The 69,871-nt window shown below is 40.5% G+C and overlaps 1 protein-coding gene across 2 annotated transcripts; it reads left to right on the plus strand.

Moving 5' to 3' along the window:
- Positions 1-24,384: 24,384 nt before the first annotated feature.
- On the plus strand, positions 24,385-60,618 carry A1CF (APOBEC1 complementation factor). Of its 2 annotated transcripts, none has more exons than XM_050959494.1 (11): positions 24,385-24,483; positions 28,034-28,168; positions 29,775-29,905; positions 31,555-31,793; positions 36,143-36,307; positions 43,709-43,806; positions 45,748-46,021; positions 49,835-50,043; positions 54,840-54,976; positions 58,382-58,515; positions 60,467-60,618. In XM_050959494.1, exons 1-11 carry the CDS (start codon positions 24,385-24,387, stop codon positions 60,616-60,618), a joined length of 1,773 nt encoding a protein of 590 aa, XP_050815451.1. The 2 variants fall into 2 exon arrangements, with proteins under 2 accessions (XP_050815451.1, XP_050815452.1); XM_050959495.1 differs by having other exon boundaries at positions 49,859-50,043.
- Positions 60,619-69,871: the final 9,253 nt, after the last annotated feature.

A 69,871-nucleotide genomic window follows, 5' to 3' on the forward strand; every position in this document is an offset into this window, starting at 1 on the left:
TCCACTGACACCCTCAATGGTCCCGCTACCAAACTGGCCATGCTCCCTCCTATCCCCCAACAGACCCTCAGCATGGACAGTTGTGGGGGTTGTAGCACAGGAATTGGCTATGTTGGCTCTATGCCCATTGAGAACTCTCCCATGCCAGAGGAATCCCAAACAGGGGAGATCTAGCTGCTGTCTTCTCCCTTTATGCTACAAGAGCCTTGAATAGGGAGCACAGTGAGGCTCAGAAAAGAGCCCATTGTGTCCACCTGAGGCATAAGGCTTCCAGAAACTACTGTCAGGGCAGCACTTCTCCATCCTTCTGGCCCCCTCCCCCACTCTGAACAGCAACTTAAAGTCACAGTCTACCCCTTAGCCAATAAAATAAGGCTCTGATGAAAAAAAGTACAATCTTGTCTACAATTAATATTCCCTATTGGCTATGAGACAAAAATCTCAAATGTTCACACTGCTATTTTGAGAAGATTTTACTTCATTAGTTAAATAGAATATATAATACACAGGCCTTGACAGACATACAAGGGTTTTCTAGGCGTTTCCCACTATTGCTCAAAATGACACCATGTACCATTGGTGATTCATTTGCTAGATAAAAAAGCATTAAAGGAATGTCTTTGTCTGTAAGTCTCACTTACATTTCCCAGCCTCATTACTCCCAAACAGGAAGTGGTATTTCTCTTAGTGGAATATGTACTCTTGACATATTCAAGGCTTAAATTCCCAAAGCCCAAAGCAGATACTAATAGTATGTGCCAAACTTGAAATGCAATGGATCAGATTTTCAGAAGTGTTGAGCACTTATAGTTCCAGCTTACTCAATGAGAACTATGAATGGCTCAGCACTGCTGAGCAATTAGATCTAACGTTTTAAGCCAGACCTCCAAAAACCACTACCTACTTTTGGAAGTGTAGGCCTGCACACCCATGCTCCTTCAATTCACTCCCCAATATTAACAATTGTAATATGCCTTTTTCTACCCAGTTTGCATGGTTACGGTCATTTTCAAAGTGTGTGTGTGTGTGGGGGGGTGACTCAGGTGTGCAATAAGGTATTTTGAGTGTTTAGTTTTTGATGCTTTGGAAATCTGGGGCATTTCCAAAAAGGAGATGGACAGTGCTAAAGTTGTGAAGTTTTCAGCTTGTCTGGGTGTCTGAGCTGCCAGAGTGCTTTGACACTAGCTGTGTCTGCAGTCTATGAGATTTTCAGTGAGGCAACTGTCATTAACTTCTGGTATCCAAAAACTGTTGTGAACATCAAGTATCAAATATTAAGAACTGTTCCTTTACTTTTCTTGGACTCTACCACCCAGAAGTAAGCCTTACAGAATGCAAGCAGTGACTACCAGATAATCTGAAAAAACAGGAACCCCAGAAAATTTACAAAATCTTGCTGGGACAAGATACTGCAACAGCCCATCTTTCTCCTTCCCCTCATCCCACATAGACATAAGCACAGACTGATGAAGTGTCCCTCTCCCTGCAACATCACTGGGCTGTAGGAACAGCTAGTTTTCTTTTCCCCTTCCTCTTTATGAACAGACTCTTAATCTCACAGGATGTTTAAAACTTTTTGCTTTGCCCACAGGCACCACAATATTCTGAAAAAAAATATTAATCACATTTTCATGGGCAACATGAATAATTTCACAACTATTCACTCCACCTGCTGTCACTGCAAATTTTTTTAGTGATCAGCCTGCCCTAGTGGTCCCGGGAGTCAGCCCAGATGAATGATACTCGTAGGACCAGCTCCCCTGAGCACTTCATGGATCTTGAGCCCCCTTCAGCCCAAACCTCAGCTTTCCTAGATGTTCCATTAATTCATGTGTATCTGTTGCCTCCGACATATTAATTTAATAATGTGCACACTGTAATGTGCCACCAGTCTGTTGCAGACACCTAAATCACTTCTATTAATGATGGTAACTCAGCTGAAATTTGTTAGCGTCAATGACAACTAATGTTCACTAAGTGAACATTTCTAGCAACGTCTATTTTACAGAATGTAATTTCTCTCTTCCAGTGCACAGGCAATCACCTCCCATAATATGCTCCCACAGGAGTGATTAGAGGTTGCAAAAAGAATAAAAACAGCATAAAGCATATTATAAGTCTGTACGCTATCTGCACATGCCTATGCTGCTAGAAGTGAGGTAGTGTCTACTGATAAGTATGCACCAGAAGATTCAACGGTCATTAAACAAATACTACAACCACCACCTGTACTGTCCTGGTTTCTTGGTTTGTGTACCAAGGATTTTGTCCCTACATTTTACTCTGAACTCTGAACTCCTGGCTTTTTTCCAGTTATGCTTTTTTTAAAATAATTTTTGTATTGCCAACTTGTGCAACACTATCAAATTGATAAATATAATGCAGTATCAGTGAGATTTGTTTGGCTTATTAACATGACTCAGTGTAGAAAATAGATTCTACTCACTTTAGGTAAGCCCTTCTGTTATTTAATCACATTGCAGAGATTGGCTAGTTCCTTTAAAAACTAGCCAAACTGTGATATGGTACTTTTCCAATTCTAAAGTATCAGTAAACTGTATAAATATTTGAAATTCCTGAAAACAAACCCTAGAAATTTTAGTTTATTACTAAAAAGCAACACAGAGTCCTGTGGCACCTTATAGACTAACAAATGTATTGGAGCATAAGCTTTTATGGGTGAATACTCACTTTGTCAGACACATTTATTACTAGTTCAGTTCAATGGCATGATAGAAAACTTCCCAAAGTCCAGAACCCTTATTAGGGCCCAAACCTGCTACTATTTGTACCAGATGGAATGCTACTACCCTGAACAGTCTGACAGATGCAAGACAGAATAGTGACAGCAGTAAACATGTGCAGGACTAGCTCTTTAGCGTCATATATTTAAACTTCAATGAACATAGCGACCCACATTAGAGCACACTCTGTCAAGTCATTCAAGTATATTGAATTCCACTGGTAAATTGTGATAAAAGATTTGAAACAGAAGCATTATACAGTAACTTCATTCATAATTTCAGGGAATCTAAGAGAAATTTTCCTTTACATACTAATTCTTACTTTGAGATCTTTTATGCCAGTCCAGATGCCTGCCATCGGATGGAAACAGTACCTGGAAACTTTTCTGTTGGACTTCATGATCAAATCTCTTTGCACTCGCCTCCAACTGTGGCAAATTCATTCAAAAGCAGTGTGATGATTTTCCACTCTCTCAGAAATATTTACAATCTGCTCAACGGATCCAATGTACTACCTGTTCCAGCTATGTGAAGAACAGATACAGATGGTTAGGTTTTTGTCTATACCCGTGGTTTTCAACCTTTTTTCATTTGTGAATTTTGAATGGATGTGCAGACCCCTTTGGAAATCTGAGACATTGTCTGCTGATCTCTGGGGTTCATGGACCACAGGTTAAAAAACTCTGATCTATGCCATGAGCAATTTGCTATCCTTGGCTATATTATTGCTGTCACCAGATGGCACCGCTATACGTAGTCTTACAGATTTTTTTAAGCACGAGAGCAAGTTTTTAGAAAATTGTAGGTTTTTGCTTTTCTTACTGAGTTTCTTGGGGAAGCGTAGGTGCCGAGTAGCAAAGGAAGTTGTTCTCTTCCCTTAATCTAACTAGAGTTAACTTTTAGGGTAGAGTTGCTCTTTTGGAACCAGGTTTTTGGATTTGAGCTGAAACTCCTGAAAGGGGGAATTTCCTGCATGCTGTTTGCAACCACCTCTGGTCCAGGATCTTGTGAATAGGACAAGTTGCACGAAGAATATACCCAGCGTCTGCATTACTAATTTCTCCTCCATTGGGAAGTCACCATGCAAGTCTCAAAAATATTCTATTTCTCAAAGGGACAATGTTTTTTCTTGTTGGTTTATATATATGATGGTGTTTGCATTGTCTAACTATTCTCACTGATGCATGTAAGCCTTGGGACATAGTGCAAAAGAATAAGTGACCTCTTTCATCAAGAAGTGGTATCAACCACTTCCTGTTTTGTCTATGATTCAGTATTCCTCCCATGGGGAGGATTTCATGGGGGCATGTTGGTGGCGAGGCAAGAAGGGGGGGCACTCATGGGAATTTCTAACTAGTTGTCATCTTTCTACTTTTATCAGAGGAAGTGTGGCAGACTGGGATTGAGCTACTCATTTCTAGAAATCCTTGGAGAATGGCTTCCTACAAGAGGAAATCTTAAAAACAACTCTTTTAAAAAGCAGGCAATAAAACATTTCAAATCAAATAAAACATTATAATCCCCCAAGAGCCTGCGTTCACTGTTCTCTCATCAGTAGGTATATCGTCATTGTTCCTCTGGTCCTGCTCATCACTGTGGATTCCACGGAGAGTCCTTATTACCTAAGTACTTCCCATTGTGACAAGAGTAATGCAAGATCTTTTGGGAATGATAGGCACTCATATGAGATTATAAGAAGAAGAGGATGAATTAGCTCATGGAAGCAAAATTTTCTGATGGCATAACAAATTATAGTTTGGGACTGAAGTGCACCAGAGCTCAGAAGCAGCTGTGGCCAGTTTTTCCTACCATTAAAGGAGCATGTAACTGAAAACTTGTTTTAGTAGTTTAAGATTTGTGCAGGGTTTGGGTCTTTTTTGAAAACCACCAGAACACAATGCATTTCTCACCCTTAACAACCCCCTTATTTCTTGCTGGAACTATAGTTTAAAAAAGTTTAACTGTTGCTTTTTAAATATATTGTGTATTTTGATTCATTTGCAACTGAGATTTATTCTTAGAGGAATGGGGGTGAACAGAAATAATCTGTTCACCTACCAATGAAATTTTTGTATGCAAACTGAACTGTTAGAGAGCACTACTTAGGATCTTTAAATTTTATTTCCATACATATTGGCTATATGTTCATAAGTGTTATTCACTTGAGATTTCTTTGCAATGAGCAACATGTTTTTGTCCTACTTCCCACTGGAGCTATTATTCTGTTTATTTGGAGAACAAATAAGGTTGTGACACTCATCAATTTTCTAAGTTGTAAGACCCTATTCAGTTTTTGGACTGAAAGCTTGTGTTATGTAACATGGACAAAGTTCTTATTCAGATATATACTAGACTGAAATATTGTATTTATCGCTAAATACCTGAACAAAAGGAGTATGTAAGACAGGGCAGGTACCATATAGATTAGATAGGACACCCCTATGTTTCCTCAAGAGCTACATTAGAACCCTGTTAAGAGAACAAAGTTAAAGAATCTGATCTTTAAAGTGAGGATGAGTTAACCAGGAAATTAGATACAAAAACTAAACAGTAACCAATTTCAAAATGGTATTACATTCCCAGCTTATATACTTTTATTCAAGTAAAATTCTGACTTAGTCTTTTGAATTTTGTAAACAAACGCAGTTTATGTAGATATTGTCTGAGCTGCAGTGACCCAATTATCTGGTCAAAGGGCTGCATGGAACTGAGAGATAGGGTGAGTTAAAATTTAACCTGCAGGGACTGTAAACCAAGCTGAGGCTGCTGAACCTTTGGAGTTTTTGATATGATGATTAGAGAATAACCAGAGTGACACGTCGCAAATTCCCCATAATCAAGGAGAACTTTTCCGGGTGGTGATCTCTGAAATTGCTCAGGTACAGTCCATGTTGTTTGGTTTTTCCATCTTAAGTTTTTAAAAAGGGAATATTGTTATCTAGCTAAAAGCAGCTTTCATCGCTATCTGCTTTACTCGGATTTGTAAGGAGTGTTTTAATTACAGCTTGCTTGCTTTCTACAAAGGAGCCATTGGAAAATTTTAATGCACGTTAGAGAATATAGGAAGCACAGGCATTCACAATTTTCACATGTTCTGCTTATTTCTTGAGTTAATTTCTCTAACTCAGAAACAATGAGGGCGTGAGCACTCGGGGGAAGCTTACCACTACTGAACATCACAGGCTGTGCTAGATTGCTCATTGTTGTGTCAGACAGAAAAGTACTGAAGCAGACATGGTAGTGACAACAACTAGAGACTGCTTCTCTTCTTGCTCTTGATTAGATTTCATATCAACTTACAGTCTTTATGCCCCAGGCTTTTCAGCTGGTGTCCCGCAAAGCTTTTGCAAGCCCCAGAAAGCAAGATGGGGCATTCAAAGAACTCCACCTGCCCAATGTTGCCATCATTTCTGTATGGATAGTGAAAAGGTGATCCCTTTTCCGAACAGGAGCAAAATGTGGTTGGTCGCTTTCATCTATTAAGAAGTTAGACTGACAGGGACAGAAGGGAGATTTTATCCAAGACAATTCACTTTTGATTTGTTAAATCACAGCTGTCCATTGCTAATCATTAAGGACATTGGACCTTTTCACCAAGAAGCTGGGTATATCTCCCAAGATCTATTTTTACATTATTTCTTCATCCTTTTATAAAATGTTACTCTCCATTTTATAGGCAATCACTCCTCCAAAATAGCTGATTTCATAACAGGAAAAAAAAGTATAATGTTTAATATATTAAGCTTCTCAAATAGTTTCTCCTTCCCCCCTCCCCCAAGATACATACAAGGCTTCAAAGATCACACATGTGGGTGTGAGGTTGACTTCTTTATTAAATGAATCAAAAGTCTTAGTTTTTTTTGATGTTTAAAACAAAAGGGGGAGTAAATTCAGTAACTAACTTTACCTTTTGAGGGAGTTTTTTGGCATGTTAGTGGTTTTCTGTAATAGAGTTGTGTTGATTGTTTCTGTCACGTTCAAAAGCCCCAAACAATTTGAAATGAACAAATATTTAATTATGCGATCGAAGATCTTTTTAAACTATATGCATAAGCTATTTTTCAAGAGTAAATAAGATATGTAAATGGAGTGTGCACAAGCTTTTAGTTTATATTAATATTCATCTTGTAAAGAACCTGTGGACTGTAATCACTACCCACCACGTTTGTGGCTCTTTTGAATAGGCTAAATGTAGTACGGCTCTCTCCCCATTTTGCTACCCCTATTTACACTGAGTAGTAATCATTTGCATTATGACCATGTGAAGATAGATATTGTATATAAGGGTGTCAGAATTAAGCTTTGTGATTATACTGCTAATACCTGACCCAATCCTGCAAACACAACCAACCAAAGTGCTTAGCCCCCTAAGTATTTTCAGGACAGATATCACAGGGCCTGGGGGAAAATGAAACATTTCTGCTTTCTGGATTAATTGGAAAAAAATAGTTTAAGAAAGAAGACTTTGTAAACGAAGAATCATAGCTGAGGCCTTAAAAGGGGGTGAAAGGTATCCTTGAAATTCCAGTTATGAACTGAATGGTTTCTCAAGTAAATATGTATTCTTAATTAGTGAATTCAATAGCTGTTTTCAAAGAATGCTATTTTTCACAAGCAGTGGTAGTGTTGTGAGTATGACAGCAAAATGGCCTTCATTAGATGTGTCTTTGAATGACTCAATATGTTCAAACAAGACACTATATTGATCTACACAGGATAAACACCATTTTGTTATCTTATTCACGGAAACAGTAACTAGGTTTCTCTAAAGAGCATTGCTAACATTCAAGACCTGAATGCAAAGAGCAGTATATTGGAAATGGAAATTTCCATCTAAGTAAGAAATTATTTCAAGGTATCAGCTGCTTTGTGGTAGACTGATCTTTGTACAATGCATAATGAAGTGTCATAAATACATAATTTGGGCATTGAGAACTTCTCTATCCAAAGCACATTCAATATTGTGAATTTATCCTTTCTCCCTGTTCAGTGCCACAGAGAACAGTCACATGACAAACTAATTGATTGATGCTGAGCAGTTGCACAGTAGTGGAGCCAGGTTTTGTAACTAAGAGGAGTTGGGGGAGGAGAGGAGGTAGGCTGAATAATTGAAAAATGTGTTTGAAAAAGTACCATGCATACACCTAAAGGGCTCGGGGTGGGGAATGGAGACCATCCCCTTTGCTCCCCTGTTGGTTCTGTCACTGCAGCAGCTACTCCCACTGACTTGCATATGTTCAGCTCCTCTCAGGACTTGGCTCAATATAATTTAATTTTTGAAATAGCAACTTCCTGAAAGATCACAAAGTACTTTACAAACTCTGCCTTTCTCACTCTAAAGACTCATCACTTCGCCTACCAAACTGCACTTATTTCTAGAAACACAAAAAGAGCTACACACCATTTTAGGAAAGGAAGTATAGAGTACTGCACCAATTGAAGTTGCAAGGGGATTTCAGTAGGCAAAACACAACTATTCATATTGGAATTTGGGATTTAGCAATTCCAGTCTAACAAGAAGATACCTCAGAAGACCATGAGTGATCAGAACCTCATTGTCACACTTAATCTGAAAAATAGCTCTCATATTTTATATCACCACACCTATTCCCTCCTTGAAAATAAAGCATAATGTTCAGCAGATCTTCCCCAAACCATCACCACACAAAAAAATTATACTCAAGGAGCAAATGTTTCTGAATGCTTATCGCCTCAAGAAAACATAGTAGATGAAAGATTCATAGTGTGTATACAGATACTATAGATGACTAGAGTGAAATGACATAAGCAAAATAGTACTATCAAAAACTTGGATTTTTCGTATGTTGGGGATTTATTTTGTCTATGTTTACATTTTCTTTTCAAAAGTATTTTAACACAGTAAGATTAAAGAAAATCATTTAGAAAAGAAAAAATATTAGAGCACTTGCCAAATGGGTGTAGGAGGTGGAATCAATCCAGTATTCCTGGTTCTGAGTCCGTGATAACTAGGCAGTATATTTTCAACAGTGTGATGTCACACATTTAACTTAACTACTTGAGTGATCACTGTTCATTAAGATTTATAAACATACACATTGATATAAATGCAGTCATTAACAGCTTTTTAATGATGAGTACTGACATTAGTTTTCTCCGTTGCAATGTCCATTTCTTAACTGATTATTGGCTTCAGCAAGAAACAAGAGGGAAAGTAATAATTATCCCCTCAACTTCTGTGGCAGCAATTCTCCTTGCTGTTGTCATGTTACCCAAGGTATACTAAGTCAGAGTAGGCCAGCAGGCAGGCTACAGTGGTAAGGCTGTATTCCTAGTAGTGTAGAATATGGTAATATTGCACTGTTGTAGCATCAGATACTGATCCTGGGTCATTGTCAATGCTTGTGGGAACATGTTTTTATTTAATTTATAAACGTGTTTAGTGGGAGTCATGGGAGTTCTAGGTTGGAAAATGTCCCTAATATACATGAAACAGCAAGAGCTAGAGCAAGGTTTAGGGGAGGATGATTCACCCCTCACATGGCAGCTTGTAGAAACACAAAGCAGAATATAGGTTGGAAGGGATGAATTAGGGTTGCCAACCCTCCAGGATTGTCCAGCAGGCTCCAGGAATAAAAGATTAATCTTAGTTAAAGATTATATCATGTGATGAAACTTCAAGGAATATGTCCAACCAAAACTGGCAGTCCTAGGATGAATACTCCCATCCTTGTGTATGATTGGACTCCTATGATCTTCTTCCCACTGTTCAAAAGCAGAAGCCTCCATGAAGATGTTGCAAATGAAAATCTGGTCCAGCCATGCCAAGGTTTCCCTTCCCTCCTCCCCTGCATTGCCTTCTAAGTAATTGTAATAATTGTGAAAGGGCCCAGATTTCATGTAGCCTAAGTCATAAAACAATCTTCAGATGCTAAAGAACTTGTTACTACTGGCCTGAAAGGGCTTTGAACCAATAACTTCAAAGGTGAAAAAGCTATACAAGGAATTGACCATCTGCTGCTCCTCTTAGTCCCTTCTACTTTCTGAATTTTTAACCCTTTGTTCAGCAGTCAAGTAATATTTTCTGGTAGATTACAAAACTGAATTACAAATCAATTTTCAAAAAATTGTATGTGAATTTAATTGGTTAAAAAAATCCACTATCGGCATATAGCACAGATGCTTTCTGCCTATTGAAAGACACTATTTTTAAAAAAAAACTTAACAGCAGCAACAAACCAAGTCTCTAGAACAATCAGAGTTTAAGAGGCAATAGCATAACTCAGAGGTACCTACTTCCTACTTTGTTTGCCATCCATTTTGAAGGATTTTTATAGCTGTCAGTGAAAATGTTATGCTGTGTATTAAGTTCAGAGATCATTATTTCTGCTTAGCCCTCAGAAAGAATTTTAGGAAATGTTTTTGGAACTTGATAGGCAGGGATTTCCCCATAGGCTCCATTAGAAAATAAATTTAAAATAGTCAACATCAGATTCCACAGTGGTTAATACCTTGTGTTATCCTGAAAGAACTTCACCGGATAGTTTGAACAGCTTGCTGAAAGTAGGTTTTGCACTGGAGTTCATGAACAGGCTACTGACATACTGTGGTCTAAACAAATTGATCCGATCCAAGGATTTAAAAAAATAAAAATAATAAAAATAAGGGTAATCATGATTTCACATATAATGAAAGCCATTTGTTTCTTGCTAGTATAACACTGTGCAAAAGCTGCTGCCAGCATTGCACATACCTCTCAAATCTGAAGCACGATTGAGTGTTTTGGATGGTGGTTATATGTTACAGTATATACCTATTATAACTTCTATAGTAGTCTTCAACATATCAGATCAGGATAAATACATATCCATTACATTTTAAGAACAGTCTGAAATTCACTGCTGTGCAGACTGCTAGCATAATGCCATTACATTGAATAAATCACCAAAACACACAGTAATCTCTAAAGGAGTGTGACAATACCAAACAGTCGTAAATCCATACTATGTGCATTTTTTTACCACGTAACATACAGTCAGAGTAAGGTCTTCCCACCAGACAAATGTTTCCAAAGAGAGGCTGAAATGACTGGACTTTAGTAAATCATTTACTTTTAGCTGCTATAGTCACCAAAAAGCAAGTTACAACACAAGCTGGTTTGCTTCTGCTACCTTAGCAGAAATAGTAAATTTCAGTATTGGGTATCTTTGAAATCACTTAATTTATAATGTTGATTGTAAATATAATCGTTAAATTGATAAGGTATAAATTAATGTGCTCAGAGTACAGCACAAAAGACCACAGCCAAGAAGTAAATGTCATGAAAAATATATCATCTTTTATAGGTAATAAACAAGCTACTTCCAGCTGCGAGATTCCTAGAAGTTTTGAAACTGATCATGTCACATGTATCATGTCTTACAACAATAAATATAGTAACTTGTAGAATATTTAGCAGGGTGCAAAGAAGGAAAGCATGTTTATCAGATACTAATAAATGGCTAGACAAACATGAGAACTGCATAGAGCTGTACATTTTAAGGGATTATGATGATGATTAATCAGACCTCCTTTCTAACACAGCCCAAAGAATTTCACCCAGAAATTTCTGCCATATTTTGTGCTTGAGCGATAGCACATTTTTGTACACATCACATCTAATCTTGATTTAAAGACTTCAAGTGATGAGTAATCAACTGTATCCTTTGGTAAGTTGTTCCAATGGTTAATTGCCCTCAGTGTTAAAAATTTTACACCTTAAATTAAGGCTAGACATATCTTCACCTTCCAGCCACTGGATCGTGTTATGCCTTTGCTACCTAAAAGAGTGCTCTACTGTCAGAAATCTCCTCAAAGATGTCATCTCTTCATTCTTTCTTTGAAAAGCCAAATAGATAGAATTTCTTAAGTCCTTCACTGTAAGAAAAATTTTCCAGACCTCAAATCATTCTCAAAGCTCTTTTCTGAAACCATTTTGCAGTTATGAGAAAATGGTGAAGAGAGTTCATATAGTAAAGTACTTATAGCATTCTGAAAACTTGGATTCAATGTATTATTAAATTCATGTCTGAGCAGAAGGCTAATACAGACCTGTGCAGCATTCAAATGGGCAAATGTGAATTCATTCACGGGAACCTACATGGGGTTTCGGAAATGTACAGATCAGGAGCTGGGGCTACTTCATACCACATTAACTGAAAAAAAGGCTGTTACGGTAGTTCTCTATCTAGGTCACTGCAGAGGACAGAGACAGCACTAAAGTAACAACCTGAAAAATTCAGCTGCTATGGAAACACACTTGAGCAAGTGACTCATTAGAATGCAACAATTCAGCTTGCCTCACTCACAGATTCCAGTAGGCCTACTAATGCAAGTAAGGCAAGTGGGGTTTGACCTGTGATCTTTACATCTACAAAAATATATTTCCTAATGTAGTGTATGATACACAGCATAAAAAAATATGACTCACCCATAGCAGAGGAGCAGTTTGTGTGCCACAGTAGCCTTCGTTGTCCCTAATATTCATTCTGCTACATTCCATGTCAGTTCCCTGGCATACATTACACTGGCTGCTTGCTAATGGTCTCAAAAGGACCAATGTCAGATTGGAATCAGTTGGGCATAAGAAATCCCTAGCCATATCCTTTACCCTGTCAGCAAGGAATGAGGGTAAGAAAGAATCCATTATATAACCTCTTTACCACTTGCTGATTGCCCTACACAATTTTTTTAAAAAATCCTTCATTAAATAGCACTTGATTTATATGATAAACTTCACAATAGTTTAGGGCAAAAATACTGTGCTATTTACCGCAGTGGACAGTAGAGGCCTGATACTGGGAGGTGTATGAATAGCATTTGATCCTACTGCTAATGGGGTTTTGCTGTGTGATCACAGTTTCATACAGATGGGAATATTGCTCAACTGATTTTGGTCATACCCCATAGTCTTCCACTGTGGAATTCTTCTTGGGCCATGTAGTTTCATCTCTGTTCCTCTTCAGTTTTTATATATTCCTTAATGAAAAATTTGGGTGTAGGGCATCACTGTTATACTAATCATAGAATCATAGAACTGGAAGGGACCTTGAGAGGTCATCTAGTCCAGTCCCCTGCACTCATGGCAGGACTAAGTGTTATCTAATGGTACCTGCCTCCAGTTCTTGAGCAGGACATTAGCTGTTATGGCACCTGCATCATAGACATCCATGATTTGATGGCTCAATTTGTTGTGTATGAGTACCAACAAAGTCAAAATTAGTTTGGTTGGACTGGGCAAGAACTGTGATGTGAGTACTATTTCCCTAGCCTGCATTGTCTTTGAGAAATTATTTGGGTAGCCTGGAGCCTGGGCATAACTTCTGACCAGTGGGGAATGCAAGGCCAGCTGATGTCAGGCATGATTAGGGCTCAGGTACATTTTTTTATACTTTGAAAATCAAACATTGTCGCTAGCTAGTGGAATCTGACTTAAAGTCTTTTAGCTAACATTAGATTTTGTTTTGCAGCTTTATTTTCTGTGCTATGCTAGTAAAATCTGCTTATTGAAACCAGTCACTTACGAGGCACCTCAGACAGGAGCTGAAGTCAGACAAAGCTTATCAGAGGTGATTAAGAGTTTAAGATCAGGCTGAGAGAGAAAGGGAATTATGATTCCCATCGCCAGACTGCACCTGAAATGTGGTTAGGGGAAGATCCCTGACTTGGGTGGGAGATGGGCCAGAGATTGTTATGGCAATGCCTAGATAAGTTTTACTATTTTCCTGAACTATTAGCAACTATACAATAACTTTTAATGTACACAATATATATAGGATATCCCAGTCCCGTAAGGGCGTGCATATTTTCAACAGGAGGAGGTTCCTCAGAGTTTCAAAACATGAAGCCTTTAGCAGCCCATAGGTGTGTGGGTTTTTTCTAACAATACCACTTGTTGCCTTGTGAAAAGAAAATGCAATAGTAAAACCACAAGAAGTGCCAGGAGTACTCAAGAGCAGTATCTGATTTTTTTAAATTGTATTCCTTTAAGTGGTCATTGATTAGCTGTTGACTTTTGAAGCAAGAGAATATTACACACAAAAGTTGGGTTCTTCATTTTTAGAACAAAATAATCAGTGCATCTCATTTATTTCTCCTTTTCAACTTTATAAATCAAAAAACTTCTATTCTTGTTACAGGTCTGACCAACCTATTGGTAAGTAAGGACAGGAATTCAAAGAGGCTTTGAATGGACTTCTTGCATTACAAATTATATTTCATATGTGCTATGGATAGGGTGACCACATGTCCCGATTTTATAGGAACAGTCCCTATTTTTGGGTCTTTTTCTTATATAGGCTCTTATTACCCCCACATTCCATCCTGATTTTTCATATTTGCTGTCTGATCACACTAGTTATGGAGATGTCCATAGAAGTAATGTTTCTGATGAGTTCTAAGAGGGTTTTGCCATTGACTTCAGTAGATACAGGATCAGAGCTTAAAGCAATATAACAAAGTTGTGAAGTCAGGTCATGCATGGGTCATACTGGCAACTAATGAGTAGCCTTTGAGCCTCAGCTTTGAAATGTATTACATATTTCCTTGTAGTTTTCACAAAAATATTTCATAGCAATTTAATTGCAATTCAGATAACTATTTAAAAAAAATCAAAGCAATAAATATATACCAGCTTCTGTAACAATAATATGTGCCTATAAAAAAGCAATAATTAGGCTTTAGTTGATTTAAAAGAAGACATTTGCTCTGTAATTAGAGGTGGAAAAGACCTATTATATTGTCTAGTCCATCACCCACCCAGTGCACATTAGTAGTAATTAAGACATTACAAGGAATTAAAGAGAAAAATGCAGGGAACCAGAATAGATATCCCAAGTGGCCCAACCCTAAGTGATAAATAGTTCAAGTGTACAGCATTACAGGGACTATCATCATTAAGTTTTATTGTAGATAATGAAAACTGTTAATAAATCTAACAACAGACCAAGAGCTACAAAACAATAAGATCTGAAAACAAAGCTAACTGTACTGAATGTCAGTGAAGATTTTAGAACCAGGTAGTTTTTATTCTTTTTAACATCTTAAAGAAGAGGAGTCCATTTACTTATACAATGAACACATAACAAAAACTGATCACGAGTTCTTTAGACCTCAGTTCAGTACAATTATGTGACCGAATTTCTACTAAAACATCCTCCAGGAGAAAATCTGCCTTTCATTCAGTTATTCCAATAGGAATGTTACGCATGCATTTGATAGCACAATTTGGCCGCTAAACTTAAGAGAACCTCAGAGTGATACAGTTTTCTGTACATTATGTAATTTCCTTTAGCTTCACAGTTAGATCGTTAAGTAAAACTGAACGCAGCCCATTAATGTAACAATGTTCCGAGGTAGCTATCACTGCTTTCACTTTAAATCACAAGGACAATTTTAAACATATTATAATTAAAGCCCATCCTGCAAAATCTTTACATATCAACTCAACCTGGCAGGAAAAAGGGGGAGCAGAAATTATAAATACAAAATAGTCAAAGAGCGAGTGAAGAGAAATGCTACTTTTGGAATAAAAAAATATTACTTTTAGTCAAATAGCTATATACACATAAAGGTAGCTATAGTGACTACATTTTGCATGACATTAAGTTTCTCACTGAAGAACACACCCTAGCAAAGGTGGAGTTACAGGATTGAGGCCTAAATGAGTATGTAAGGTCCCATGCATGCATTTGACTTTATGCACTAAGAGATATCCCCTTGATTTCAGATAAAGCACATTCACTTGTCTTTGCATCTCCAGGCTCTCATTCTGTAATGGTGGGACCCTTAGATAGCAGGTTGTGTCCAAGTACAGATATTTATCAAGCAGCAGCTCAAGGAAGAGGTGTCAGCCATTCACATCTCAAGTGGCTTTAAAAAATTGAGAACTAGCTTAGAAGAAATACAATACTTCATAGTCTTTCACTGTAACGTGTGACACATAAGGCTCGTATGATTAGAGTAACAAACTAGACAGAACACATGCCACTGCACAGTGACTGAGACAACTGCAATCACAAAACACCAAGGCACTAATTCAGTCCTAGCATTAGTGAATTTTTAATTCTCCCCTGCTGCTCTCTCTGAGGTCTGCTTTAGCCCCAGTCATGAGCAAGTGGCCTAGCAGCATGCTAGTCACTTCCTAGTTCAAAAATGTGGTCTTTCTCAATGAACCCCAAAACAATACACACTATAGCAAGTGCAAATCAAATAACTTTGGCCATAGAGAGAAAATTAACAGATAAAGGTTTATTTTTATGTATATAGCACAGTTTCTTCTGGGTTATTTGCTTTTAGCCCTACAAAAAGCTCTCCTTTTTCTCTACTCCACTCCCTCTGGGCTAGTTTGGTGCATAAGACGAGTGTAATAAAATGCTTCATACACAAACAGTTCAGGTATGCTGAGGAGAAGTACAGTAGAATTTTATGGGGCTCTCCAAAAATGGCATATTTGTAGCTTTCATTGCGCCTTTGACAATGTTTTGAGATTACATATTCTTAATTAAAATTAATTTACAAGGTGGTTTTTGCTTTTTGTTTTCTTCCTTCTTTCAATTGCAGGCAGTATTCTTTTCTTCTCCCTTTTTTAATGCCTGTCTTTCCCCAACCTGATTTCTCCTTGTCATTTCCTTCCTCCATAATCTTTCATTCTGTCCCTCCCTACCCTCCATGCTCATCGCTCACATGGCCACTCAGGTGTAGTCACTGCACTCACTCGCTCTCACAGGTGCCCCAATTTCTCATTCTAACACACTTAAACAGGTTACCCAGTTTCACTCCTTCCGGTGCTTCCTATCAAACAAATTTACTCACTTTAAAGCAGCAGCAGGTTGGTTGGTCTCTGGTGCTCTTTCTAGTGTTTCTATTATACGTTACATTGATGACAGCAGCAACCTGCAGAGGAATATGGGACTTCTAAGAAAGAGTAAGGGTTGGAGCAATGTGACCCCCAAAATACACAGTTTTTTTAAGACTAAAATTTGTTATTTATTCACCCTACCCCTTGCTTTCCTGAAAAGTGGGGTTAAAGCAATGATTTTGGCCCTGCCTTAAAATAATATTAAGGAGTAAACAGATGAAGTGCAATACAAAAGGTAGCTACTGTGTGACATTTTAGTGTTTATCTGATAGATTGAAAGTAATACTGGAAATTATTTTAAGTATGCAGGGTTGGAATATTTTACACTCCATGTGCTGTATTAGCTTTGCACTAAACAATCCTATTTAGTTGTCTTTTTGGACTTTGGATTTGTGTATATGTACTTAGATACTTTGTTTTCCAAAGCTGTCACAAGGACCCTGATCCTACAAACATGTCAACAAATGCTCAACTTTAAATATGTGATTTAATGTCATTTAGTTCAATGGGATTATTCACAAACATAAATCTAAGTGATTGCAGGATCAAGACCTACATTTGTCAGAATGCACAAGGGCATGTAATAGTTTTGGGCTCTGCACTATTCAGTATTGGACAAAAGACGGTTACTCACCTTTGTAACTGTTGTTCTTTGAGGTGTGTTGCTCATATCCATTCCAGTTAGGTGTGCGTGCCGTGCGTGCACACTCGTCGGAAGATTTTTACCCTAGCAACTCTGGTGGGTCGGCAGGTCGCCCCCTGGAGTGGTGCCGCCACGGCACTGGATATATACCCCTGGCGACCCGACCGCTCCTCAGTTCCTTCTTGCCGGCTATTCCGACAGTAGGGAAGGAGGGCGGGTTTGGAATGGATATGAGCAACATATCTCGAAGAACAACAGTTACAAAGGTGAGTAACCGTCTTTTCTTCTTCGAGTGATTGCTCATATCCATTCCAATTAGGTGATTCCCAAGCCTTACCTAGGCGGTGGGGTCGGAGTGAGATGTCGCAGAGGCTGCGTCATCTCTAGACTGCCGAACCAGAGCATAGTGGGAGGCAAAGGTGTGGATCGAGGACCACGTAGCTGCGCGACAAATTTCATGAATGGGCACATGAGCGAGGAAAGCCGCCAATGAGGCCTGAGCCCTGGTAGAGTGCGCAGTCACTTGGCTCGATGGGACGTGAGCCAAGTCGTAACAGGTGTGGATGCATAACGATACCCAGGAGGAAATCCGCTGCGAGGAGATGGGTAGGCCCTTGATATGCTCAGCCACCGCGACGAAGAGTTGGAGGGTTCTGCGAAATGGCTTTGTTCTCTAGATATAAAAAGCGAGCACTCTACGGACGTCTAGCGAGTGTAGCTGCTGCTCCCTGAGAGATGAATGTGGCTTTGGGAAGAAGACAGGTAGGAAGATCTCCTGGTTAACATGGAAGGCTGATACCACTTTGGGGAGAAAGGCCGGATGTGATCGCAACTGCACCTTGTCCCTGTGGAACACAGTATATGGGGGACCTACTGTGAGGGCCCGAAGCTCCGAGACTCATCTTGCTGATGTGATGGCCACCAGGAAAGCAGTTTTCCATGAGAGGTAGAGAAGGAAGCAAGTTGCTAAGGGCTCGAATGGGCAGACATGAGTCTGGCAAGAACCAGGTTAAGGTACCACGTAGGGACAAGGCGGCGTACCTGGGGGTAGAGGCGCTCTAGGCCCTTAAGGAATCTAGACACCATCGGGTGTGAGAATACTGAGCGGCCATTCTCCCCTAGGTGGAAGGTAGAGATGGCCGCCAAATGGACCCTCAGAGATGATACCACTAGGCCCTGTTGTTTGAGGGATCAGATGTAATCCAAGATGTTGGAAATGGAGACCTCAGTGGGAAGGAAGTTCCGCTCCACGCACCAGCACGCAAAACGCTTCCACTTGGCCAAATATGTCGCTCTAGTGGAAGGCTTCCTGCTACCCAGGAGCACCTGTTGCACTGGGGTAGAGCAATGCAGCTCAGACTGGGTGAGCAACGCAGAAGCCATGCCGTGAGGTGGAGGGACTGAAGGTCCGGGTGACGCAGTTTGCCGTGGTCCTGGGTGATCAGGTCCAGGTGAAGAGGCAGGGGGACAGGGTCGGCTATGGATAGGTCTAGCAACATGGTGTACCAGTGCTGCTGAGGCCAAGCTGGAGCTATCATGATTAAGCGGGCTTTGTCCCTGCGTACTTTCAGTAGGACCCTGTGGACGAGCGGAAATGGTGGAAAGGCGTACAGCAGGTGCGTCATCCATGGTACAAGGAAGGTGTCTGCCACTGAACCTGGTGAGAGGCCTTGAAAGAAGCAGAACATCTGGCATTTCCTGTTCCCGCAGGACGCAAAGAGGTCTATCCGGGGAAACCCCCACCCCCGGAAGAGCGAAAGAGCAACGTCGGGGCGAAATGACCATTCGTGGAAAGGAAGGATCTGCTGAGGCATCCGCCAGCGTGTTCCGAATTCCTGGGAGAAAGGACGAAATGAGGTGTATAGAGCAGGCTATGCAGAAGTCCCAGAGTCGTAAGCTTTCTTAAGACGGGGTGAAGAACTAATGCTGCCCTGTTTGTTTATATAGTGCACGGCCGTTGTGTTGTCGGTGAATACTGACACACAACGGCCCTGTAAGTGCTGTTGGAACGTCTGGCAAGCGAGGTGGACAGCTCTCAGCTCCCGGACCTTGATGTGGAGGGTCAGCTCTTGAGATGACCAAAGCTCCTGGGTGCGTAGGTGCCCGAGGTGAGCCCCCCAACCCAGGGATGATGCGTCCGTTGTCAGGGACGCCGAGGGCTGGGGAAGATGGAACGGGAGCCCTGCACACACCATGGAGGGATCCAGCCACCACTCTAAGGAGTCGAGGACGGTCGGGAGAATGGTGACGACCATGTCCATAGGGTCCCTGGCTGGTCGGTATTGTGAGTTAAGCCACGAGTGGAGGGGCTGGAGGCGCAGTCTGGCGTAGTTCGTTATGAATGTACAGGCTGCCAAGTGGCCCAGGAGAGTGAGGCAAGTGTGCACCGAAGTCAACGGCGCCTCTCGCAGTCTCCGGATGATGGCTCCCATAGTCTGGAATCGTGGCAGTGGTAGACAGGCTTTGGTAAGAGTGGAGTCCAGGGTGGCGCCAATAAATTCTATCCTCTGAGTGGAGATCAGAGTTGATTTTTCCACATTGATCATTAGACCTAGATGTAGGAAAAGGTCCTTGAAAATGCGGACGTGACTGAGGACTCGCGCCTCGGAGGTTCCGCGGATGAGCCAATCATCTAGATAAGGAAACACGTGTATCCGACTGTGGCGGAGGTGGGCGGCGACTACAGCCATACATTTGGTGAATACTCTTGGGGCTGTAGAGAGGCCGAATGGGAGGACCGCGAACTGAAAATGTTGGCGGTTGGCCATGAACCGGAGGAACCTCCTGTGAGGTGGGAAGATGGCTATGTGGAAGTAGGCATCTTTCATGTCGAGGGTGGCATACCAGTCTCCAGGATCCAGGGATGGGATAATGGTCCCCAGGGATACCATACGGAACTTCAACTTTATCATGTATCTGTTGAGTTCCCGCAGATCGAGGATAGGTCTGAGACCTCCCTTTGCCTTGGGGATTAGGAAGTAGTGGGAGTAAAATCCCTTGCCCTGCTCGTGCTCTGGTACCTCCTCTATGGCTCCTTTGGCAAGAAGCGTTTGCACCTCCTGTAGGAGGAGTTGCTCGTGAGAGGGGTCCCTGAAGAGAGACAAGGGAGGGTGGTGGAAGGGGGGGTTGAAATAAATTGGAGGTGGTATCCAAGTTCCAGCGTGCGTAAGACCCAACGATCTGATGTTAGCTGGGACCACGCAGGGAGGAAAAAGGAAAGACGGTTGGAAAAAGGAGGGGACGGATCCTTTAAAGAAACTAGTACAACGCCCTCGGGCGCACCTTCAAAAGGAAGGTTTTGGCCCTGAGGAAGGCTTGGAGGAGCTTTGGTTTTGGCCCCCTTGGTTGCCCGATTGCCTTCGGCAACTGGTTCTGCCTCGCCGTCTGGTGAAGTCTTGTCTCTGCCGGGGCTGAGGGTAAGGGCGGTGCGGTTGGGGCCAGAAGGGCCTGCACTGCCGTGTGCATTCCTAATGAGCGCACAATGACCCTGTTGTCTTTTAGGCTCTGCAGCCTAGGGTCAGTTTTATCCGAGAACAGCCCTTGGCCCTCAAATGAAAGATCCTGGATAGTGTGTTGGAGCTCCGGGGGGAGGCCGGAGACCTGCAGCCACGAGATACAGCGCATAGTCACACCAGAGGCCAGAGTCCTGGCGGCTGAGCCCGCGGCATCCAGGGAAGCCTGGAGGGAAGTTCTTACCACCTTCTTTCCTTCATCGAGGATCGCCGAGAACTCCTGTCGTGCGTCCTGCGGAACCAACTCCTTAAATTTGTCCGCTGCCGCCCAGGTGTTGTAACTATAGCGGCTAAGGAGGGCTTGCTGATTGGACACACAGAGTTGGAGAGCCCCTGCGGAATAGACTTTTCGCCTTAGCAAGTCCATGCGCCTCGTGTCCTTTGATTTAGGGGCTGGAGCCTGCTGGCCATGGCGCTCCCTCTCATTAACTGACTGGACAATGAGGGAGCAAGGAGGAGGGTGGCCATAGAGATATTCATAGCCCTTGGAGGGCACCATGTATATTACGCTCGCGCAGCAGGTGGGACAGAGGCCGGAGACTGCCAGATCGTAGTGGCATTGGCCTGTATGGTCTTAATGAAGGGAAGAGCCAGTCTCGTGGGGGCATCCGATGACAAAATGTCCACCACTGGATCCTGTACCTCCAGGACCTCCTCGGCTTGCAAGTTCATATTTTGTGCAACACGCCTGAGGAGGTCCTGGTGGGCCCTGAGGTCAATTGGTGGAGGGCCGATAGATGAGGTTCCAGCTACAGCCTGGATGAAGAGGAGAGACCTGGAACAAGCGGGTCTGATGAGGGCTCCACCTGGTGGATCGTGTCTGTCTCCCTGGGGAGCTCGGAGTCCTGCGGCTGGGTCAACCCTTCCTCCATAGGAGGAGGAGGAGGATGGGTGATCGTGGCCTCTGGCACCCTGTGTTCTGAAGTGGTCGAGTGCGATGGACCTGGGTGAGAGCCTTGGGCCTGATGGTATGCCCAAGGCGTCCAGAAACGCCACTGCTGCGGTCCATGATCTTGAGGCTGGGGCTCATGGAATAATGCAGCAGGCATGTTGGTGTCTGGGGCGTATGCACTATCCGCCTGAGAAGACACGGACGGGTGTCGGGACGGCCATGGAGGAGCCAAAAGAGGCTGGTATGAGTCCTTCGCTCCCATCACTGGAGATCTCCTCGGTGCCGGGGATCGGTACCAGGAATCATACCGGTGCCGAGACCGAGACTGGGACCTGCAACCAGTGCGGTGCCGGGACGTGGACCTGGATCTCGAATGTCTGCGGAGGCACCGGCTGCAAGAGTCTCGGTGCTGGGAGCGGTGCCTAGAGCTGGAGCAGTACCGAGAGTACCGGGCAGGACGAGAGGTGGATCTGTGCCGTGATTACGACCGGTACCACCTAAGTGAGCGGTGCCAGGACTGCGAGCAGCGTCTAGACCGGGACCTTCCATGATACCTCGAGCGGTGCAGGGACCTGGATCGAGATCGGTGCCAGCTCGTCGATTCCATTGAAGGGGGTCTCATAGCGGCTGGCTTGCCTCTGGAATGCAGAACCCGCACCAGCAGTGCCGGGGGTTGAGGCAGGGTAGACTCAGTCATTGTGATAAGGTCCCTGGCTGAGGAGAATGTCTCCGGTGTGGAGGGGACCATAAGCTCGACCACAGGTCTCGCCAGGGAGCTCTCAAGGACCAGATTCGACGGCCCTCACAGGACCAGAGTCGACGGTACCACAGTCGTCTGTGCCGCAACAGGAGTAGGTGCCGGACAATCCGAACGAATCTGCGTTGAAGGTGTGGAGGAAGCTGAGAGCCTCCAATCAGGCCCCTGTGCTGGAGAAGGCCGGTGCCGAGGTGTCTTGGCAGAGCCGGCGCGGTCCGGTGCCGGAGGAGCGCTGTCAGTGCTTGGTGCTGAGGACGGAGGGTTCAGGGCTGCCTCCATAAGGAGAGTCTTTAAGTGAAAGTCCCTCTCCTTTTTAGTCTGCGGCTTAAAGGCCTTGCAAATGCGGCACTTGTTGGAGATATGCGATTCCCTGAGGCACTTTAGGCAAGAGTCATGGGGATCGCTTGTAGGCATCGGCTTTTTACAGGCCGAGCACGGTTTAAACCCCGGTGAACTAGGCATGGGCCCCGGCACCGGATGCGGGGAAGGGCTAATGCCCAAGCCCCGCTAAACTATATACAGTAACTATCTAGTAGCTATAAGACTAATTACACTATAGACTAAGTCAACTATATACAACAAGAGATCAAATAAACAAGGAGAAGCTAGGGAAGTGGAGGACAGCTAAGCCGCTCTCCACTGTTCGAATGGCAGACACGGGCGGTAAGAAGGAACTGAGGAGCGGTCGGGTCGGCAGGGGCATATATCCAGAGCCATGGCGGCGCCACTCCTGGGAGCGACCTGCCGACCCACCGGAGTTGCTAGGGTAAAAATCTTCGGACGAGCGTGCATGCGCAGCGCGCACATCTAACTGGAATGAACAGGGCCGGCGCTACCATTTAGGCAGCCTAGGCAATCACCTAGTGCTCCAGAATAATTGCTGGGCGCCGTTTTGCCAGAGGGGGTGGCAGGCGGCTCCGGTGGAGCTGCCGCAGTGGTGCCTGCGGAGGGTCCGCTGGTCTGCAGCTCCGGTGGAGCTGCCGCAGTGGTGCCTGCGGACGGTCGTCTCCTCTTGCGACTCCGGTGGACCGCCCGCAGGCATGACTGCAGCAGCTCCACCGGAGCCGCAGGACCAGCGCGCTGGGTGGCGAAATTGCCGTGCGCCTAGGGCACTCAAACCCCTAGCGCTGGTCCTGGGAATGGATATGAGCAATCACTCGAAGAAGAACTACATTTTTTCAAGTCCTAACACTCAGCATTTCCAGACCTTCTTTGCATGTTCAAATACTATCAATATATACAAATCCAAACTTTTGGGCACACTTAAGCTTTGTCATTAAAAATTGTTCAGCCTGGAATTGTTACCTGAAATTTGAGATGCACAAATTTATAGATCAGTGAAGCCACTTTTAAAAGTTGGTCCTTTACCAGTATGTGACCCAATACAAAGTGGTTAAAAACTAAGCTTTACAGATATTTCAACCAAAAAACCCTTGCTACATTGTAAAATAGTTGTTAAAATTTGAGATGGCCCAGAGTTAAAATGCTGAATCCCTGCACTCTCAGCTTGTTCAAAATCTTAACTGGGGTACACATCTGAAGTCCTCAGATGGTCCAGATCCCATTAACTGCTCTGCATGAGCTCTGTGCAGAGGCTCATTGGCTTTGATATGGCTTGATGTTGATGTGACAGTCCACCGACCCAAAGCAACTTAGAGCATTGGGGCCCAAAATGCTATGTTTACACCCCTCAGTGATGGGTTGTTCAAAAGCTAGAGCTGGATCTAAAGTCTTGTCCCTTCTCTGCATAAATGTAAAGGGGGAGGTCACTTTCCTTTTTGTCCTGTTGTTTTTCTGACAAAGTATCTCAACTTACTTATTTAGGGAGAATGAGTCATGTAAATATCCTCAGTAAAATGGACTTTCTCCTCCTAGAAAAATTAATTTACTTAATTTATCTTAAATTTGATTGCAGCGAGCACCCCTAATTAACCTGATTTTTTGCTGATAATCACTCACAATGGAATCAAATCAAAAATCGGGGGATGGATTGACCGGCACACAGAAAGAAGCTGCTCTCCGTGCATTAATTCAGCGGACAGGATATAGTTTGATCCAGGTAAGAATGTGTAATCACATGCTTGAGTGCTATTTTTTCATAGTATCTAATTTTAGCTTTAATTAAGTAGTTGTGTCAAGGGCTTGAGGGTAAATATTTAACAAGGAAACTTTCCTTCTTTGTTGGTTCTCTTCCCTCCTCTCTGTTGTGTAAGTCTGAAGGATGCTTTATTTTAATAAGTAGAACTGAATTCTTCCATTGATTTTTTGTTACACTGTAGCCAGGCATGATAAGCCAACCAAAAACCTAGAGCTGAATGTCTCTGAATCTCAGGAAAGTTTTGGATTGCAATCTGAACTTCACAGTTGCACTTTATTTTTATAAGATACCAAAGCAAACCCACTATCACAATGCCCACGCTGTGGGGACTACAGTGGCATAGCTGAGGTGTTGTAGCTATACTGGCTTAACCCTGTAGCCTACAGCAATTGAAAAGGTTTTTCCATCATCATAGGAACATCCTTTCAGAAGCAATGGTAATGCGGTCAACAGAAGCAGGCTTCCACCAGCCTAGTTGCATTTACACCAGGGGTTAGATACAGCGCTCAGAAGTGTAGATTTTTCACAACCAAGAGCCCTGTAGCTATGTCAACCTGACTCAGAAACGCTTTGTACTTTAAAAGTGTTTAGATCCAGGTCTGAATTTGACATCCTGGGACCATTTTTAGTCTCTAAAGATTAAGTATTTCATTTATCTGACATAGGACAGAGATTATTTATCAGCCTTAATAATCAGAGGTTTGTTTAAAGTCTGTTTGAGAAGATCTCAAAATCGGAGACATCTGTTTATTTTTACTAAATTTATGGCAGGCAGGGGAGCCTTTCAAAAGTCAAATTATCCATCTGTTTACTGAATTTTGGACTCTTCCTCAAAACAAATATGGTCTCAACATATTTCATTTTCAAATGCAAAAGAAAATTAGCAATACTATGAAATAATCTGGTATATTCTAAGGGAATATAATTGCAAATGGTAATGAGAGTGAGTTTTATGGCGTTTACGAAGGCTCAGATCCTGTCAGTTGTTAGAGACAGAAGTATGGTAAGCAGCACAGCAGCCCAAAGAGGCAGCTTTGGTCTAAAAGGAACCTGGAACTACCAAAACTACAGGGCAGACAATTAAAATAACAAAAGACAGTGTGTTTATATAGCATATACAGCTGTGTGCACACGCTATACATAAGCAAGCATTTGGGTTTGCTTCATTTTAACATTATCTACTATACTTCACACAAAGTGAGATAAAAATAACATACATCTGCTGTATTTATATTCTGTGTTAGTTTCTTTATCACAGTCTTCTTTTCTCTTTCTTACTTTCATCTGTATTTTTCAATATTTGATTTACCTCCATTTTCAGTTACTTCATCTCTTCTGCCTCTGACACTTTTCTTTTTGCTTCCCAGGTTCTTTGTCCTTTTGTGCCATTTTCAGAGTTTATCCTATTTCTCCTTTCACCTGTTCCTTTCTTCACATTCTCTGGGGTTTTATATCAAACTCATCACCACAGTATCCACGTAACTTGCTCCTTATCCCACCCTCACTCTACCTACTGCCTTCTCACTCAACTGCAAAAAAGGGAAGGGGACTTAGGAAAACCATTCTTCCTCCTTCCACCTACTCTGTGGAGAGCTGAGAATTGGCTTGGAATACTTTTTCCCTCTTTCAACACATGAGGTGAAGACCTTGCTGACTGAAATAGGTTTTTTTCCCTGCTGCTCATCCCATTGACTTACAAATACATTAACACAGTGATCTAATTCAAAGAGAAGGTTTTGTTTTTCCAATACTTTGTTTTGCAGTGGCATGGTAAAATTTCTCAAGCCTTTCTCATCTGAATCGACTTTGGGTCAGGGTTTTTTTCAAATTCCTTTAACTGAGCCTCTCTTGAATGGATCCTGCAGGATCCATAGGCATGCACTACATAGTAATCACAATTAAGAATGTGGCAAAACTGAACAGATTTATCGCACTTTGGCTATACAAAATGAATCAATAGAAGTTCATACATTACTCAGCAGAATTACACCTTCAGGGACAGGAAATGGTGTTTAACGTCGCCAACTTCAATGTTTTAAAATCTGATACTGCAGGAATTCACTCCTGAATGAAAGTACTGTTATGACTCTCCCATTATGATGAAAATGTTTACAGTAAGAATGACAATGGATAATTTACTACTACATCTGTCCAAGTGATAATCCATAGACAATAGGCTGGAAGAGACTTCTTGGTCCCGCATCACTTATATTCCTAATTAGTCTCCCTTCAAGATCTTAATCAGTTTCACTTTGCTGTGCTTTCTCACTATGTAAGGAATTTGAAACAGTTTCCATCTTCATTAAATAGTTTAGGGTTGGAATGACTTCAGAGGGCAAATGACTAGAGAATTAGGGCTTGTCTACACAGCAAGCCAGGGTGTGAATCTACTCTGCACCAGCTTGTCATACAGCAACTCATTGTGTGGACACTGCTGTAGCTTAGTAAAAGTCCCACCCTCTCCTCTTCCAAATACCTCCTGGAAACATAATTCTTCCAAGAGCAGATATGTAAGCTTGTCTCTTTGTTCTGTACAGTAAGAAGCGCGCCGTTAACTACCAAAATCCAGTATAAATGTAATAATTAATAAATGTTTCTGAGCCGTAGGCAGATTGTTGAAAACATGTACTTTTTGTTGAATGTGTTACTAGGTTAGAACCAAAACTAACATATGTTCTGCTGGGTGCACCTGTCATATGAGGTTTAGAAAAGCTGTTGGACGTTGACTTTTTAAGCCAACTCAAACATTTGAAAAAATGTTGCCCCAAATAACAGAAGTCAAAACACTCACCTCTCCAGTACTCTAATGTATGTTGTTTGTGACCCTCAGAGAAACTCTCTACAAACTGGTCGTCTCTCAAATACATCATGAAACTGCCATTAGCCACTGTAGAAGGCACACAGGAGCTGATCTTGTTCTTACTGAAGTTGATGGGAGATTTTTTTATTGACTTCACTGGAGCTGAATTATGACACCTGGTTGCTTTCTGAAGCTCATAAAACACTAGTAAATTATAAACTTTGACTCTGTAAAGGTAGATCGATGCTAGGCAGGCAATGTTTTAGCCTATGGCAGGCTGGCGTCTTGTCCAATACATCATGTTATATTAAACATTATAGCATCAGAAAGGTAGTATTTGACTAGGGTCTATCCACATAGTTAAACTTTAAGTAAACAAAGATAGGTAACATTTTAGCAAATATTGAGTGACTTCATTGGGCATTGGATCATGTCTTAATGAAGGAGAGTTGCACAGAGACATTGTTTCAGATGGCAAAAGCTGAAACGAAGGACATTGCTGAATCAGGATTTTATGAAGGGACAGAGAAGATGCCAGTGTTAGATGAGCAGAGATCAAGTGGGGTGCAGGGGGTAGATGGTGGAGGGATAGAAAGAAAGGAACTGTTATGCAGAAAAGTCCATGGAGAGTTATAGAAACAAATAAGGCAATTTTGAGAGATTTCTATTGATTCTATATATTTTAAAATATGTTTCTTTTCTTTGATGTAGGAAAATGGACAAAGAAAGTATGGAGGTCCACCACCTGGCTGGGATGCCCCGCCACCAGAGAGGGGCTGTGAGATTTTCATTGGGAAACTACCCCGAGACCTTTTTGAAGATGAACTTATCCCATTATGTGAAAAAGTAATGTTTTATATTGAAGAGAATGTTCTCCTCTTGTACCATACACATGTTCCTAATAAAACTGTGTTCAGAAGGAAGGCTGCATTTTCAAAGGCCTGGAACATGAAATAACAAATGGAAAATTGAAATGCATATAATTCTAATACACAAACATTAGCGACTCTTATTGTGTGTGTGTATACATTGCTAGGTGTATAACCCATCGTACTTCTGTGTTTGGGGAGGCTACTGTATAGTTTGCTCCTGTTACCTAAATCTGTTCTGAGTCTCACTTTCTATTACAGGGCTAAGCTGTATGCTTATACTTGTCTGGAGCTACAGAAATGTGGGGGTATAGAGCAGAAGCGCTGAGCAGAGGTGCTCTGACGCATGCTATCTGCACAGGGCTGATACAAGCAGAATGCCTCCGGGAGCACTGGGCAGAGAAAGCGTGCTATAGCATTCCTTCCACTTGATTTTGGGAGGAGCAGCATGCTCCTTCAATGACTCCTTCCAGATCCTAGCAGGTGTGTAGGGCTCTTAATGTGCCCCATCCTGTCTAATGACCCCAAGGGACCATGAAACACTACAGGTTATACCCAGCCTTCACCGATATGTACATGCAGCCACTGTAATTGTATGTGTGACAGTCACTCACATATTTTTTCACACACAAGAAGGGAGCAGTTTAAAAGCATGAAAGTAATACCAGCCACACAATCATTTGATTTATCTAAGTCACCACATAATTACATTATTGTAACACTTCTGCCTCCCCCAACTGCCCTCATTTTTTTTAATCTCTACTCTTTGTTGCTTGAGTTCCAAAATTAGATTGTATACTCCCTGAAGCAGGGACAACATAGGTGAAATCCTGGCTCCAGTGAAGTCAGTGGTAAAACTTGCATTGACTTCAGTGGGGTCAGGATTTCACGCCATGGCTTATTTTTTTGTAAAGTGCTTAGCACACCTTAGGTACTTGATAATAATGGTTATACCAGGGCATGCACATACCACATTCCCAAATATGGAAACTCCCAAAAGTTTGTCCTCATCCTCCTGCAGCACTGCGGTTTTCCTGCTTCTCTCTGGGCTCCCACCAACGGTGGCACAGAAGACAGTTTGATCAAGTGAGGTGCACATATTGACTTTGAGAACAGGCTGATGTTGTGTGATTGTGGAGCCTCCAGTCCTTTTCTTTCATCGCACAGACTGAAATTAAATATTTAAAAACAAAGAGCAAATCAGTGCAAGAAATCATTACAGTGACAACTGCACAGTAAGGTTCCTGAGGCACACATTGGAACTCTGACACTGTGTTATCAGATGATGTGAACAGAGGTCATTTACCTTGCTAAAGAGAGCTGAAGTGCTAACTCAGCCCTAACTGTCTCTTAAACATATGTTGCCTTTATTTATTCTGACTTCATTCATGGGTCAGAAAACAGTTCTCAAGTAAAATAGGTTCTGGCTGATGGTCACATTGGTGGAGATGTTCAAACAACTCTGAGGTGATATGCACACAAGACACGGTCAGGGAAATAACCAGCTTTGTGTAAATAGCTTCTGTGTTGTTGGTGAAAGTTTCCTTTCAGAAAGGGTTATTGATTTTTCTTTTCATTTACAGATTGGTAAAATCTATGAAATGAGAATGATGATGGACTTCAATGGAAACAATAGGGGATATGCCTTTGTAACATTCTCTAATAAACAGGAGGCTAAGAATGCAATCAAGCAACTTAATAATTATGAAATTAGGTAAGCATGAGTGGTATGTTCATATAAAGTGGAAATGATATATTACTCTGTTTTATTATACTCCGTGTGTTTTTCCTGAGACTTACAAAAGGATTGTGTAGTTATCTAAACCTTAAAATCACACCATCCATTGTTCCCTTGGACAGTCAGTCAGTAAGTTTCCCATTGATGAAAATACACTTTTAATTAGTTAGCTGGAAATTTCCTGCTGAAGTGTTTAAAAATGGTTCAGACCTATAGAAATGTCTTTAGATTATTTCAAAACATTTTTTTATTTTGCCCTTTTTTGGTTTTTAAAAATTACAGATATCAGAGTTGGAAGGGACCTCAGGAGGTCATCTAGTCCAACCCCCTGCTCAAAGCAGGACCAATCTGCAGATCCCTAAATGGCCTCCTCAAGGATTGAATTCACAACCCCGGGTTTAGCAGGCAAATGCTCAAACCACTGAGCTATCCTTAATTAGCTTAAATTTTAAAACTGCCATTTCAAACTAAAAAAATCAAACTTTTCATTGATAAAGTGTGAAAATGAAATGTTGTAAGAATTTCAAAACTTTTTTTTTGACATTTTCAGTTGAAACAATCTGTCCAAACCAACCCGCTCCTGCAAAGTTTCCATTTTGATAAATCTGAATTTTCTAACAAAAATGTGTTTTGTCAAAAAATTCTGGATCAGCTTTACTGGCAACCCTCTTTTGGCTCCTGAGAAGGAAGGGGAAGCTGCTGACTATCCCATCCTGAGCTCTATGGAGCCTTCTTAAATTCATAGAGTATGAGTGGGGCATCATGCTAACGCCCATGAGGGACTGCACTTTCTGATGTATTATTTAAGGCAGGCTAGGGATGGAATTTGGAGGCTGTCTAGGAAATGAAGAGCCTTTTAAGGCTTACGGGGAAGGAAGCTGTAACTCTCCAAAAGCCCTCCAGAGGGGCTGGGAAACAAGAGAAGGTAAAATGGGAATGAATGAAGGAGTCTTCATTCCCTGGGGCTCTGCATGAAGCCCAGAGAGAAGCAGGAAGCACTCAGAGAGAACAGGGATTAGCACTCCCTATGGCCTGGATCATGCAGGCTGGTGAACAGTGAGAGGTAGAGAGAGGTTGTTTCCCCAGTCCCCCAGTTGTGCTGACCCACAGGCTGACTATGATTTCCCAATTAGCTGACACATTGGTTAACATGATTTGTCCTGATCTACAGTGCCTGTAAATCACAGTTAGCATCATATTAGCTAAACACAATTCTTCACTGTTGTGCTCATAAGTTCTGGGGTAAAGTACAGTGTGGTACAGTTCTGGGGTAAAGGCAAGTCTCACTGGCTGGTTGTGGAAATAAACACCTAGGAAGTTAAAGATTAACATTTATTTCTCCCAAAGTATCAAATTATTTACAAGCAATATATTCTCAAAACACTGATACCTGCCTGCAGCTCCAATTTCACCTTCAAATTTGTGCTGTGTGAACATTCAAAATCAATTCTGAATATATTCCTTTTTGTCTGGCAAAATTGCTGACTGAGTGTTGGATGGAGTACACTGCTCAAAAGGATTGGTCTGATATGTTTTAAACTGTGTTTTTGGGGAAGATGAGGCTTGCGATTTCTCAGAGAACTGAGCCGGATTCATTACAAACTGGAACTGTTGTTTGTATGCAGGAATGGACGACTCCTAGGGGTTTGTGCCAGTGTAGACAACTGCCGTTTGTTTGTAGGAGGAATCCCAAAAAACAAGAAGAGAGAAGAAATTTTAGCAGAGATGAGGAAAGTCACAGACGGGGTCATTGATGTCATTGTGTATCCCAGTGCAGCAGACAAAACAAAAAATCGGGGATTTGCTTTTGTGGAATACGAAAGTCATCGAGCAGCAGCAATGGCAAGAAGAAAACTGCTACCAGGTTTGTCTGCAGTGGTGGTCATGCAGCTTCTTTCACCAACAGCAAACAGTGACGTTTTTCAGCTTTCCTATTGCCTGCCTGCCCAGCTGTTGGAGAGGCATAAAGCCTAGCCACTGAACTTCTTCACTTCTCCCCAGCTTCATGGCCAGCCAGGCAGAGAGACGGGATACTGAGCCTCTTCAGCCCTGGAGTGGGGGAGAGGGGCTGAGTCTTCCCGCTGGCTGATTGTCCAGTTCCGGAACTTGGGAGAACACTGGGAGGCAGAGTCAGGGAGCTCAGTCTTGGAAGCCCCCCAGAAAGCTATGTCAATTGGAAAGAGCCTTCTAAGCAGGCGGCTGGGGAGCCATCATTTTGATCATGAGATTTCGGGGCAACATTTAAATTTTCCCATGGAAAGTTTGATTTTGAGAGAAGGGCATTTTCAATCGGAAAAATCATTCCAACAAAAATTTCCCAGCCTGTTCTACTGTAATGAAGAGCATAATGTGATCTTTGCCACCGTCACATTGTTAACACTGCTGGTGTGTTACACCCTTTCCCCCTTCCTAAGTATAGCCTATCTATTTATATTGAAAGCTCTTAGTGGCAGGGACTGTCTACTACTCTGTGTTTTGTACAGTGCCTAGCACAATGGGACCACATTCTTGGATGGTCCCTAGGCACTACCATAATAAACAATCATCATTACAGCAAGCACTTATACAGCAGTTATTGCTTCAGGTGTTCCACTGATTGGGACTGACCTTTCCCCAGCCACTGCCATCCTCTTTTGGGGCAGCGCTGGCAGCTTACAGGCTTCCTGAAAGAGGGGAAGGTCTGTCTGCTGAACGTACAACAGCCAAGGCCCCAACTCAGTGTCTATGCCATCTTCCATTTGCAGAGTCTCCTGGACTGAATTTGTCCCTGTAAATTATTATTACACCTGAGTACTACTACTTTGCACCATTATAGTCCCTTTTATTTGTGCATTAAGTGACTTGCCCAAGACCAGATAAGTTATTTACTGAGCCAGGAATTTACCCTGTATTCCTGTCTTAACTCCTGTCAAATTTCAGATGCATCAATTTGATGAAATTACCTTTATATAATACAAAGACACCCAACACATACACATGCATGTACTTTATTATATACATCAGAATCAGCTGCAAAAGACAATACTTTTGCAGTTAACACAGGCCAAATTAACCTCCATTACACAGCAGATTGTTTAGTGGAATTCAGTGGAATTGGCCTGGCATGCCATTTTCTTGGTTCAAAGAGATTTGCTAGGCTCCTTTCAGGAAAAATCATTTGCTCGATCTCTGCTGAAACGAGAAATAAATCTCTGATAAATCCATTTATCATTATTTGTACTGGTGCAAGCTAATATATTTGAAATGGTATAGCTGCTACAGATTTTGCAAGGATTTAAAGTTGCATTAAAGAAGAAAAATATTTTCTTCCCGGGATGGTGGAGGAGATGGCAAGATTGCTGAATGTGGGAATATTTATGGGCCCTAATCCGGGAGGATGGGAACTCCCATTAACTACAGTTGGACTCAATGGTACTCAGAACCTTGCAGGATTTGGAGAATACAATCTGAGGACCTTATTCAGGAAAGTAATTATGAACATAGTTAGGTTTAGAAATGTGCTTAAGCATTTTCCTGAACAGGGATGCTTTCCTAACTGGAGCCTAACGAAGAAATCTCTAATGAGGAATTGCATTTATGCCTAGACTTAGATTACACAGGAATACCTTTGAATAAGAATTTATTAGCTGCTACATTTGAAGACATGAGCAAAATTTACTAGTATTTAGCCATGAGATTTGATTAATTTTAAGAAGGCTTGTACAGGTGTTACTAAGGAGGTAATATGAATAATTGGCTTACAGAACCTCTAGTACTTGTGATAATTATCAAGGTGAAAAGAACCCAACTTGATTGTCAGTCCCCAAGATAAGTTTACAGAACTTGCCTTTAGGAGAACAGCTTCCATAACACACATATCATGTGAAAGTCACCATGCATTATTAATAATCAATATTAGATCTTCAAATTGTGCGCAATGAAAGTCAGAAAAGAGAACTAGATCTTGGTACCATCACTCTTACAACACATCTAGTGTTACAAAAGTTCCATGCCTATACTGAACTTTACATATGAGCAAAAGTGTAGAATAGTGACAAAAGCATGGAGATGAGGTTAAGAGTTCAAGATTCTCTAAGCAGCTCTGACTCTCACTGTGCGACTTTGGCCAAATCCCACTCCTTCAGTTTTCCCATTTGCCAGGTAGGAATAATACTTCACAGAGGTGCTGTGAGTGTCAAATAATTGTAAAATGCTCTCGGATCTTCGTCCGAAGTATGGTGCTAGACAGCCATTTTTGTTTATTCTATATTCACCTTGGCTGTGAGCATAATTTAAGATCATATGCCGCTGGCCAAATTAATATCACTCAAAGCTTTTTAAATAAATTATACTGTGACATCACCACATGATGCAGTGAGCAAAGACCTAAGATATGTTTTGCTTTAAGGTGTATTTAAGTTCTCATTAAAAAGTAAAGCTTCCACTGGTCTGTGAATATACAGAACTCAGGGAGTTGCAGAGCAAGCTACATCATACTATGAGCCTAGCCGCTGCTTGAGGGATTATTTCTAGGGTAGTTCAGGGAAAGAGGTGAAGGTGGTCAAAAACAGGAACACAATTTTTGAAAAAAAAAACAAACTTTGTCTCTTCTCTTCCCCCACCCACCCCTCCCAATGCAATTTTTTATCAAGTTCTAGTATGAGGGAAGTTTGGTGTCCAAGCTTATGCCTTGAAGAGACTACTAGCAAAACCAGCCTGTTATTTCTACTGATGATTTGAATATGATCACTGAGACCTGGACCAAAGCAATACACGTTACATAGCTAGTTGATAGCCTATCAAATGACTACTTTAAGTCATTACCAGTTCAAGCCAAGTTTAGGCTAGCACTGAAAAGATATAGAGCTCAAGTTAGTCAAATTCACTTCAGATTTATTTTGAACAGAGTGAATCTTGTTTTGAAAGGAAACATTTTTGTTTTAGTAAATGTTCCAAGTTTTTCAACAAAAATAAGTTTTCAAATTCCTTCCCTCCTTATTTTCTTCCCCTTTCCCACTGGAACAAGAGGAAGAGTTCCTAAAATTTGTTTCCATTTTGACAAATGTAAAAAAAAAATCATAGAAAGACAAGATAAGAGAAGGACTGAACTGACAACCTCCATTGTTAGGCTGGATAGAAATGCATCATCTGGAGAAAACTTGTTTGCTGAACTCATTAAAATTGCCAATGAAAAAGCACTGAGTCTATCACAACATTTATTATATTATTGGGTGAATCCAGGACAAGGCTGGGCAGGAAATAAGGTCCTGAGATTTTTGTGGCTGAGCTAAGCTTCAATTACTGTTGGAAGAGGAGTAATTCCCTACAAGATGTGCAGGAACGGAAGGAAAGCTGGTCGAAGCAGTTACTGTTGCCATCTGTAGGAGACAAGAGGGGCCTCTGCACAAGGCTGTTTGCCAGTGCTCATTAGCATGATTTGCACGACCTCAAGACCAGCTCTGTGGCTGCATGCAAAGCTATGCCAACACTCTTGGTGAATTTAAAAGCAGTGAATTAATTAACCAAATGTAAATTATTACTATGGACATGAGATTCATGATGCTGTCATAGGACTGATTTTTATCCATCTAATTTTTTCCCTTTTTTTTCCCCTTTAGAGCTCCCCAAATCAGTTACAATTTCTCCTTGAGGGACTCATCCAATACACTAAGGCAGTGAGATTTCTTTCCCCCACATAAGACCCGTCTTGTAATCATTTATTACCTTTCATTCCCCTATCTTCGCTATTTCCATTGAAGCACTATAGGGACCAAACTACTGCACACAAATCAAATTTCTGAGAACTTAAGTCTTACTTAAACTTATTAGAATCACAGTGTTTGCCATACTATCGTCTGTGGAGTCCCTTCCAATCAGCTGCAGAAAGAAACACTTTGAAACCAAACAGTGGAGGGAAGGGACTTTTGGAAGAGAAGCGGGTTCATTAAGCGATCTCTCTGAGTGGTTTATAGAATGAAAATGTTTGAGGACCGTACCATATTTTCTCTCCTTGTTGGATGCTGCATATCTGCAGTGTAAAAAGAATAAAACCTGGACATCTGACTATCTGTTTCTGGATACACATGGTATATTTGCCTCTGTTCTAGCATTAAATTTTAGACCTTCTGTATAATCAGTCCATTCTACTACCACAGCATAATTTTATACAAAATATCAATATGCCTAGAAACCAACTGAACAATGGTACTTTAAATTATTTATTATTTTTTGCAGGAAGAATACAGTTATGGGGACATCCTATTGCTGTAGACTGGGCAGAACCAGAAGTTGAAGTTGATGAAGATACAATGTCATCTGTTAAAATCCTCTATGTGCGAAACCTTATGCTATCAACCACTGAAGAGACAATTGAAAAAGAATTCAACAATATTAAACCAGGTAGGAAATGACAAAGTAGGTTTTTAGCTGTTGAAGGGTTAAGCCCATTAAATTGGTAGATATTGTTCAGTTATAGTAAACTAACAGTAGTTGCTCTGTTTCTCTGAAATATTAAATTGGTGGAACACCAACATAAAGGATAACATAGCTGTTCTTTCTCCTGTAAAACATTCAAGTGCTGAAACAATTTTCACTCAGTTTAAGTTCCTAAAACAGCCACTGCTGGAATTAGATCATACAGTAAGCTGCTTGTTTTCTAATTCACAGCACAACTGACAGTTTTAGGGCGGTTTGGCAAGTCAAATAGCTCTGCTGCAGTCCAAAATGGTGTATGAAAAGTCCTAAGGATTCTATGTTAGTAAAAATTACTTCTGTTGTGACATGTTTTTGCATATATGCTTTCCAGTAACTTGATTTCTGCAGAAAGGTTATTTTGTTTTTTTTAAACAGCAGCTTTGTTTCGGGGGGTAGGTTTTACCTCCAAGGAGAGCAAGATTATGTAAGTGGAATAGACTCTTTTCACTATTCTTCTTCCTATATGGAAAAGGATAATGTTCAGAAGAGAGTGATTCAGGATGGCTGTTTCACTCCTGCCCACAATGATTGACTGACTTTTGAAAATTCCATATGCTTTTTTAAGGTGGTTTTATATAATGAACATTGACATGAAACTTGCACATTGAAGAATCACAAAGTACTTGGATTTTTTAAACCATATTTAACTGACCAGGACATGCAGGTGAATGAAGACAGGCACAGGGAGGGATTTAAGTGGCAGACCACAAGGTTATTAACACTGGGGAGGGGGCTGTATGCCCCTCCTTCTCCATCTCTCAGTACTAGGCATCTGAGTGGGTTCAGTGTGGGATTACAGGTTCCCAGCATATATCCCATAACTCAGGATAGACTCTCCTCAGCCTACGCATAGTACTCATCTCACTCTTCTGAATCCTCTCACCTTCCCCACTCCCAGCAGTGGGACAGAAGGTGCTAAAAGAATACCTCAGTCTGTGAATACTTCAGTCCCCTCCTGTCCCAAAGGCATAAGGTACAACAGCAAAATCCCAGTGAATTACCTATAACTGCTGGCCCTTTTGGCTTTGTAACCACACAGGACTCCAGTTACAACATTCCTGCAAATGACTAATAATTTCTACATTCTACTGCTATTTAAACCAAAATGTACTTCCATGATGCTTCAAGGAAGGCAAAAAACCCTGCAGGCATCTGCCAATTTTGCCCCAAAGGGAAAACTTCCTTCCTGATCCCAAAACAGGCAATTGGTCAGGCCCGCAACACACAAAAACCACTGCTTCTATATTACAACTACAGAGAGGGAGAGTGGGGCAGCTAAGGAGCAGGTTTTTTGAGCTAGATACTCCAAAAAACCCTAGGCAGTTTTTAAAATAATAAAGGTTTATAGGGGTGAGGGGCCACTCAGCTCTCATCTTGCTTTGGCTGGCCAATGGGAGACAGGGGGAAACCCCCCCTGCATTCCCAGACATGTATTCCCACCCTACTCCCAGCTGCCTACCACACTACAGATCTATTCATGTTTCCCACCTAGTGAGATGGGTGGGTGGCTCTGGATTTAATTCACCTATGTTCTATATTCTAGAACTCACATCCAATTCAACTCCTGAAAATGTATAAGCTTAATTCCCCATCATAGAAACGAATAACATACAGAAACTTACATAAAAATACAAACCAATATTTATAATTTAATCCATACATTATCCTAATATTATCCTTATGGCTTCTATTACAGGCAACTATGAGTATGTAGGGTGGGATTTTCAAAAGTTTCTACATGAGTTGAGCACAAGTTCCATTAATTTTCAATGGGAGTTTTGCTCCTAAATCATTAAGAAGCTTTTGAAAATCCAATTCTATATAATGAAGAGCATTTTGACACTCCAAGAAATACAATCATCTCTGCACTACTTTCTTGTGCTCAGCATCAGGAAATCATTCATGATCTAACTCACTTCTATTAACTTTCTCCTTAAAGTTTAAAGATGTATTGCAGAGCATCTTAACTCTTTTGCTTTGTCTCTGGCTCCATAAATTTCTCTTTTTCACATTAGGCTACAGCTGAAAGATCTATTAGAAATTCCTATATGAGTCATTCTTGTCTTTTTAATCCCTCAGTATAATACTTTGAGCAAACATGAAGTTGATAGATAAATCATTTTACTTTCAGCTTCTTCCCCCTATTATTAATCTCAATTTGCTCCAGAACATTTAACTTATTAGCACTCCCTAAAAAACATGTTTATAGTCACCTCAAATGTCTATAAAACTCCATCATTTTTCACTGAAACCAAATTTGCTCAAAGGAAATAGATTCCAAAACAGTTTATGGAAGCTTTTAAATTCATTTGCTTTAATTTCTGCAGTTTTATCATTTTTCTCACCACAGATTTTGATCCTGTACAGGGATGAAAACTGGAAATTTCTTTGTCTCTCCCTCTTTTTTATTAATATTTATTTTTATTATTTTAGATGGATTACAAATCTGGAATAACTCATTTTTGAGGATGTTGCATGTTTTAGAAAACTGTATATAGTAGCTAAATATGACCTTTGGGGACAGGGCTGCCCAGAGGATTCAGGGGGCCTGGGGCAAAGCAATTTCAGGACCCCTTCTATAAAAAAAAGTTGCAATACTATAGAATACTATATTCTTGTGGGGGCCTGGGGCAAATTGCATCACTCACCCCCCCCCCCACTTGGGTAGCCCTGTTTGGGGAAATAAGCACAGCGCTAGGGTTATAATGAAATTATAATCAGAAATGTCAGCAACAGTTTGAAATTATTTTTCCCTTCCCCTGAGCCTCTTGCACTGGACATAATGCTGTATTGCAACACCTTGTTACTGAAATGTACATTTGACCCAGTGATCCTATACCTGGAAAGCATTTTGACAGTCATACAGCATCCAGCAACAAATTGTTCAGTTTAGAGGAGTAAAAATCTAGAGCTGCCACTATGGATCAGATTCCAAAGAGTCTCTCAAACCCACATTTCCCCTTAACTTTGGTGGTAATGTTGTGACTGATCCAAGGGCAAAATAAAGCATGAAGACTATTATATTTTATAAAGCTGCAGTGCCAAATTCAATGTTTGCTTTTGGGTTGTTTTGTGCCATTCGAATAGCACAAAGAGTTTAGAGCACTCTGGACAATTAGGGCAACAGCACCTAGAATGAGAGGCCCATTATTGAATTTAACTTTCCAAATTTCTGCACATAGTCCTAAGCCTGGATAAAAGATTTTTGTTCCCCTGAGCGCGCTAATATCTAACATGGAAGCCAAAGAACAGTTTCTCTGTAAATGTGGGCACACAAGACAGGAATGCATATTATGTTGTAGTCCCTTCTGTCTGTCTGCTCCATTCTGGTGAAGGAATTAATGTAATAAGCCAAAATTCTGCTCAAGAAATCCCAGGCAAGGGGTTAAATTTATGATTCTGGGGAGCAAGAAGCCATTTGGCTCCCATTTCTGGCTGGCTGGCTGGCAAATGGGTAGCAAAGTGCTCGGATATATTTCCCCTTTCATTCGAAAGCTGTACATCACCTTGCAGATCCAATCAAGTTTCAAATGATATTAGAAAAGCTCCAGCTACATACCCAAAAGCAAGCCACTTTGCCTCCCTAACCCTTACCCCCCATATAGGTATCATTTTAGAAAAGTCAACCTGAGTTGACTACTTCATTTTGAAGTAGTGCACCCAGCATTCAACATTCGAAGCACTTTGCCTCCCTAACCCTTACCCCCCATATAGGTATCATTTTAGAAAAGTCAACCTGAGTTGACTACTTCATTTTGAAGTAGTGCACCCAGCATTCAACATTCGAAGCAGGAAAAACCATAAGATTAAGATCTGGTCTACTCTAGGAAATTAGGTCGGCTTAACTGCATCTGGCCGGGTTTGAAAAGTCCACACCTCTGAGCCATATAGTTAATCCAAGCTAAGTCACTGTGTAGACACTGCTAGGCTGCCAGAAGAACCCTTCCCAGGTAGTGTCTACACTGAAGTGGTACAGCAGTACAGTGCAGTGGTGCAGCTGTGCTACTGTAGCATTTTAAGTGTAGACAAGCTCTAACTTAGCATTCACGTGCCACCTTTTTTTCCAGGATCTGTATCTATGGTAGCAGATGTCTCAGTAGCAGTAGAGGATGGACATGTAGTTCCACCAAGTGGAAATGGAGAAGACAGAGTCATTAAAAAAAATAAGGAAGATAAATTCTTAAAGCTTTGATCGCAGGAAACAGAAACAGATGCATCTATTTTTGGTAGGAAAATCAATTACACAGGTTGCTGCTGAATGTCACAGTTCCAGAAAAGATTGGTACTGGCAGCACAGTAAATAAAGGCAAAAAACTACAACAGAAGTGAATTCCAAAAAGTACAAAAAACTTTGAATTGAATTCTAATGAGTAATGTTGCAAAGAATGACCCTTTTGTTTTCTCAGATTGCCTCACACCCTTCTGTCATAGAGTCATCTCCGCTGAAATAATTGTGGAATTCGATTAACCACTAAACCAGTGATCACCTGAGTCTCTGTATAAACAAACTAAACAAAGAATGCTGAAATTAGAACAATTTAAAATTAATGTGGCACACATTAAGTGAATTAAAAGCTGGCTAAATGATACGTCTCAAAATGTAATTGTAAATGAGGAATCATTGCTGAGCGGGTGTGTTTCCAGTCAAGTACCATAGGGATCAGTTCTTGGCCCTACACTGTTTTACCAATGACCTGAAAGAAAACATAAAACCGTCACTGGTAAAGTCTGCAGAAGACATAAAAGTAATGAAGAGGACCGGTCACTGATTTAAAGTGACCTGAATTGGTTGGTAAACTGGGCACAAACAATATGTGTTTTGATACAGCTAAATGCAAATTTATACACCTAGGAACAAATAATTTAGACCACACTTATCCAGTACAGGATTCTATCCTGGGAAGCAATGACTCTGAAAAAGATTTGGGGGTCACGGGTAACATCAGCTGAATGTGAGCTCCCAATATGATGCCATAGCCAAAAAAGCTAATGTGATCCTGGGTTACATAAACACAGGAACATTGAGTAGAAGCAAAGAGATTATTTTACCTCTGTATTTTGCTGTAGGAATTATTATGGGGAAATTCTATGGTCGTGGAATCTATGAATTTACAACAGTTGAGAATTTGGCCCAACTTTGACTACAGCACAATGCAACCCATTCTTTATCTGCCTGACCATACCAGACAGAAAAAGGAAAGTTTATTTTAGAGAGACTTGGGCAGCTGGAGTTAGATATTTTGTGTGCAAAGCTTTCCAAAGAGAATGAGGAAATTAGCATACAGTCCTGGTCTGTCCCATGACCATCTTTCCTTTGGCATACCCAATTTTTGTTCCCATGCCAGCAGGTGCTTATTGTGCGTGTTTACTGCCAGCTCTGCTCCTCATGCTAAGTCAGAATCACAGTGCAGGTTCTCTCTTGGAAGTTCTAACTCTTGTTAAAGTTTTCCTCAGAGGCAGTCCAAATTGCACTTGTTTGCATAAATGTACCTTACAACAGACCCAGCAAGACCTGTTGTATTGATCAAAAAATCCTACATTTTCACTGAAAATCTATCAATGGATGCATATTCAATACACCATCAATTATAAACTAATTGGATTTAGAATAACGCTTCTCTCTCTAAAAACAGCAAAGAATCCTGTGGCACCTTAGACTAACGGACGTTTTGGAGCATGAGCTTTCATGGGTGAATACCCACTTCGTCAGATGCATGTAGTGGAAATTTCCAGGGGCAGGTATATATATGCAGGCAAGCTAGAGATAATGAGGTAGTTCTCTCTGACCCTTGTTCCCCCCACTCCTGCTGTCTGGCTGATGTGTCTGTATATTCATGTGTTCTGCAAAATTGCTTGGCAATCAGATGGTAGAACAAATATTCAGAAATCAGGACTGCCGCGCATACTTCAGGACAGATGACAAACCTGTTGACTTTATAATGAGTGCTGACACACACATCACCTCTCATGTAGCCAGTGGGGAAACAGGAAATGACTCTGATACAAAGTGAGAAAGAGGCAAATTATTGTAAAAGGAAACTAGTGCTTCTAAACTTGCTGGCTGTGCTGAGGCTGCATTGATGTAAAAGTCAGAACAAGCTGCAAGAAATAAACAAAACCAAACTGAATTTGTATCACACTTGCCTAGAAGAAGTCTGAATCCACCATGCAAGCAATGACTCCAAATGACATTTTAAGCCAACAGAATGTGAATGTTCTATGGAATCTGACATAATTCAAGAATATATTGCATAACCAGCTGACTGTTGCATTCAGCCATTGTAGTGGAGACTACCAGACAAAAAAATTCCAGAGTTGAAATGCACTTGAATATACTTTCTCACTGTAATTTTTTTTTTAATTTTTCATATATCTGGTTCTAGAATACTCAAGAGTTTCACTTAAAAGCTAAGATCATGATTCTATTGCAAGCTGTAAAGGTTGTTGATCTATTTCATTTACTGCACATGGTTTCCTTCTCAGCCTTGATTTTACCAAGTCTGATTTAGCTGAATTCATTTATCTGAAAATAGGCCTGCAAGGGTAGCCTTGAATTCTTAGTTAAAAAAGGGTCACTCTTACTTTAGTGTGTTAATATCACATATATTTAGGTTTACTTTTTCTGTTAAATTAACTGTACATTTCAGTAACCATAAATGAAAAAGTATAAGGGGGTAGCTGTGTTAGTCTGGATCTGCAAAAAGCAATAGAGTCCTGTGGCACTTTATAGACTAACAGAAGTTTTGGAGCATAAGCTTTCATGGGTGAATACCCATTTTGTCAGATGCATGTAGTGAAAATACATATGCAGGCAAGAATCAGTATAGACTGATCAGTATAGACGCAGGTATACTGCATCTGGATATTTCCACTACATGCATCTGACGAAGTGAGTATTCACCCACGAAAGGTGCCCCAAGACTCTTGTCGCTTTTTATAAGTGAAAAACTAAAATCAATGTAGTTTTAAAAAGTGCTGGGCAATACCAGGTCTGTAGAATACTTAGTTAACTTAGTTCATTCAAACTTTTAAACTCTGAGAAGTGTAACATTCTGAGTTGGGTAATCAGACCAAATTGAAACTATAGCATGACAGGTTCAGTAACTACTCATTTTGATCATGATGCTACAATCATTTATGCACAAGCTTAGCTTTACACACAAGTAATCTTACTGAGTTCAGTGAGATACTCACATGCGTAAGTGTCTGCAGATCAGAACTTTGGTTTATAAAACTGAGTGCTAAAAACACAACCCAGAATGTTAATTCAAATCTGTATTCCTTTGAAAAGACAGTTGCAGAACTAATATCCCAACATTTTTGTAGGTGCAGTTGAAAGAATAAAGAAAATCAGAGACTATGCATTTGTACACTTTAATAACAGAGACGATGCAGTTGAAGCTATGAAAGCCTTAAATGGGAAGGTAATGCTGAACTAGTAGCATTCATATATTGGTGTCATACAACTGTATTTGCTTTTTTGTAATTGTTTGCAATTTATGTAATCAAATGTCAGCCTTTTGGGAGTTCACAAACTATTCATTTTGACTATTTACCTGCATAATGGGAAACTGGTCACCTAAATCACATAGTCATGTTCTGTTCTGACTAGATGCAAGAAACAGAATAATGAACAAATGACTAATACTGAATAAAAGGTCACAAAATCTCATGCTTGCACTTTGAATACCTTTTCCTTATATGTCAACAAAAAACAAGGCAATGTGCAATGGTCAAACCAAAACAGCTGTTCAGAATTCAAAGATCTGTAAAAGCTGTTTTTTCCCCAGACTTCAGCCAATTTTAATGCCATATACAATTTTGAAATTATAATGCAATAACCAGGCCTTAAAAGTTATTAACTATTTTATTATTTTCATATGTTGCAAATATTGTGTATAATTTATATAATAGTATTACACATTTATCATGGGGTGTTATTCATCCCTCTTTTATTCCTGCTTCTACTGAGGAATCACTACAAATGCGCCAATTCCTTTCCAAACACATAGGAATAGCATCTGCTCTGATGAGTGTACAGTTTAAAAAAGTGTGTTAACATAACCCCAAATTACATTAATGGGAGCTACACACATATTAAAAATGTATTCCTGTGCTGAGAACATGACAGCAAGAGAGGAAATTCAGGATCCATGAATTCAAAGATATGAGATATTTAATCCACACCCTCTATAGACTCTGCATTGCCACTGAATACATGCTTGCTAAGAAAATAAATCCATTTGCCTCTGGTAAAACAAACAGTCATTGATCCGGTATAATACAGCTCAAAAACTCTCTTCAGAGAGACAATTTTTCTTGTAATTGCAGTGCAATTCAGTCTAGAAGCTGAATAAAGCTATATAAAGCCACCTTATGCATGTACAAATATATTCCACATGTTCTGAGGTGTGCAATCAGTATCTTGAACATCTGTCTTGGGAAAATAGGTAATGCAGTCACTTTTTCATTGAAGGGTGCTGCACTACAGTACCTCACTGAAAAATTGCATGAAGCCCATTAACACATGTTTTGCACCACCTGTTGGAATCAACACTGAAGATGTGGTACTTACAATTAACATCACAAGGAAAACTGACTTCCATTTTCATGTGCTCATTATTGTTTTCAGGTTAATATAAATGGTAATATTTGGGTTAGGGAAGGGGCAAACAGACCTTGCCTAATTTTGAACCTTCTCAGAAAGTGCAGTTTTAAAATGAGCAGTTGATTGAATTTACACATTACTGTGGGCAGAAGAGGAGGGTCTGTAAGGTTATGTCTACACTTGGAGCTGGGGTTGTGATTCAAATAAGCCTACTTAGCTGTCAGAGAGCTAAAAACAGTGGTGTAGTCGTAGTAGCACAGGCAGCAGTGGCACAGGCCAGCATCTTGAGTACCGACCCACGAGGTCCAGGAAGGTTTGTACCTGAGGCAGCTAGCCCACACTGCCACTCTCCACTGCCTGAGCTACGGCGGCTGCCCTACTATTTTTAGTGCACTAGCTCCTTGGGAGCTAGCATGAGAATGTCACTGGGAGCTGGGAATCACACACTCTAGCTCCAAAAACAGACATAGCCCAAGTTCCTCTAACCTCACAGCAGCTGCAGGCAGAAGACGAGCAGACTGCCATGGTTCACACATTTTGCAACAGCAGCCAGGGGCCGTCTTGCCTTTCTGCCCCTGGGAACATGGCCTCACTGCAGAAGATTCTCAAACTCTTTCAGTCACCCCACCTAAGTAGCGGTGGTTAGCAAAATGCAGAACTTGGCTGGGCTTTTACAAGACAGTCATTATGATGTTGGATATTGTACTGCATTTGTGCTTTCCTTGCATTTTTCCATGCATTTCTCCTTGTTTTACAGATGCTGGATGGTTCCCCTATCGAAGTGACATTAGCAAAACCAGTAGATAAAGACAGTTACGTTAGACACACCAGAGGCACAGGGGGACGAGGTACTGTGCTACAAGGAGAATACACTTACACATTTGGACATGTGTATGATCCTGCCACAGCCTACCTTGGAGCTCCAGTCTTCTATGCACCTCAGGCCTACGCAGCTATTCCTAACCTTCATTTCCCTGCCACCAAGGGTGACCTCAGCAGTAGGGGCATTATCCGACCTCCATCTATTAGAGGTAACTCCAGCAGCTATGTCTATGGCAATCCAGAAATCTATCTTTGAAATAGCTTCCTAACTAGAGTAGGAGGTAACTTTATTAAATCAAATATCCATGCACCACATTAAAGCTATGCATCCATGCATCACATTAAAGCTGGTTCCACTAAAAAGTTTTTAAAAACTTGAGGCATACTTGAGCAGTTTTAACTAGATGGAGAAATTAGCATAAACCACCTTGGATTATATGAGTTGAAGCATACCCCCATCACTCAGGCACTTCAGAGTCCTTCAGAGAGGACCATAAGTTGGGGCTGCTCCTAAGTCTTTAATGATCTGAGGAGTGTCCCAAGGTCATTGTCCAATGGTTCCTCACTATGAAGAAACTGCAGCCCACCCTTCTTAGGAGTTCCAATTGCTAGCACTGAAACATTCAATAATCTTCCTGAAACACACAGTAGTCTCCCAAATTTCCTGCTTTTCTCAGCTACTTCCTTTTTACACCTACCACAATCTCCATTCACTGGGACAGACTTATGCATATAGCCCAGCATTCTATAATTCTGCATAGCCTCAGGTCATGCGTCCTTTTAAGAAAGTGACTGAAAGCCTTCATACACTGGAAAATAGCCACAGTTTTTGGAACCTCTCCTTTAAAAGGGGATGAGAACCTTCAGACAGGCTAAGCAAACAAAAATATATATAGACTCCCTCATCAGCCCAGGAGAAAGCCGAAAGTCTTTTAACAGTCTCTGAATTACTCTTGCTCCAAAATAAACAAACCAAAAATCCTCCATTTTGTCCCAGGAGGGAAAAAAACAAACAAAACAAGAGTTTTCCACTCACAGCAGAACTCCTTGCCCACAGCTGGCTGTTGATTCAGTCCCAGAAGCCTAGCAGTTCATTTTCTCCTCTTTTCAATGGCTCAAGGCTGAGTTTCAGGGAAACTAACCAGTCCCAGGAGATTCAGTGCTCTGTGTATTGACTCTTATCTCCCCACAACCAGGACATTTTCTAGTCAGGCCATTACCCAAGTTATTCTGGGGAGCAGCCATACAGCATCATTACAGGGAATGACAAATGAACCTCCAAAACAGAGATGAAAACAAGAAAGTGCTTCACACTGTGCTCCAAGAAGTGGCCATAAGCACTGGCAGATTACACATTCGACATTAAGTATCTTTTCAAGTATGTCGACTACAGAGATCAAAACTGGGGGTGGTTTTGTTTCACTATCTTGTTGGTTGGGTTTTAATTTTGTAACACTCAAATAGTTGGTAGTTCAGTCTGGGGTCCTATTATGTCTCACCGCCACAGATTTGGATATATAGTTCCAATTTTGATCTATCACAGTGTAGACAAAACATTAACTATTTAACATGATAAAAGGTCATGCTCCTTAGCAGAGTTTTTGTTTTGCTATGTTTCCTGCAACAAAACAAATTAAAAAACAGTCTATCTGAATGGATAGTATAAGGGATTAGTAAACTTAATTTTGAAATTACTGGTGCAAATGTGTGGTGACTAGAGAGGAGCCTGAATGAAACCTTAGATCCAAAACATTTCCAAAACTAAGGTGTGAATATTACATAGGCCCACTTACTTTATAATGGGCTTAATTAAATTTTGGGGTGTTCAAAATCCAGATCTTCTCACTCATTTCTAGTAGTGACTGAGGCCATGTCTACACTTACAGTTTTGCAGCGCTGGTAGTTACAGCTGTGTTCGTACAGCTGTGTAGGGCCAGCGCTGCAGTGTGGCCACACTGACAGCTACCAGCGCTACAGTGTGGCCACATTTGCAGCACTTGCAGCGCTGTTGGGAGTGGTGCATTATGGGCAGCTATCCCAGTATTCAAGTGGCTGCAACGTGCTTTTCAAAAGGGGGGTGGGGTGGAATGTGACAGGGAGCGTGGAGGAGACAGACAGAATGGATTTTTGGAGTTGACACTGTTCTCAGCTCCCTGCCTTGCAAGTTCTAAGGACTGGAAGACACACAGTGCTTACCTTCAATCATTTTAAAAGTTCTAACTCCCTTCCCCCACTCCTCTCTCATTCACTAAATGCAAATTATGTACTGCTAAATACCCGTCAGAACAGATAAGCAACTGCTCAACACGGACTTCCCCCTCCCCCTCTGCCGTGTGAGAGTGCTGTTTCTCTCTTCAAGCAAACAGCTGTGAACATTCCAAAGTAATTCCCCTGCTTGCCTCCTCTCGCTCAGCAAACAGGAGCTGTGTTTGTTTTTTAAATAAGCAGTTTGGCTGAACTCCGAGCTCTCCCTTTCTTCCGGTTTGTTGTGGACAGGAATTCTGGGATAGCTCCTTATACCCCGGAGGTCAATAAAAGCGCTGGTGGGCGTCCACACTTGCTGACCAGCGCTAGATCACCAGCGCTGGAATCCCTACACCCGAGGCTCGACCGGGTGTACAGCCAGCGCTGCAACCAGGGAGTTGCAGCGCTGGCAGTGCTTTGCAAGTGTGGCCACATCCTAAATTGCAGCGCTGTAACCCCCTCACCAGCGCTGCAACTCTCTAGTGTAGCCATGGCCTGAGATCATTAACAGCTGACAGCAGATTGATGTCCTAAGTGAAATCAGATGGTGTTCTCAACCCATTTCCAGGTAGAAAGATGTCCTAAAGAACACAGTTCTCAGTCTGAAGTCCTCAGTAGAGTTGATGAGGACTGAATTAACTAACCTAATCTCTAACCCCCTAGAAATGATCCCTTCAGAGAAAGACACATTGGCTCATTGGTATGGTTTGGGAAATTTGCACTGCTACTGCTCATGCTTTAGCTTTACTGTACATATATAAATCTAAAACTCACAAAAATTACATTAGAAAAATGTGTCAAAACTCCCAAATCACTCAGTTCACATTTCCTTAGTATGGTCTCATTTGTTAACCTCCTAAATTCCCAAACAATCCTTCTGAAAGGAACCAGTTCTAATGTGAGAAAATGGTCATTAGTCCAAAGAATGGGGGGAAATCTATGTATTCCAACTTCATTAAAAATCTTAAATTATACCAATGGGCAGTAATCAATCTAATTTTTAACTGTCCCTTTACTCTGCAACTGTAAATCAGGTTAGAAACATGGCAAAAAATCAAAAGTAATCTGTGCATGAATTCAATGGAAAGTTAAGCCTCGTGTTGACTGAACAGAGCAGAGAAGATGGGAAAGTCAGTCAGAAGCAACTAGGACATGCCTTCTAACTAAAACATCTCAAGGCACTTTAGGAAAACAACTTAAACAATGATGGGGTAGAGATCTGGTTTATATTGATTAAATTATTGATAATCCCATAGAGAAGTGATACCATAGGAACAAGGACAATCTTAGTTATATACTGTAATCAATTAGAAGATATGGTGAACCAGGAAACTAATCTGCAATGAATTTTCTAAGGAAACTATGCTGCTCTCAGCTTGCAGCCTGAAATTACAGGCACTAAACATAAATAAATGCCCCAAGAAGTATTATAAAAGCCAGAATGATACAGTTGTGTAGATACTAGCTCTATATTCATGGTATTATTATATTTTCCTCCAAAGGTAATAAATAAACTTCTCCTTGTGAGCTCTACTTCATGGTGACTAGTGTGGCCTGTATTGTGCAGGAGATGAGACTAGATGACCATAATGGTCCCTTCTGACCTTGAGTCTTAAGTCTATGAGTGTGGTATGAATCTGCAGCAGTTCTCAGTCAGTCAATGTTCCTACCCATCTTCTTATCAGAAATCAGTGAATGGGGCTAACTTTTCCATTACAGTAAGAATCAGGGTGATTTTCCGGTGATTTGATTCAGTTTAATGCTTCTTACATTCCTAGAAATTTACATGAATGTACCTGTAGGGGCTGCGGGAGTTAGAGGACTAGGAGGACGTGGATACTTGGCTTACACTGGCCTGGGTCGTGGATACCAGGTTAAAGGAGAAAAGAGGGGAGAAGACAAACTCTACGATCTTTTGCCTGGAATGGAGCTTACCCCAATGAACCATATCGCTTTAAAACCACATGGAATTAAACTTGCTCCTCAGGTAGGTACAATAAATTAGGAAAAATTGCTCTAGTCAGACATATATTAGTCTTTTTTTTAATGCTTTCTGCAATACAATAGATTTAGACCCAGTTTGAATAGTTACTTATTTTGAAAATGCTGATAGGTGATCATGAGTATGTTCACGCACTGATCTGCTCACCTTTGAAAGAGACATTACAGAAAATAACTACAAGTTACTATTGTTATGCCTAAAGAAGGGTTCTGCTGTTTTAGGACCTGTTCCAACTATTCTTGAAGATTACACAAGTTGCATTGAAGTAACTTTTACTATCACTTCAGCCCCAGAATATCCTTGGGAGGAGCACTAATAAAGAGATATCTGCTCAGAAATTATTACTGATATGTTTTATTTTTAAAAACCACATTTATTTTAGGAAGCAATGAAAAAGACTCGTTAAAACAGAAAAATATAAAGAATGGGGTCATATTAAAAAAAAGTTTCTGCTTTCCACAGCATAATCTATTACAATATTAACACTACATAGCTAGAGACCTCAAACTATAATAATCATTCCAATATGGTAACAGAATAAAAAATTGTGAATTTAAACATGCCCTCAGTTCTCAGCATGTCAGCTCCCATTGACTTTCATAATTTCCATGAGCGTTACATGCCAGATCCGAGGGCCGAACTTTATGCATATTGTATAATCAAACATGAAAGACTACTGCTGAGACTACTGCAGTGAAGCCTCCTTTTAAAGTTAATGTACTGATCCAATCATTTAGTCCTTGACAAAGGCAGAACTCCTATGGAAGTCACAAAGTTATTTAGAGGTAAGACATGCAAAACTGGGCTCAACACAGATAACAAATTTGTTGAAATTAGAGAGGGGCTCAGAACAGAATCCCAGATCAGAACAAAATTCCCCGGAATTTTGAGGGTCTGGCCTTCATGATGAGCACACTCTCTCTCTTTAATTGGGCAACACAAAATTCTCAATTCAGACCATCCTGAATTTTGGGGAAGTTCTGGATTGGATATAAACTTATTGTTATTAATACTGAGCATCACAGTAGTACCTACCGCCTAAGGCTGGTCACAAATTTTCAGCCAAAACTATTTTTCAGTGAAGAATTAGATTTTTGACTAAATGTTTTTTTGCAAAAAAATTTCTGTTCTCCGTAGAAAACTCTGATATTTCATCAAAATATGGAAGACCTGAAAACCTAAACATTTCAATTTAAAAATAGCACCGCAGTGCCTGACAGGAGGCATAGTTCGGGTACCTCATGCTCTCATTGTCCTTTATAGACTGAGCTCCCTGGTTGGACGATATCTTCCATGATGCACCAATGAATATCACATGGTGGGATTTATGCTACTAAATCACTTGGATGTTTTTGAAAATGTTGCCCTTGATATTTAAAAGTGACACTGCTCATTATAAAAGAGATCTTTTAATTAGTCCACGAAACAAGTAGTATAATGCATATTGCCTCTAAAATACGGTTGAAAACTTCTCTCTCTCCAATCACAAGTATGACTATGTGAGTCTCCTGTGAATCCTGTGTCCCTGTGCCCAGACACTGTTCTTAAATAGTTATAGATGAATTATCTCCAAAGATTTTAAGGCTATACAAGAGACAACCTGAACTATAACTGATACTGACATTTATTTAATATGAAAATCTTCCTGATAAAGCTGTTTCCTTAGGAACATACAAAATGTTGTCACAGGGACAAATTCAAAGGTGGGTTTAAGTGAATCTAAGCCTGGGACACTACTTTGGTGTAATTTATACTTTCTTCAGTAGGTAAATTATACCAGTTGAGCAACAGTCTCACTGAGAGAACATCCGTGCCCAAACATAGAACTTACACTCCTTTTCACATCACTTCTGCATTTGGCCTACTGAATCTAAAAGATTCTAGGGTATCGTAGCTGACAGGCTAAGGAGTAAAAAAAATTGTTTAGAAGGAAAAACAATTAATATGCAGATATAAATTAAAGTAACACACACACACACACATACACACACAATGGTAGGATAGAAGAAGGTATAAATTACAGTAGCTTAGATTCCCCTTTGAATCTGGTCAATATTATTCATTAATCTAGGTCCATTTCAGAGAGGCCCTTCCAAATTCTGTTTCCTCTCCCCAGCTAAATTTTTAAATATATGTACATCTCACATGGGATTTCAATACTGATAGGACATCTTAAAATGGGCGTAACCAGCTATTCATAAAGTAGCTTTGGACTGTGGTGGCTAAATATTTTAAAAGCAGCTTCTAAAATTTTGCCAGTAATTTTTCATATTTAAGATTCTGCATGTGCAATTTTTCATATCTAAGTTCTTGCATACACAAACATTTGCCCTTTTGCACACAAGCTGCATGAGAATCAGGTAGCTTGGTATACATGAGAATCAGGTAGCTGCCTAACTACCCAATTTATGAACAACTGCCATTTGCAAACTCAAATCTGAATATTTTATGCAAATAAGAATTTAAAAATTAAATTGAACATATGTAAAATTTTAAATGTGAAAAATCACTAATGCAATTTTGATGGATGGATTGTGATGCCTTGAAAAACATAAGCTTGAGAGTCCAGAGCAGTACTATAAGTATGAATAGCCTGCACACATTTATAAAACAAAGATATCACATTAGAAGAGAGATGTTCATGTGGATAAATCAAATAATAGAATCAGGAGACTTTCCTCTATGACTTTTTGAAGTCTATTTACTGCCCTGTGCCTCAATTTCCCCATTTATAAAGAAATAGAATTAATACTTTTCCAGCTAAGAGGAGAGCAGGGACGTAAATTTACTAGTGTTTGTAAAGCACTTTGAGCAAATTTAAGTGCAAATCATTACAACACTGAACAAACAGTTTAGAGGAGGCAGCCTTGATGAAAATTTAACTGGAAAAGTCCTGATAGTCTTTTGTGCAGTAGAGTGTTTCCATTTTAAGGTCACTGAACATGGTACATGGTAGAGCTACTTGATCAGGATACACAAGTGAATGAGGACAGACACAGCAATTGTTTTTAGGCAGCAGGTTGCAACTTTGTTAGTGCTCTTCTCCAGTGTTAATCTTTCACCAACCTTGTCCCACATCTCCCAATAACTGGCATATATGTGGGTTCAGTGAAAGGTTTACATAGCTCCTATTATATAACCGATAACTCAGAGCAGACTCTCCACTGCCTGCCCCAAGAATTCAGCTTGCTTTGCTGAGCCTTCTCATCGTCCCCCGCTTTCCCTACAAAGGGGACAGAAGGTACCAAAGAGGGTCTGCACAAACTTATGTACCACTGCCATAACCCAAATCTAGTCTCAAACTCAAATCTAGTTTCCCTCTTGCCCATAGACCTGGGGTCCACCAGCAAAAGGCTTTTAGCTCTTCTGGTCACTGGCCCTTTGGCCTTCTGTCCACACCAGACACCGGCTTCGAGTTGCGATGAACTAACATTCACAACTTTCCTCGAATGTATTTCCTAAATCCTATACCTATTTAACCTGAATGTGCCTGCCCAATACTATGAGGAAGGCAAAAAATTCCACTAGACCAAAGCCAGTTTGGCCCCAGTGGGAAAAATTCCTTCCTGGACTTTTAAACGGGCAATTAGTCAGATCCAAAGCAACATAAAAACACAGTTCCTATATATATTACTATTAGGAGGGTGGCTGGGTGAGTTTAGCTAAACATGGGGCAAGAGGCCTGTACTGGGGTTTAAGTAAATGATTGCAGGAAGCAAGAACCAATCACCTTGCATCTCCCTTGTTGGCCGAAGAGCAGTGGAGCACCCAAGGGGATATGGGCCTTCCCCGTATACACGCCCCCTTTAATTCTAAAGCCAACTGGCAGCTTGAGGAGCCAGTCAAGATTCCTATCCATAAAATTGGTGGATGACATTGTCTGAACAAACAACTGGCTTGGGCGTCATTATTGGAGAGCTATGTAGAATAGTGAGCCCCTAGTAGAGCTCTTAATTATCAGTATTAAGACTGATTTGGGACACTCTATATATTCAGTGATTTGGAAGAAGGAATATAAAGTAGGGTAATAACATTTGAATACAATTATTTATTTTGTAGAATAACATATTGTGGAAGAAACTAACTCCACTTTCATTTAAACCCTCTCTTTCTTCCCCTGCTTCCACACAATGTAAAGGAAGAGGGCAATACCACTCAGAATTTCTCTTACAGACCAGGAGCATCAGCAAGCAAGTGGCCTTTGCAATAAACTGGACAGAAATGTAACATAACTAGGTTTTAGGCAAATAATTTGGAGAGGGATACACCCCTGCTATTCATTCACGACACACCACTACGCAGGAGAAGAAGCAGAGAAATAGTGAAGGATAATATAGTCACAATTCTTTAACAGATGTTAAAAATGCAGAATTCTGGAGCGCATAAATGGGGTAATGAATAAAAGTCAAAGGAAATTATTCCAATGCTGCATCAAAGTAAAACAGTTAATGGACTAAACTAAAAATACATCAGATTCAGTGTTGTGACAATTATCTTCATGAATTAATTGATTGTTGAACGTTCAGGTTGCTTATATTATTCTTAGATTTTATGACCCTTTCAACCTTCAAAACTTGGTGTGTGTGTGTGTGTGTGTGTGTGTGTGTGTGTGTGTGTGTGTGTGTGTGTGTGTGTGTGTGTGTGTGTAAACTAAGAATTTGTAGCATATAATCTACAGACGAAAACTCATGGAAAGCAATATATTTTTGCAGCAGGTAGGGCCAGAGATGGGCCAGAACATTAAAATGTGGTTGTAACTGGTATACATTTTTCTCTTATAGGTCTTAGAAGAAATCTGCCAGAAAAATAACTGGGGACAACCTGTTTATCAGCTTCATTCTGCAATTGGCCAGGACCAAAGACAACTATTCCTATATAAAATCACTATTCCTGCCCTTGCCAGCCAGAATCCTACTATGTATGTAACTATTCCATTTCATATGGTTTTTAATCAGTTTTTAAAATTTTCTATTTATTTAGCATCATTGCTAGAATTAACTACATAGGCCACTATTTATTTTAATTTTTGATTTGGAGAGGAAGGATAAAGTTCTACATTGAACAAGGAGGATAAAACAAAACATTAAATAGCTACTCATTCAGTATGCACTATCCATCCTGTCTACTAAATGAGGCAAAAGTCCTGTAGAAAAAATAGTATATGATCAGGTAATTAAAGGCTGTATCAAAGCATATGTATAAAGGAGACAAATTAAAGTTGCACAGGCAACCTTAATTCTAGAATTTCCTAACTTTTAAGTAATTGACTTTGCAACCTTAATAATGTTTGTTAAATAGTTTTTGCTGGGTAATTTCTTAGGATTTTTAAAAAGCAAATTGAATAAACAGAAATTCCATCAAGTGCCATCACATTGATACCCACATGGTTCATCAGCAGGTTTGGAACCTTTAGACCCACCTCACAGACTTCTGTCACCTGAGCGAATAGCAGTAGTGGGCTGTTATCCTCTTCATGAACCAGCACTAGAGCAGGATTCATCACACACTCTGCTAGTGGGTTTCACAGGTATTTGCTGACAGCAGAGGAATGGTGAGACTCAGGAATCTTGGATTCTATTCCCCAGCCCTGTAGAGGCTCCAACTCTTCTGCCTGTTCCCCTCAAGCTTGACTTTTTCTGCCTTGGCCCCTCCAACTTATCCCTATCCAAGGCTCAACTCTTCCCCACTAGCTACTCATCCCAGTCTCCTTATCTACCCAGTCCCAGTCTTCACTCCTCAGCCCTCTCATACCAGTCTCAGTCCCCTTGCCCAGCTAGCTGTAGTCTTCCCCCCTTCCAGGCTCAATCTCCCCCTACTGTTCCTTGTCTCCAGACATTTGTCCAGCCAGACCCAGTTCCCGCCCTCCTAGCCGCTTAATTAATCTGTCCCCCACACTCAGCCCCGATCTCCAGTCACCACCCTACCCTTATATATCTTGCCTATCCCCACTGTCTCACAGACTCTGACTTCCTCGTACAAATTCAGTGTCCGGCCACCACTGGCTGCTTGTCTCAGTCTGTCTAGTCAATGCCAGTGCTCCCCCTGTACCCCATTTCCTTGTCAGATCTGACCCTCCCTCCCTACAACTCCCAGTATCCCTCTCCCCCTGCTGCCAGCTTCCAGTCCCAGATTCCACCCCCCACACACTTCCTTGTGCCAATCTACTCCCTCTGGCCCCCCTGGTCCAGCCCTCGTCTCCCCTGCATTCAAAACCAGAAGTCTCTTCCTCCATGTTGCCTGGGCCCAATAGGGGAGGTGGTGACACTGAGAACATAGAAGAGACAGGCTCCATGCTCTCAGTTCTGGTACTCAAATACAGCCTGGCCCTACCATGACCAGCCTTTATAAAAGCAGAGCTGCAATTGCAGGGATAGTCATGCTCATCTTCTGACTGGAGCATTCCCAATGTGCAAGAAATCTTTGGTGAACTTAGCTGCAAAGCTCTATCAAGACTCTACTGAGCATGTGTGAACTGCAGTTTTTCAAAGGCTTTTTCACAGGGATGGCAAAAAGCAGATCCCTGATGCAAAGGCCACCATGACCGTCTGCCAAATTTCAAGCCCCTGCTCCAAAGCATTGCGGCATTACAGCTTTTCAAGAAAAGATATCCAGGATTTTTTAACAGTCAGCAAAAACTATATATTTTTCCATAAACTCAACTTTTGGAAATGGCTGAACCGTTTTTTAATTTTCCAAATTAAAAAAATTAAAATCAGTCTGAGGCAGACAACTAGCTTGGAAAATTTCAGTCCAAACAGTTAACATTTAGCAAAGTATAAACAAAGTACAATGGGAAGTGTTGGGCCAACCTTAATAAGAGGCCATGCCACTAACCCTGTCTATAATTATACCAACTAGAAATCAAATAGGGTATATTTCCACTGCTAACCTATAACAATATTTTGGATACATTTCACTGGGTCACACCACATCATGTCATCAAAAAGAATTGTTGATGAGTCATATTTAGCAAATATCCACTCCATATTTAAAAGTTACACCTTCAGTTTGAGGGAATTTGCAAAAATAAGCAGAAATATGCACGTTTTCAAGATACATGGCTTTTTTCCCTGTCTGAACCGTGAACTTCAGGCTGCTAATATTTTGTACTAGTGCATACACTAATATTAAGTAAGTGTTTTTCTTTTATAGTAGTGTTTTGCTCAAATACATATTCTCTCAGAATATCAATAATGCACCATTTTTCTATTTGATCAAAATACTTGACAGGAGGTATGAATTGTCAAACTGTCATCCTTAGAATAGGATGCGGTTTTGTTGTAGCCCTGTTGGTCCCAGGATATCCAAGAGTCAAGGTGGTTGAGGTAATATCTTATATTGGACTAGCTTCTGTTGGTGAGATAGACAAGCTTTTGAGCTTACTCAGAGCTGTTCTGCAGGGCTAGGAATTGTACTCTGAGAATTTGTCTACACTGCAGTTAAAAACCTCTAGCTGGCCCATGCCAGCTGACTCAGGCTCACCAGATGCAGGCTAAGGTGCCGTTTAATTGCAATGTAGACGTTCAGGCTCAGGCAGGAGCCTGGGCTCTAGAGTCGTGCAAGGTGGGAGGGGCTCAGCGCTCAAACTCCAGCCTGAGTCCAAATGTCTACATCAAAACTAAACAGCCCCCTGAGCTGTGACAGCTGGCATAGGTAAGCAACAGGTGTCTAATTGCAGTATAGACATACCCAGAGTGTCACAGCTAAACACATGGTAGAACAGACTAGCATTACTGACTCTTAACACCCCTCCAGTCATAGGGGGAAAGAAAGGGAGAGGGAAAACAAAGACATCTGTGGCGGGAGGGGTGGTAAGAGTAAGCGGGTTACAGCTGGTTTTGATAAGCTATAAATCCAGTATCTCTGTTCAGTCCATGGTTTTTAGTCTTGTAAAGTTATGAATTTAGACTCCCAGACTCATCTTTTGGAGGTGTTGTGCAGGATAAAGACTGAGAGGTAAGATATGTAATGATTATTTTGTGAAAAGTGTTCACCCATGGGTGATACCGTGTTTTTGTCTTTTATCATTTGAATTGATTTGAGAGCGTAGTGCTTGTCTTGTTTTATCCACATAGTTGTTTTGGGGGCATTGGATGAGACACATCACAAGTTGTGGTCAGCAGGTGTAGGGCCCATGGAGCTTGAAAGGTGCATTGTGGGAGTTTTTGATCATTGTAGCAGAGGAGGTATGTCTGCAGGTTTTGCATCTGTTGTTCTGGCAGGGGCTGGTGCCACTCTGAGTTAGTGTGTCCTGGTCTGTGAGGAGTTTGTGTCTGATCCTTAGAATAGTAAAAACAGCTAATGTTTTATGTCTGATTCACAGACATCCCTTCACACCTCCTAAGCTTAGTGCATATATTGAGGAAGCCAAGACATATGCTGCAGAATATACTCTTCAGACCTTGGGCATTCCGACAGAGGGAGCAGAGACTCCTGCTACAGCTCCTGCTTTTCCAGGTATGTGAAGGTCTGTACTGAGATGCTCTTCTGAAGATATATTTTTGTTAGCTACTTTATTACATATAGTGGGATTGCAGGCATGTTCAGATTCAAAACTACTGAATGGAAATGCACATATTGTCTATCTGTTTACACATCTATGTATCCATTCCTGTCCCCTATTTGTGGAGAACATAATATAATACTCTGGGTTATAATAGTTTGCTGACATAAGAATGCATGTTTTCAAATGATGTACTATGACTTCACTGTAGAATCAAGTGAGAGAGGATGAGAGGTTAAATTTTAGAGATGGGCTTGAGCTAAAAAGTTTGGATCTGGAGCCACATGAGAACTTCCTCAAATTTGGGAGTGTTTGGAGCTACAGTTTTGATTTGACCCACTAGAGAAATGAGGGCAGTCACTAAATTTAGGTCCTGATCCAAACTTTCCCAAAATTCAAAAGCATTAGGACTCATTATTCCAGTCTGGTGGCCCATTTCTGATAAACAGCTTTAATAACTAGCCAAAATGGCTAGGAAAATTATGGAAAATGTCAGGCAAAAACACAAATCCAGTTTATAGACACTGCATTTACACTGTTCTCCATTGTGAATGTGCTTCTGAGATCCTGGGAATGCCTTGAGCCAAACTGCACACGAAGCATGCATTAATCATACTGCTGAATTGTTTGCAGTATCTTGAGGATGGATTCAATAATATTATATATATATATATATATATATCCAGCTTCCTGCCACAGAAGTCCGCAAAAGCCACAGAAAAATCAATTCGTCTGGGTTTGTGAAGGCTTCCGCAGCATGTAAGCCAAATGGACTTTTTATGGAATCCAGTCCCACTTACTGCTTCATTATAATCTCTCCCTTTCTTTCACCCACTCTTTTTATTTGTCTTGGAAGCTTGACAAATACACGTACATTAACTTTTCAGCATGCAACACATTGACTTGCTGTTATATTTCCATAATTTTCTGCATATTAAGTTAATCATGTGGGGATAAATCTTGCCTTTAAATGTGTGTGCCTTCAGAGAAGCTCATGCTCATATGGGACTGGCTGGGCACAGTTCTCTGCTCCAGGCTTTTCAACCTGGCCCCTGGTGCATGGGGTTGCAACACTGCTCACATTTGGCCCAGCCCTCCTAATAGTCTTGTTGCTCTTGAACTCCACCCCAGGGGCCACATGCAAGTCCTTTCCACAGCCTCCCACCCAACCCCAGGATCAGTACCTGAATCCCTCCCTGGAACTTCCCCTTCCCGGGACCACCCATTTAAGCCTATCCCACTTGAGCCACTTGAAATGTTGGGGACATGTGCTATATAGCCATATGAAGCGCTATTTCCACATTTTCCCAAGAATACGTATTGGAAATCTCTCTCTCTTCTCTACGTGATGTTACTTATACACACATACACATTGTGTGAGGAGACTGTGGTAGTGATTAAGCGTGACTGAATGGTGGTATGCAATTCCATCATTTATACAGATTTCTCCTCATGAAACCTGACCGGGAACGTCCTTGTGTTACAATATATGTCTTGTCCTCCATATGCCAAGTGTGAAGTAGAGAATAGAGGCCTATAGTGACATCCTTAGTTTAGAGATAACCAAATACTGGGGGGGAAATCATTCAGCGAATAGCCCGGGTAGGGGAGGGGGGAAGAGGCGGAGTTGGGAAATGATGTGTTCTACAGATTAGCAGAGTTTTCATATATAATTAGCTATACCAAAATTGTCACTGTCCAATATGACTGCAAAGGAGAGGAAAATTATCATTTATAACAGCTGATTGACCCAGATGTCAGAACAAGTAAGTAACAAATATACTGTTACCATTGACAATGAAATCTCCACCTGTTTACATAATCGTATAGACAAAAGTCTGGTTATCAGCTATATCAGGTATATTTGCGTGAAAATGCATTTTTGTGTCTGTTTTTTTACTGCAGGATACACCATTGCTAATCCAGCTGCTACTGTACCAGCTACACAACTAAAACAAGCAGTGACGCTGGGACAAGATTTAGCACCTTACGCAACATATGAAGCCTACCCTGCCTTTGCAGTGGCTACTCGTAGTGATGGTTATGCAACGTTTTGAGAGACTATTTTGTTTTTTTAAAATCAATGTTTTCTTTTAATCAAGTGCAGCAAGAGGCTAGCTCAGTGTGATAATTATTGTGACCTCATGATTTTAAACTAATCTATTGGCCAGAATTAGATTTAGTGATAGTTTTATACGTCTAGATTCATAGTTTTACAATGGAACATATACCAAAACAAATTTTAAAAATCAGTTAAAAATCAATTTTTCACACTGGAAAAAAAATTACCTTTACCCAGGAAAAAGTTCTTAAAGGTTCTCAGGTATATATTACTGTGTGTGTTTACAAACAATAATCCATGCCAAATACAGAAATATTCCCAATTATGTAGTGACTTTAGAGTTTGAAAAGCAGTTAGACTTCTCAGATTAGCTAGCTATGTTATCATACCCATATTCATGGTGCATAGCAAGATGTAAAAGCAGAAAGGAGGGCAGTTAGGCACCCAACTCCCACAATTGTTTTAAGTCTCCCCCTAATTCCTCAGGGGCACAAGTGGGCTATACACAGGGGCAAATGGGAGTTAGGGAGAACAGAATCCTCTTTCCAGCTGCTGAGTGGTAGTGTTGCTCCACCCCAACCACTACTGCATGACATGAATGGTCGGTCGGATCACTGTCCTTCCCCTTGAGAAACAGCAAATCTCTCACCCCCTTCTACAAAACAATTCACTTCCTCTGCATAGCAAAGCTCCCATGCTATCCCCAAACCGAGCCTGTGTGTGCTGGCTACCCCCCTAGTCCAGTATCACTGCCTGGCTCTCACTACATTAGCTACATTATGTCTCAGTCTCTGTTTTCTTCTTCCTCTCAGCTGTGTGTATGGATGGGAGGGGCTTTTTGTGTCCTTGGATGCCTCTTTTATACTTGTACCTCATTCACAAAAGCCAATGGGGAGTTGATTCTCTACCTGCTCATCTATAATAAGCATAATGAGTTAGATGTGTCCTAACCATGCCTAACTTTCATGAGCCTATGTTGGCCCATGTGCACCTCCACCCAGCTAGAAAATCCTACTATACCCTAGGTCAAGCAAACAATGTGTGAAATCTAAGGCAACCCTGGGTGCACAGAGATCCTGCACACAGACTGGTTTCTTTGAAAATCATGTATGAACCTATCTTCCATATAAACACTAGATTAGAGGCATTAAACGCTCATTTAGGTATCTAAAATGTTTTGAAAACTCCAGCCAATATATCAAAGGCCAGATTTATACTGACTGAAAAGCTAGTTTTCACACATTTAGCAGTAAAATCTGATGTGCTTGTTTATGTGCTTTTCAGAGCTGATTTGACATTTAATGTAGAGGATAGGTTTTAGTCACTGGAGTTTTCTCTATCCCCTTGTAGTGCTTAGGTCTGTATAAAAGAAGGCAAAATCTCAACAAAATAAGGTAGCATTTTCAACTCCTATCCCTTTGCCCTAGAGAGCAAATAATTTAGAAAAGCAGCCCATAACTACTAATGGTGATATCCAAAAAAGGGCTTGTTTATTATGGCTGATTTTCAGTTAAACCAGGCCATAAGAATTCAGAAGTGAGATTTAATCATCATGCTTGCTAAACCTTTCTGAAGATCAGTGTGCTTCTAGCACAAGACATCTCAATGGGACAAATTCTCTGCAGGCTTAAGCAAGTTCTTGGAATTACATCCTCTTACGCTAGACATTGTCCCTGAGAGCATTGTCCTCTACTATAAAAATTATACTAAGAGAAATTTAAAGCCATATAAAATGTAAATAAACGGAACTGTGGAGAAATCTGCCTGTGTTCATCAACAGTTTAGCACGACACTGAAGCCATGTCAAAGTTGCATTATAATTTAAACCAACAGAATATTTTAATGGCCTTTTGGCCAAAATCCAGTGAAGTATCAATTTAATAACTGAAATATCATCTCTTGCAGTCTATAGCCAGCCCTTGCAATTGGCTAATTAATTGAACAATATGTTTTCCCATTTATTTATTAGTCTTGTAACAGGTATGGTAAGGGTTTGTGCAGTACCTGGTCTTATTACAATTTCTGAGGGTTGCAAGTTGATAGTGATCTTTTGAACCTCCCAAAACCCATTGTACATATATGCCTTTCAAGTTTCTTTAAAAAAAAATTAGCTGTTGAAACTACCTGATATCTCCATTAGCCTGAGGAACCAGATCCCGAAACTGTAAAATGACATTATATCATACAGGCAAGCTATGGTGATATTAAAATTCCCCTTTGATTTACAGCATGGGAGAAACGTTCTTTCATTGCAATATCAGTCACCTCAGACCTACCCAGGAAAACCATCTCCTCTCCAGCAAGTGAAAAGACTGAGATATAGCACACATCTTTTAATCACACCAAAATGTGGAGAGCTTCCAACTGTAAGATACTGCATTCCAGTTCCTGAGGGGATGATATGGTAGACTGGTCTTTCTGAGCATCTCAGAAAGCTTGCATTCTCCTTTCACATATTTCTGCAGGATGTAGAGCCTATAGTTCATAGTGTAGCCACACAGACCCTCCTACTTATCCCACTGTACCCCTGTGGTACTCACTTCACTTTAAGCCTATTGAGTCAACACTAGTTATGAAATTGTTTGCTCAGAAAACTGTGACATTTTTTAAAAGATAAGCTCAAAAAAGTTTGCTGAATATGAGACTTGATTTTTTTTACCACTGTAAATATGCAAACATTATAGAAAACGTAGAGCTCTTTAGTTCCAGACTATCACACAGAAATGTACCTGGGGTACCAGATCTGGACCCAATTTTCCCAAAATTCAAGACTGTTCATGTATGAGGTTTTGATTTGGGCCCATTTTTAATTAATAAAACTTGAGCTAAGACTAAACTATATTAAATTACAGAAGTTGCACCTAATTAACATCAATAATTTGCAATGCTTGAAATGAAATGAAATTAAACAATCAGCAAGAAAACACACTGTAAATTGTTCATAGGGTGAGGAAGCAAGAACCAGACACAATATAGTTGTGCAGCTGCAGACAATAGCAATCACACAGTGTAACACAAACTTGCTTTTAAAGACACAAAGTACTGCCTTGAAAAGTGCTCTGATGACAACTGACATCACTCTAACAGGATCCTCCTGAGACAGTGCAACAGTTTGCTACAGTTTGCACATATAGGAGCAGAATAAGAAAGCTTAACCTATGGTCCTGGATTTCTAGTTTTTCCTTATTTGGTGAACTGTAAATGTTACTCTATGCATATGAAATCAAGAAAAATAAGTCCTGACCCAAATCTCTCTTCCTTTAAAAAAATCTTATATTTTATTGCACAATTTAGAGTATGAAGCAATTATAAGTTCAAAACTAGTAGAGTCCAAAATATAGAGACAAAGAGAGAGAGCAATAAGTTATTATTCACAATAATTCAGTACTAGTCTCTTTTTTGTGACAAAATGTCGTGCATGTTAATAAATGGTTATTAAGGTCCCCAGAGATAATAGTTTTATTACAGAGAGAAAGGAACCTTACAATAGCTCAGTCTATATTGCAATGTTATGCACGAAGATTTTCCATTATTCACGGAGAGGATTTACAATATCAGATTTTCATATTGCAGTCACTGGTCATTTTTTTAATGTCACAATTTCAGCTACACATCTTCTCCATCAAAAAGCAAAACAAATACTTTCACCACCTTTCACCCACTGTCACACAGGTCACATGAGAGGCACTCAATGCTAAAAAATTACCTGATCCTGCCTGCACCCAGTGTAGTTAAGACTGTTGCCTTGATTTCAGTGAGAAATGGATCAGGCCCCAAATTTGTAAACCAGTATATGTGAAACAACAACACTGTGAAAATTATTTTGCTTTTCTAAGTAGAGTTTTATATATATAAAGCTCTTCAAAGCACATTGGTATATGAAATAGTGTTTACTAGACTAGTAACAGTTAAGTGTTTGTATTTACCTTTTTCTCATATTTTTGTGACTTACTTGTAGTAGTAATGGAACAAATGTATAAGTTGTATAGTCTCTAATGGTATTAGTCTACCTATTCCTACAGTGTTTTGCAACTTTGTTATAGAGACACAGGGATCACTCTTCTAAATCCTAATCACTCTTTTCAGTGTATATGCTCTATAGAATTTATATAGGAAACTTAAAGGGATACTGTCAAGATATTTGTAATCATTTTTAAAACTCTTGGTTTTTCTTTTTAGTTCATTCTTCTCTGTAACCCACTGGAGGCTTGAGAGTAAACTGTGGTTTTAACAAGCAACAAAGAGTTCTGTGCCACAGGACTCTTTGTTGCTTTTTAAAGATCTAGACTAACATAGCTACCCCTCTGATACTATGTTTTTAACATTAGGCTTGCTACAGTGCCATTGAAATCTATTGTCCTTGACTACAATGGGAGAAGAATAGGCCTATTTTCTCTCCACTCATCACACTTATGCCCTGGTTTGGCATCATAAGATCGCTTATCCATGCTGTTTCCAGATTCCAGGCTGTTTGTTCATTTTAAGTTTTAAAGCATTAGCTTTGGTAAGAAAAAACAATAGTTTTTTATATATGGTCTGATTCTGATTGCATTTGATACACACCCATGTAGTTCCACTGAGTTCGATGGCATTATTCCTGATTTAGGCCAGCATGAAAGGAGAATCAAGCACATTGGCTTTGCAGAGTTGTATGAAGGAGGATGGTTTTATTACTTAGAATGAGGAACCCTGCTTTTGGCAAGTCACTTAATGCCTTTGTGCTCACTTCCTTTATCTGTAAAACTTGCCTAATAAAACTGTCCTTTCCCCTTCTTCACAGATTAAATTCATTAATGTCTGTAAAGCATATTAGTATCTTCAGATAGAGAGTGGTATCTAAGTGCAAAGTACTCAGATATAAAAGGGGACTTGTAATTTTACCCACCTTGGCAGTATCCCTTTAAAGGTTTTCAGAAAACAAAAGGGAAATTACATTGTTTGTCAATTCTTTGGTGCCTCCTTGTCTCTAGAGTTTCATATTAATTTAGTTCATTGTTGTACTGTCACAAGCTTATTCATACGTCAGAGCCACTGAAATGAAATGTACCCCAGTCCGACTCTTCTTAGGTGAGGTAAAACTCTCATTAACTTCAATGGCTGTTTTGCCTGAATAAAAAGGGCAAGATCTGGACACATTTGTGAAAGTTCAGGTCTTCTGTAATTGCTGGAGCTAATGGAGCTTATTTCTATTTATACACTTTAGACACTATCTCATTAAGGTGATTTAAAAAAAATCATGGCATTCTCCTCTACAATTGATATAGAACTGTTTGCTTGCAGAGAATGACAGCACTGCAGGGAAACCATTTAAGCCTAGCCATTGTACTCAGAGGTTTAAATAATTAATACTATTGTTGGTGTTTCAGCTCAATTTTCCCTTATACATATCCGTTTTAAATCATTTTTAGCAATGATGCACTAGTGAAAATTGCCAAGAACTAATGTATTCATACATCTACTATTAACGAAAAAGGCTACTGTCAGTAAAAAATGTTTCTCACTTTCATTGTTAAATAACTATATACTTCTTTTTTTTCCTGCTATTTATATGAGGTAAGTTATAACAGGTGCCAAAGCCAAGAAACAGGAACAGTATTAAAAAGTGTGTGCATAAAGCACTTATTTTTGTACTTTTAGTACAATATTTGTATAGCGTTCTAACACTGTGAAATGTAATAAAAATCATACCATCTATTTACTGGAAAAGCAATCATCTGTTTTGAAAAAATAAAATGAAATTGCCATCTAAAAATCAGAAATTTAAGGAATATTGTAAATTGGATTAAATACTGTGAAGCAATTTTGTAATTATAGGCTCATCAAAGGGCATTAACTGGACTTTGAAATATCATTAAACTTTCTAAACTAACATCAAAGTTTCTTTGGGTTTTTTGTTTGTTTTTGGTCAGTTGGCCATAGCTTCATCTAAGGGTCATTCTGTGTATAGTACAAAGGAAAACAGTTCAGGTTCTGTTGAGCTCAATATGGAGTGATGTAAACATAGTGATGCCACATAAATACATATGCAAATAAAAATGTATCATTATTAAACTGCATCTTCAAATCAAAGATTAAAGGTGTTTTCAGAATTATGTCCCATTTATAATAAATAAATGATAACTGAAATTAAACTTTAACTGTGCCACCTAGTGGAAAAAATAAACAGTTGCATTTGCTTTTTAAAATTGTTACAATAGGAATAGTTACGGTATATACGCTATTTAACAGTTCTGTGTCCCAGCAGATCAGTCACACCAGACACACAAAGGAGGACTGACGATCTCTATGGGAGTGGCTCTGCAACAGCAAGTAAGCATTGAGCCCTTTGCTGACTCTCACTCAGGACTAGATATGTAATGTCTTCAATTTAAAAGAGCCCCTAGGATTTCAGAAGGACATTCCATAAGGATACAATGTATCTGAAAATGATATATAATGAAATCAAGATCCAGAGGTCCAGTTATTTTCCTTTTATTTTAAGGAAAACATGCATCTTCTAAACTGAAAACTGGAATAGTTGGAAGTTTAAGAAGTTTGGAATCCAAGGTGGGTTCATGTGCATAAAACAGACAGAAGAGCCTAGATATTATTCTAAAAGCAAGCCAAAATATAGTCTGCAACTTGCAAAATCCTCAATATTAGTTTGAGCAATGAGGAGTCCTTATGGTACCTTAGATACTCACAAATTTATTTGGGCAGAAGCTTATTTTAGCCCACGAAAGCTTATGCCGAAATAAATGTGTTAGTCTCTAAGGTGCCACAAGGACAAGTAGTTGTTTTTGCTGATACAGACTAACACGGCTACCACTCTGAAACCAATATTAGTTTGGTTCCTCTCTCCTGCTTTAGGCTGACCTAGAGCACACACAGCATACGCAGTTCAGAGTTTACAGAGCTAACGTGTTTTCAAAGCAATCTGTGCCTTCTGTACAACTGCAGTCCATCAGGGTAGACAGTACTAAATTGTTTTGTACAGTCAAGGTCATTCCAATACTTCAGATAACCGCATTTGTTTAAAAGCTGGCCAGCCCTGAACTATTAGAAAAACAACAATTTTTCAAAAGCTCACTGCTTTTTTTTCTCTTTATGGAATGTCTCACAAGTACAAATTCCCAAGCTTCATACAAAAAAAAATCTGGTTTGGCACATACATATAAGCCATTGGTGAATGTAAAATCATATATAAAATACAATAAAAGTATTATAAATTCCATTAAATCTAAGAATTTGTGAATGGTATATATAAGATCTGAATCAGTGCTACAGAAAGGATGGGTTTGGGACTTTGGTTATATAAGCATTTAAAATTCTGGCTTGTAATCTGAATCTTTTCCAATCTACCTGTGCTTCTTAGGTCTGTAAAACTGGACAAGGAATCTTGCAAGAAGAAAATTTCTCATGATATTTCCAGTACTTTCAGGATACCAGAATTTTACTCTGGTTCTCAGTTAGATTACTGGACCTAGATTTAATAAAATTCCATGGAATGGATTAGATAACTCAATATATTACATAAATATATTTAAAGGAACATATAGAAATACCACTAAGATATTACTCATAATGAAAGTAACCCCATAATTTATTACTAGTCTCTTGCCCTCCCTTTCACCCTACTTCAGCCAGATTGAATCAATTCTTTAATTAGATTATAAACTCCTCAGAGCAAGGATCATGTATTTAATTTGTTTAGCAAAGAGCCCAGCACTCTTTGGGCATTGTCTAAAGAAAGAAGGGAGAGAGAGAAGGAATGCTCAGAAACTGAGAACAGACAGGAGAGAGGGGGGCAAAGGAAAAAAAGCAAGACAGACAAGTTGTAGCCAGTGTGTACAGTGACACCCTGGGGAAAAAAAAGCGAGAGAGAGCAATGAGGTCTGTTGGCTAAAAAGGCTTGTACCTTTGCTCATTTTGTTCATGATTCCTCTTGCTTTCAGAGAAGCAAGACTTTGTACAGGCCTTGTAAATAAACAAGATTGCATCAAAGAAAATACCAGACTCCATCAATTTCTTCTCTCGCCTGGAACATTCCAGTGCACCAAATGTTGAATAACCACTCGAGTAAATTAAAAAAAAAAAAAAGGTGTGCAGGCACCAAGACAAACCTTCTCTGGGACTGCTATTGCAGATGTCAATTGAAATTGGATTTGTGGCAATAGTTATCAGACCAAATTCCTGATGGTGTAAATGGATGAGTCCTCATTAAAGTCAGTGGAGCTGCATCAGGAGCGGCCCCAGGATTTTTGGCGCCCTAGGCGGGGGTCCTGCTGCGCTCTTGGCAATTCTGCAGCAGGGGGGTCATTCCACACTCCCAGTCTTGGGGGCACTTTGGCGGCGGGTCCCGGAGCGAGTGAAGGTCCCGCCGCAGAATTGCCGCCACCGACCCAGAGCGCTGAAGGACCTCCCTCCACCGAATTGCCGCCCTCCCAAATCCTGGCACCCTAAGCAACCGCCTAGGTCGCCTAAATGGAAGTGCCAGCCCTGAGCTGCATTGATTTATATCAGCACACAATTTGGCCCATAGAACACAAACGTGTTCACTAACATCTGAAAAGCTGCTGTTTATTGAAAATATATGTTTACAAAAGTTCAGGTTTTGTGTAATTTTCATTTCTCCTGCTAATGCAGTGACTATCTTGAGTAAAATGATCCCAAATGTCATTTACCGTGCTGACAAATGGAAGCAGTGTCTAAAGATATCACCACGCTGTAAATGCATTTTGATGCAGCATGCTTAACCTTGGCACAGGCAGTGATTTCTGTTGGGTATAACAACCAACTCTCAAAGTGTCTGGCTTGTGCAGTGAATTTCCCCTCAGACTCCCAAGAGAACAGGGTATTTGCTGGGTTGTCTAGTTCCCCCATGATAGACACAGGCATGACTGGTCTCAGCTCAATCACTATTAGCTTAGACCCGGCTCTTTCAGGGAATAAGGCATCAACAAAAAGTGCTAGCAGAGAAATAAATGAAATGATGAGACATTGACAAGAGGCAGCCTTTTGCTGGATAAGAGACTTCTGTAGGTTATACTTGTTGAAGGAGACAAAGAAATATATTGGAATGGATATTTTTTCCTGCTTGTTCCGCGAAGTGCAATCAGACAGCACTGGTATCACTACCAACAAGGACAAGAAGAAAGCAAAATGTCAGAAAAATGCCACTATATTGGACAACTGCACAGCAGCATTTTCCCATGCACTAACCTTCTATTAAAGAAACACTCTAATTGATGTATTATGTAACACCTTAA

Source organism: Gopherus flavomarginatus, chromosome 6, assembly GCF_025201925.1.
Source record: "Gopherus flavomarginatus isolate rGopFla2 chromosome 6, rGopFla2.mat.asm, whole genome shotgun sequence".
In the NCBI taxonomy this organism is placed as follows: Eukaryota; Metazoa; Chordata; order Testudines; family Testudinidae; genus Gopherus; species Gopherus flavomarginatus.

Coding starts and splice junctions, on each gene's coding strand:
- A1CF (XM_050959494.1), top strand. CDS start 24,385: ATGGAATCAAATCAAAAATCGGGGGATGGATTGACCGGCACACAGAAA. Junction 54,977..58,381: donor GCCAGCCAGAATCCTACTAT/GTATGTAACTAT, acceptor TCTGATTCACAG/ACATCCCTTCACACCTCCTA. Junction 58,516..60,466: donor TACAGCTCCTGCTTTTCCAG/GTATGTGAAGGT, acceptor TTTTTACTGCAG/GATACACCATTGCTAATCCA.